This window comes from Malaclemys terrapin, chromosome 21, assembly GCF_027887155.1.
Source record: "Malaclemys terrapin pileata isolate rMalTer1 chromosome 21, rMalTer1.hap1, whole genome shotgun sequence".
Lineage (NCBI taxonomy): Eukaryota > Metazoa > Chordata > Testudines > Emydidae > Malaclemys > Malaclemys terrapin.
The window spans coordinates 20,468,432-20,537,166 of NC_071525.1; the positions used below are offsets into that span (position 1 = coordinate 20,468,432).

The 68,735-nt window shown below is 59.1% G+C and overlaps 3 protein-coding genes across 3 annotated transcripts; all 3 read right to left on the reverse strand.

Annotated features, from left to right (window-relative positions):
* Positions 1-13,732: 13,732 nt before the first annotated feature.
* Positions 13,733-28,779, reverse strand: LOC128827503 (guanylate-binding protein 1-like). The gene is made up of 11 exons (XM_054011421.1): positions 28,738-28,779; positions 28,411-28,618; positions 21,447-21,574; positions 20,125-20,234; positions 19,695-19,897; positions 19,327-19,560; positions 18,045-18,325; positions 17,460-17,672; positions 16,862-16,964; positions 16,229-16,422; positions 13,733-15,854 (listed from the first exon to the last, which is right to left on the reverse strand). The coding sequence occupies exons 2-11, from the start codon at positions 28,586-28,588 to the stop codon at positions 15,735-15,737; spliced, it is 1,764 nt and encodes a 587-aa protein (XP_053867396.1). The 5' UTR covers positions 28,589-28,618; positions 28,738-28,779; the 3' UTR covers positions 13,733-15,734.
* Positions 28,780-28,886: 107 nt separating this feature from the next.
* On the reverse strand, positions 28,887-34,727 carry LOC128827397 (guanylate-binding protein 1-like). The gene is made up of 9 exons (XM_054011243.1): positions 34,667-34,727; positions 33,092-33,294; positions 32,776-32,879; positions 32,006-32,118; positions 31,382-31,569; positions 30,828-31,046; positions 29,804-29,889; positions 29,401-29,508; positions 28,887-28,919 (listed from the first exon to the last, which is right to left on the reverse strand). The coding sequence occupies exons 2-9, from the start codon at positions 33,264-33,266 to the stop codon at positions 28,887-28,889; spliced, it is 1,026 nt and encodes a 341-aa protein (XP_053867218.1). The 5' UTR covers positions 33,267-33,294; positions 34,667-34,727.
* Positions 34,728-37,852: 3,125 nt separating this feature from the next.
* Positions 37,853-45,194, reverse strand: LOC128827398 (guanylate-binding protein 1-like). Its single transcript, XM_054011244.1, has 11 exons — positions 45,142-45,194; positions 44,815-45,022; positions 44,262-44,389; positions 42,968-43,077; positions 42,524-42,726; positions 40,893-41,126; positions 40,186-40,466; positions 39,600-39,812; positions 38,940-39,042; positions 38,198-38,391; positions 37,853-37,987 (listed from the first exon to the last, which is right to left on the reverse strand). Exons 2-11 carry the CDS (start codon positions 44,990-44,992, stop codon positions 37,853-37,855), a joined length of 1,779 nt encoding a protein of 592 aa, XP_053867219.1. The 5' UTR covers positions 44,993-45,022; positions 45,142-45,194.
* Between the last annotated feature and the right edge of the window lie 23,541 nt (positions 45,195-68,735).

Here is a 68,735-nt window from a genome sequence, read left to right on the forward strand (position 1 = left end):
GTGCAGTCCTCAGGGACACTGGGCTGCAGGGAGTGGGGCAGAGGGTCGGTAGGGGGCGCCAGGCGGCAGGGAGGGAGGTGGGAGTCAGTAGGGGGCACCAGGTGGCAGAGAGTGGGGTGGGGGGCCTGTAGGGGGCACTGTGCTGCAGAGAGTGGGTTGGGGAGGGAAACTGAGGCAAGGGGGGGTGAGGCAGTGCCTGTATCTGAGCTTGGACACAGCATCCACGCCCAGCACACACTGCCCTCTAAGCAGGGGGGCAGCGGGAGGCTTTGCAGCAAAGCCTTCTGCTAGATGCACTCGGGACCGCTCTGCTGTGTGTCATGGCCCCTGTACTGCCAGCATCTGCCTCTGCGCCTGGAAACCCGGCATGGCAAACCTGGGGTTAAACACCCCTATGATGGAGACGCAGGCCCCAAGGGCTCCGGTCGTCCCCACCAGCTGGGCAGCTGCAGGGTCAGCCGGGGTCATTAGCTCGGAGAGACTCAACCCTCCCTGCCTCCCCCACCACCGGGTTTCCCGGAATCAGCCCTGTGCTGAGAAAGGCTCTGGCTGCTTTCGGTTTCCATCTGACTCTGACACGTTCAGGGGATTTAGAGCTGCCACACCCGGATCATCGGCCTGGTCTGTGAGTTGGCATCATGGACACTTCTCTGAAAACATCCGCTCCATGCGCAGCAACCCCCCGAACAGCGAACAGGCCGGAGGGTGGGAAGCGATAACTGGACAGACACACTCATCACGCTGCTGGCCAGGGGCCGCCCGGCCCACCCCGTGAGCACTGCGGGCAGTTCTGGGCGCCTGGCTCCAAAAAGATCCGTTAGAACTGGAAAAGGGGCCGAGACGGGCACAAAAATATTTGGGGTTGTGAGCCGGCTTCCCTCTGAGGAGAGATTGAAAAGACAGGGGCTGGTCAGTTTGGACGCCCGGGAGGATGTGACCGAGGTCTGTACAGTCATGACTGGCGCAGAGAAATGTGCCTTCACATGTCATGCGAACCAGGGGCCACCCGATGAAATTAATGGGCAGCAACAACAGGAAGCATTCCTTCAGCCAATGCACTGTTAACCTGCGGAACTCAGTGCCAGGGGATGTTGTGGAGGCCAGAAGTAGAACAGGGTTCAGAAAGAACTAGATGAGTTGCTGGGGGAATCGGTCTCTCAGTGGCTATTAGCCAGGATGGTCACAGACGCTCTTGCACTGGGTGTCCCTAGGAATGGGTGACAGGGGATGATGGGTGATGACCTGTTCTATTTGCTCCCTCTAAAGCAGCTGGCACCAGCCCCGCTCAGACGACAGGATCTGGGGCTAGATGGGCCATGGGGCTGACCCAGTCTGGCTGTTCTGATGTTCTGGCAGCTGGTGGCGCTGGGCCCAGTGAGGCAGTGCGGGGTGCCATGCCGCGGGGCGGGGGGCTTGGCTGGGAATGTCCCGCTGCAGGGTGTGGGACAGGGGACTCAGTAGGGGGCGCTGTGCCGCAGGGAGTGGGGTGGGGAGCTCGGAGGGGGGCGCTGGGGTGAGGGGCGGAGGGCTCAGTAGGGGGCGCTGTGCCACAGGGAGCGGGGCAGGGAGCTCGGAGGGGGGCTCCATGCCGCAGGGGCAGGGGGCTCGGCAGGGGGCTCCGTGCCGCAGGGAGCAGTAGGTCCAGTCAGATTTAAACGTCCCATTGCCGGGATTTTCCCGGCCCTGCCGGGCGGGTTTGGAACCACTGGGGAGCTGCCGCAAAGGCACCATGGAGCGGAGTTACCCCAGCATAGGATCTGGGCCTGGGGCCGGACAACCCCCTGGCACGGCCTATGCCAGCAGCGGGCCAGGCGGGTGCCTGCCGCAATCCCCGTGGTTTGGGCACCGAGCAGCCTGGGCGGATTTCCCAGGGTGCTGGCTGGGGGGAACCTGGGGGGCTTCCCAGACCGGCCCTGTGTGTCCAGGGAGGTTTTCACACTGAGCGACACGGGCTGGGATGCTGGGACACCCCCTCGCCCGCTCCACACCCTGAGAGCAGTTTGCTTTTTCCTGGCCTGCTCCCCGCTCTACTGTGGCCCCATCCTGCAGCCAGAGCGGGCACCTAATCCCCTGTGGGGGACATGGAGCCGGACTCCAGGGTTCTCTCCCGGCTCTGGGAGGGGAGGAGGGTCTGGTGGGTTAGAGTTGGGGGGGCTGGGAGTTAGTGGACCCTAAAGGTATTAAAGTCACTTCAGTCGGGTTTGTCTGGCTCCGTCGGGTTTGCCCAGGATACCGTCAGAGGGAAGGACACCCAGGTGCGGGCGCTGCCCAGAGAGGCTAGACCGGGGCATATCGAACCCTGCAAAGGACGAGCTGCTGCTGGAAATCCCCGGCCGGGCTCGGGAGGGAGGGTCAGACTCTGCAGGGCCAGCCTGGAGCAATGCCGGGCTCGGCTGCGCTCGGAGGAGCCCCAACCTCTGCACCTCAGTCTGTGCACGTCCGGCCGCACGGGGACCTGCCACGGCCCGGCTCCCAGCTCCGTGGGGTTCACTGCAGCAGGAGGGTGCCACAGCGAGTCCTTGTGGGGCCTCCTCCGAAGGCTGCCAGGGTCCCAGACACCACAGCCGACACCGCGGCCCCCCAGCAGCGTTTTCATCTGGAGCCGGGCAGCGCTTCCCCTCAGCTCAGACCCCCCCCAAGCCCTGCCAGCTCTGGGCAGGGCGAGGGGCAGACTGCGCGCAGGGCGACCCAGCCACGGAGCCAAGCGAGGCAAACCCGCCGCCACGCTTCAACGTCACTCGCTTCACCTTCTCCCCCGCCTGTGGGGCAGCTTTAATCAGAGACGGTGGCTCCAGGATCAGCTAAAGCCAGAGTAGAGCGTGATTCTCCTGCTGCACAGAAATGTCCAATCGCCCCCAGAATCCCATGAAGTGTTACCTGTGAGCCCCTATATCGTGTCCAGCGGCCCCCCAAGTTCTGATTGCTCGGGGCAGCACTTGCGGCTACGCTCTGTGACAAAGTTCCTCCTCTGCCTTGGTGGGTCCTGCGCTTATCGGCGGATTTGCTCTCCTCACAGATTCACCCTGTGGGTTGGGGAACAGCCCAGAGACCTTCCCCTCTGGAAGAACCCACAGTCCAGGTCAATTGGGAAGTTTGGGGGGAACTCGGGCCCACCCCCTACTCCGGGTTCCAGCCCAGGGCCCTGTGGACTGCAGCTGTCTATAGCGCCTCCTGTAACAGCTGCATGACAGCCACAACTCCCTGGGCTACTTCCCCATGGCCTCCTCCAAACACCTTCCTTATTCTCACCACAGGACCTTCCTCCTGGAGTCTGATAATGCTTGTGCTCCTCAGTCCTCCAGCAGCACACCCTCTCAGCTCCTTGCGCCTCTTGCTCCCAGCTCCTCACACTCACACCACAAACTGAAGTGAGCTCCTTTTAAAACCCAGGTGCCCTGATTAGCCTGCCTTAATTGATTCTAGCAGCTTCTTAATTGGCTCCAGGTGTCCTAATTAGCCTGCCTGCCCTCACTGGTTCTAGCAGGTTCCTGATTACTCTAGTGCAGCCCCTGCTCTGGTCACTCAGGGAACAGAAAACTACTCATCCAGTGACCAGTATATTTGCCCTCTACCAGACTCCTGTACCCCACTGGTCTGGGCCTGTCACAGCTCATTACACACCCCTGATTATCCTGTGTTTTTAGGGCTTCTTGGACTAAATCTCGGGTTGGGGCTCCATCCCAGTGCTCCCGATCACCTCCCTGTCGCGTTACCGCCCGCCAAGCCAGTCAGCGGATCTGGGACTCCCAGGAATTCTGTCCCCCTGTCACGGACTCACCCCCTCTGCATGCAAACCATTGAAACTCCACAGAAAACAAGAAAACCCCCCACTTCGTCACACCCCCACCTGCATGTCGTTGGGAACCATTGGGATTCTTTTGAGAAGGCCGGGGGTCTGAACATGAACAATGCCCCCCTTGCTTATAACTCCCTCATCCGCGGCAGCGACCTTGGAAGCCCCCAGTCCCATCCTGCCGCGCCCATTTGCTGGAGCTCTTTCCTCTCTTGGGCGTGCGGGGCCAGAGCGAGCGGGGAGCTGTGTGACCAGATCTCGGCGCTCCGTCGTACTAGCGGGGTGCTCAGGTGCCCACACGCTGAGCTCGCAGCACGGTCCCTAAGGCATACTTGCGGGTGCTCCGTGGGTGTTTCCGGGGAGGTGATGCCTGCCGTGACCCGCATGTCACGGAGTATTGGGGGACTCAGGGCCCTGCACCCCCGGCTTCCTGCGATTCACCATGACTCTCAGCCAGCCAGTAAAGCAGAAGGTTTATTTGGATGACAGGAATACAGTCCAAGAAAGGTCTTGCAGGCACAGACAACAGGGCCCCCCTCAGTTAGGTCCAGCTGGGGTCCCAGGGCATGCCAGCCCACCCCCCTTTGGGGGGTCAGAGCCATCTCTGCCTCCCAGCCATCTCTCCAGCCTGCTTCCAGCACTCTGCTTTCCGCGACCCCTCCCACAGCCTTTGTTCAGTTTCCCGGGCCCCGGAGTCACCTGACCTCCAACCCCCTCCTGGGTTCTCATGTTACAAGCTCAGGTATGTTCCCTTGGGCCGACTCCCATCCTCCGATGCAGACCATCCTAGTCACACTCCCCTGTCAGCATTCCCACACCCCAGCAAGAACAGTCCCAGTTCGTCACACCGCATTCATCCCCAGCGGGAGGGGTCCCCTTCAGGGCCTTCACTAGGTTCCTGCAGCATGCTGGCCGCCTGCAGCATTGGATGGTGGTGACCCATTTGTTCCCCTAGGCTCGCAAACAGGGGGAAGAAAGTCTCGTTTTCCGTTTTCTCTTCTCACCCGCTCAGTGACTCGCTGTCGTTCTGGGCCCGCACGGGCTGACATGAGGAGTGAAGCCCAGGGCCTGTTACATGTTCTCTGCTTGCCCATTGTAGCGCACGCAGAGTCGGTTTGGGGAAATGTTCACGGCTAAGGGGTCCTAGCATTTGTGCCAGCGCTGGGAGATCCGCTGCTGCTACGGGGACGGTTGGACTGGCTGTGCTAGTCCCTGCAGCTGTGTCCGTTTCTGTTACGGTAATTCTGGTAACGGCTGCAACCGGCCCCGGGGCTCAGAATCGCTGCCCCGTCTCTCTCTTTCCCAGCCCTCGCTACATTCCCACGGGGCGTCCCCCACCCAGGGGCATCAAAGTCCCATTCTCCTGCCGGCACCGCTGCTACGGCGGTTTGAATCCAAGCCTCTGTGTAAGGGGTTTGATAAGCAAGTCACTTCGGCTGTGATCAGCGGGGAGATCCCTGCCTTGTCCTTGTTTATCATGCCCTGCAACTCGATTTTCTTTTTCTGTTTTTCCATTTTCCCCAACTTGTTCCTCCAACCGTTTTTCTTTGTTTGCACCCCTGTCCCTATCACTTTCCAGCTTTCTGCCTCTTTCTCCATATGAGTGAGTTTTTCAAGCAGGGAGGCAGTCTCCCCTCGGCAGGATGTCAAGCGGGAGTAGAAGTCCCTGCATGTGTCCCACTAAAGCCAGACTGCTGCTGAATCCCTCTGATCGGAGTAGGCAGGTACAGGATTATATACCGTGCAAGCCTAGGCGCTAAATCTGAAATGGTGCATACATCTCCCAGTCCCCTTCAGCCCACAGGCTGCGTCCAAAGCTTTGTAAGACTTGTTTAAAGGGCGTGGGTTCCTGTACAAAAGGCAACGTTTCCGGTTTGTCTCTAAGGATATCTTTAGACTGTGTTTTCTTAAACATTTTTCCCATCAGTTGTGAGCAACAACCAACCACAACACAAAACCGAATTGACAAATATCAATCGCTATTTCCTAGAAGAGCAATTTCACTATTGGAATAATATCCAGACCTAAACTCCCGTTTCCTTCAGAGGTTATGTGCTTAATCAATTGAACGTTTCCAATCGTTTTCCTATAGTGCCAGCTCACTAAAGCTGGCCGTGTGCACCCCAGTTTTTAAAATAATGGTGGAGACGATGCTGCTCCCCAACGCATTCTCCACCAGAAGTATTGCGCTGATAAAAATTCACAGGCTCTTTTCAGGGAACAAGGCAATAGGCCACGTTCATTGGGAGAACACAATGTAATTTATAACCAGTAGCTAATATCTAATACCTACACACACACATCCAATGTTCTGCAGCTGCTGTATGGTTACGAGTCCTGGACATAGCTTGAGTTCGTAGCTGGGGTTTGCAGCCCATGGCAGTAACTGGCCAGGAACGCCGGGCACGAGGAAGAGCCGGTCTCTGTCGGACGCACCGATGCCCTTCGATGTTGTCAGCAGAACGTTACCCAAAGTCTCCCATCTCCCCCATCCTTTTTATAGGCTTTAGTTTGAACCAGAGTCTCTGGGTCTGGTTGTGTCACACTGCCTCTGGGTTCGGTGATTGATTCCCCCGTCCATTGCAGATGTGACTTTCAGCCTCGCCCCGGGCTTTGATCTTGTTTCAATTGCACCTGTGTTCTTTTCTTTTGGGGTGGGCTCTTCTCACTTTGTCAGGGCTGTTGTCTGCATCCTCAGCTGCTGGCGTTTGCCCTTCACTTTGTCAGGACGGGCTGGGGCGGGAGGCGGATTCCATCATCCACGCATCTCTCACTCACACAGCTGAACTTGGGGCTTGTCTATAGTGGCAAGTTTTGTCGCCAAAAACTGCCTTTTGGCGACAAAACAGCGATAGCGTCTACACTGCAATGGGACTTTTGTCAAAAAAAAAACCGCCCAGTTTTGGCGACAAAAAACTTCCACCCCTGCGAGAGACTTTGTCTTTTCCCCTCCCTTTATTGTCGACAAACAGCCAGTGTAGACACCAAGCCTTTTTTCCCTGATTTTATTGGCCTCCGGAAAGTGTCCCACACAGGGCCGGCTCCAGGCACCAGCTTAGCAAGCAGGTGCTTGGGGCGGTCACTCCGGAGAGGGGCGGCACGTGCAGCTATTCGGCGGCAATTCGGCGGATGGTCCCTCACTCCCGCTCGGAGCGAAGGACCTCCCGCCGAATTGCCGCCGCAGATCGCGATCGCGGCTTTTTTGTTTTGTTTCGTTTTGTTTTTTTGTTGTTTGGCTGCTTGGGGAGGCCAAAACCCTGGAGCCGACCCTGGTCCCACAATTCCCATGCTGCCGCTCTGGTCAGTAGTTTGAACTCCACTGCCCTGCTGCCAACCTGCTCCTCCCCTTGCAAGCCCTGGGAATTTTCAATCTCATTTCCTGCTTGCCGGCTTCCCAGGTGAGCATGGCTGGCTACCGCACCAAACGCGCACCAGCTCCAACCACCTGTCGATGGGGGGAGCAAATGTCGACTCACAGACTCTCGGGACGGAGCACAGACTTGCCAAACCCGGCGTCCTCCCTGGTTTGGGAGACGATTGCACAATGCGAGGTGAACGTGTGAACTGAAGACCATGTGGCAGCCCGGCAAATGTCCTGGATGGGGACATGGGCCAGAAATGCAGCCGACGAGGCCTGCGCCCTAGTCGAGTGTGTGACGAACTGGGCCTGTTCTCACTGTGGTCTGTGAATGCTGACAGGGGAGTGTGCTGGGATAGTCTGCATTGTAGGATGGGATCTGCCCGAGGGCGCATACCTGAGTGTGTAACATGAGAACCCAGGAAGGGGTTGGAGGTCAGGTGACTCCGGGGCCCGGGAAACTGAACAAAGGCTGTGGGAGGGGTCGCTGAAAGCAGAGGGCTGGAAGCAGGCTGGAGGGAGGCTGGAGAGATGGCTGGGAGGCAGAGATGGCTCTGACCCCCCAAAGGGGGGTGGGCTGGCATGCCCTGGGACCCCAAGCTGGACCTAACTGAGGGGGGCCCTGTTGTCTGTGCCTGCAAGACCTGTCTTGGACTGTATTCCTGTCATCCAAATAAACCTTCTGCTTTACTGGCTGGCTGAGAGTCATGGTGAATCGCAGGAAGCCGGGGGTGCAGGGCCCTGAGTCCCCCAATACTCCGTGACAGAGTGCGCCCTCAAAATCAGCAGACGTGATTGCCACCAGGAAGGCTACCTTCCATGAGAGGTGCGACCAGGAGCACGTAGCTAGCAGTTCAAATGGGGGACCCATCAACCGAGCCAGCACCAAGTGCAGGTCCCACTGCGGGACTGGGGGCCTACCGTACAGGAAGAGGTGATCCAAACCCTTAAGGAATTGGCCAGTCATGGCATGGGAGAACGTTGTGTGGCCCTGCACCGCTGCGTGGAAGGCCGATATGGCTGCCAAGTGCACCTCGACAGACGAGGGCGCCAGGACCTGGGCTCTAAGGTGAAGGAGATAGTCTAAAATGAGCTGGATCAAAGCCACCACGGGCAAAATCCGTGTCCCACCGGGAAAACCGAGACCATTTCGCCAGGTAGGCTCGGCACGTGGAGGGCCGTCTGCTCTCCAGGAGGACACCCTGAACCCCTTCCGAGCACGTCCTTTCCTCCTGGCCTACCCATTGTGCAGCCAGGCTGTGAGGTGGAGCGCCGCTAGGTTGGGGTGGAGGAGGCAGCCCTGGTGCTGGAAGAGCAGGTCTGGGCGGGACGGTAACGGCCACGGCGGGGCAACTGCCAAGCTTATCAGAGTCCCATACCAATGTTGCCTGGGCCATGCCGGGGCAATCAGGAGGACCCGGTCCCTGTCTATTTTTATCTTTTCTAAGACCTTGCTGATCAGCGGGGTCGGAGGAAAAGCACAGAAAAGTGGTCTGACCAGGGCAGAAGGAAGGCATCGGAGATGGCGCCCATGCCCAACTCTCCCTGGAGCAGAAGCGGGGACACTGGTGGTTCTGCCAAGTCACGAACAGGTCCACCTGGGGAGTGCCCCACTCTTGGAAAATCCTGTGCACCACCTCTGGGTGTAGTGACCACTCGTACTGAGAGGAGAAGTCCCGGCTCTGCCGATCCACCCGAGAGTTCCAGACACCCGGTAAGTGGTGGGCTTCCAGGGTGATATTGTGGGCTATGCAGAAGTCCCACACCTTGAGGGCTTCCTGGCAGAGGGCAGAGGAGTGGGCCCCACCTTGCCTGTGATATAGAACATTCAGGCCATGTTGTCCGTGAGAACTCTGACCTCTCTGCCCTCCAGGTGTGAGCGGAAGGCCACACAAGCCAGCTGTACTGCCCTGAGATCCTTGATGTTTATATGCAGGGCAAAGTCCTGCGCAGAGGTTTCCCACATGGGCTCCCACCCCAGGTCTGACACATCGGACACCAGCTCCATGGACGGGAGATGGCCCCTGAACGGGACCCCTTGAAGCATGTTCCCCGGGGAGGATCACCATCACAGAGAGGTGATCACTGGTTCGGGCACAGTGAGGACTTTGTCCATCCTGTCTCTGGACTGGGAGAACACTGAGGCCAACCAGAGCTGGAGGCGGCTGCATCCGGAGTCTGGCGTGATGAACCACATATGTGCCCGCCAACATGTGACCCAGGAGCTGGAGGCACGCTCTGGCTGTGGTCATGGAGAACCTTGTGACTGAGCGGATGAGTTCCCTTAGGGTCTCGAATCTGTCTGGTGGGAGGGAGGCCCTGGCCAACGGTCATGTCCAGAATTGTCCCAATGAACTCTATGCACCGCACCGGGACTAACGTGGAGTTGGTGTCATTTACCAACAGCCCAGGGTGGTGCACGTGGACAGGAGGAGCGCCACATGATCCAGCACCTGCGATCTGGAGCTGCCCTTGACCAGCCAGTCATCGATATAGGACCTCCCGACATCTGAGGTAGGCCACTACCACAGACATGAACTTTGTGATATCCCGGGGGCAATGGACAGGCCAAATGGGAGGACAGTAAACTGGTAGTGCTCCTGCCCAACTGTGAAACGGAGAAAACGCCTGTGTCCCTCGAATATATGAATGTGGATGTGCGCGTCCTGCAGGTTGAGGGCGGCATACCAGTCCCCGGGATCCAGGGAGGGGATTGTGACATTGCACCCCATAATGCTTTATGGAAATATGCTTATGAATGTAAATATAACATAATTGGAATATGTTTTGTGCTAGATATGCCATGTAACATATCTCTGCAAAGGTTGTGATCTGCTGGATATATTCATCCTATTTGTATGCATGTATCATTCTTGTATTCGAAGTGATGAATATTGGCTATGTACTTGTTTAATTTTAAGTAGCCTCAGTGAGGCAGTTGGTCAGCTGTACTCAGTAAGTGCCCAGTCAAGAAACACTTAAGCGAACAATGAACTTGGAGACGCCAATCCACATCTGAGCTTTCCCAGGAATGTGGCCTGGCTGGTAAGGAACTCAGTCATGCATGGACATGTGACTTGCCCATGTGACTCCAAGACTCCATGCTGGAGCTGGATTCTGCATAGGAGAGAGAAGGGGGTCTCCCCCCACTAGGGTGACCAGACGTCCCGATTTTATCGGGACTGTCCCGATATTTGCTTGTTTGTCCCACGTCCCAACCAATGTTAGGTTGGGACACTGGACAAACAAGCAAAGGCTCCGGAGCCCGGAAGGGCTTGCGCCCCCCCCCCCCAACTCCACCCCCTCCTCTCCCCATTGGCTCCCTCCCCGAATCCCCACCTCTTCCCCAGGCTCACCATTCCTCCTCCCTCCAGCGCTTGTGGAGGGAGGCCCGGGAGACTCAGGGGAAGCGCGGGGCCGGGGTGAGTGAGAGTCCGGCCTGGCCCCGAGCAGGCGGGACTCAGTCGGGTGGTAAGGAGAGGAGGGGGGCGGCCCGCGGGGCCAGACGGCGGCTGTTCTCCCCCCCGGGCAGCGGGACTCGGGAGCAGCCGCGGCTGCAGCTCCCACTGCCGCGGGGGGAGGAAGCGGCCGATGGCCAAACTCGGCGGCTGTGGCTGTGGCGCCCCCGAACTCCCCGAGCCAGGGCCTGCTGCGGGGACCCAGCAGCGCGCACGCTGGGCCCAGCCCCTGGCCAGGCGCGTCTGGGCTGCTGCCCAGCTGGTGCAATCCCGCGGCGGCCCCGGGGCGGAGGCATCGGCAGCCCAGCCCCGTTCATTCCCCTGCGGGACCCGAGCGGGACAGGGGGGTGGGGCCTGCTGCCCCCACTCCCCACTCGGCAGCCCAGCCCCGTTCGTTCCCCTGCCCCCTCCGCATCCAGATATTTGACCTGGGTGATCTGGTCACCCTACCCCCCACAAGGGAAAGTCTATTTAAGCCCCTGGGAGACCCTCCATTTTGTCTTCAGCTGGCTCAAGAGATATCCTTTGGGGGTGGAGAAAGGATACCTGAGAGAAACTGGAACAAAGGACAGTAACCACAGGGGTGGGAGTGATTGCTGGACCCAGACTAGAAGGAGGCTAGTCTGTAAAAGAAGCTTACTGGAATATCTCTGAGGGTGAGATTTCATCTGTTCAGCCTGGCTAGCCTGGTCCATCAACTGACGACTGCGAAGGGAGGCCAGGCTGGCATATGATCTGCCGCTAACCTGAGACCAGGACGAGCGGTGGCGTCGGGAACAGTGCCGACCACGAGACCGTGATCCCAGTGTGGAGGAATGGGAGTACTGCCGGTAGCAGCTGCTCCGCGACCAGCTCCGACGGGCGGACCCATGACAGTGGGGTGCCAGCAATCAATGCCTGGGACTGTGGCGGGGTCCTGGAGTGGGATGAAGAACAGGAATAGTGTCGATGCCCATACCGCGAAGGGCTCTGGCAGCCTCTTGGAGACAAGGACCTCCGGTGCCATCTGTCCTGGTCTCAACAGGGCACGCTCTCCTCTCGAGGTGCCTGGAACCCCTGCTGCTCAGTACCCAGCCAGACAACCTGGTGGGGGTCGACGGGGACTGGCGCGGACTGCGCATGGGGCGGTCGCTGAGCGGTGAACGGCGTCGGGAACCTTCCCTAGACCGTGAGCGGTACCGTCCAGGTGGCTACTGCAGGGATCCGAGCGGTGGCTTTCCTCTGGACTGGGGAGCCAACAGTGGTGGTGCCCCTGATACAAGCAGAGACATAATGTCCTGGGCTGCCTGCAGGGCACCCAGACATCTGGGGAGGTCGGCTCGAAGTAGGCCGGGCTACTCCGCTCAACTTGAGTCAGAGGACATGAGGCCAATGGGGACCGAGAGCTGCCCAATGTGGGTCTAGTCTCTCCCAGTCTTGCTCCAGTGTCTTAGCAGAGATGACCTCTTTTTTGCCTTCTTGGAGTGTCCTGCAGATGGGGAGAGGTGAAGGCTGGTGGAAGGCACCAAAGGGTCACCGCGCACCGACACCGCGGTACCTGGTGCCGACTTGGAGCAGCGCAACGGTGTCGGGGTCAGGGCCCACTCCATCAGAATGGCTCGGAGCCGAACGTCCCTTTCCTTCTTGGTCGGAGTTTGAAGGATCTGCAAATCTTGCAGTGATTGCGGAGATGGGTTTCCCACACACAGCGTAAACAGTCCACGTGTGGACCACTCACTGGCATCTGCTGCCTGCAAGTGTCTCGGGGCACAGGGCATGCCCCACCTGGGCGCACTAAACTAAACTACTTTAATGACAGGCACTCTGAACTAACAGAGTCCAAGAGGGAAGTGCAGCCAAGCTGGAGCAGGGCAGTTCCGACGCACCTTCACTGGTGGCAAGAAGGAACTGAGGGTGGAGGGAGCGCGCAGCTCCCCTTATTCTGCGCCATAGCAGTGCCACTCCAGGGGTCCCTAGGGACGCTCCCCTACGGATACTGCTAGGGGAAAAACTATTGTGGAATACACATGAGCAATCACTCGAAGTAAAACCAGGAGTTCCCATCAGCTCTGTGTGCTTGGGGAACCAGGGCGCTGTACCCAGCCTGTCTGACTCACGAAAGACCCGGCCCCCCAGCCTCTGCTTGAACCAAAACCCATCAGAGAAGGGCCTTGCAGAGAGCAGTGAAGGGGGGTGGGAGACACACCTAGACCCCTGGGATAAGGGGGACAGGATTAAGTGTCATTTGCATTGAAGATGGGACAAGGAGGCATCTCCATTAGCTACAGATTGGAGAACAGAGACTCCAAGGCAGGAACCGCACTGAACTCTGGGACCAGCAAAGCAGGGAAGCAGTGCATGATGGGGGATCTCTGCTCCAGCTGTCAATGAACCCGCCTGTCCACCCCCAGCTTGTAGTAAGTAAAGGCCCTGAGGCCTGAACTAAAGTAATGGTCAAGACTTTGCTAGCATAAAAGCAAAGTTAAGCTGTGAGCAAGAGGCAGGCCCTGCTCACAGAAGCTGGCAAGGAAAGGGCTGATGTTGCATAGTTACAGTATAAACATGGTACCAAGACACACTATACCGGAACATTCCACAGATAACATGGAACAGGCCGACCCATCCCAATGACAGGGGCAAAAGGGTAAAATGATGGATAGAGTTGTTTTGATCGAACCAACAAGTACAAGGTGCGAGGCGGCACCTTATTACGTAGAGGGGTTGTACCTTGCTGCGTAGAGGGGTTGCACCTCAATACGTCAGGAGTGATGTGTAACTTGTTTGTACCTGTGGATAAAAATGGATCCTTGGGGTGGTGTCTTTGTCCGGCCGAGGGGGCAGTGGAAAGTCCCGCCACTGAGCTGAGTCCAATGCCGAGCGGCACTTTCTAGCAGTATGCCCGGTAGACTATGTAATCTACGGGGAACTGAAATTGTGTCAGGGTCGCAATAAACCTGGCCGAGGTGCCTTTGTACCTTACTAGACTCTGTGGTCATTGGGGGTTCTCGTCAGGTCTGCTGTGTCAGCTATCTGCGCTGAGCTGGGGCAGCACACAGAGGGAACACACGCACGCAGCCGAGTGATATCAACAGGAGAAAGCAGAAGCACCGGTAGCCTCTCACAACACAGCAGTGATCAGACCAATTCTAGCAATAAATCCTTTATTGGGATCCAAAATAGTGAAGCTGCCTAACTGCATTGGGAGCTCCCTGGAAGGAACATCGCCCCCAGCCAGGAATGAGCAGCTCCCACGTCTAGCCTGAACAAAGCAACTCTGGGATTCTCCATTGTTTACCCCTAAACAAACCGAGTTTCTCCATTGTTCTTTCCCTACAAAACCCCCGACCCACGCTCAGGTGAGTGCTCGGATGCCTGGATCCAAACTCTGCATCAGTTCCATGGGAACGTCATCTTCTCCTGACTGGGCGTGCTGGGGGCTCTGCCTGGCGCAGCTCCCACCATCACTGGGAGCCCCGATCGATTCCAGCTTCACGGCGCGGTGAGAACCCAGCTCTCGCTCTCACGGTGTAGCTTCTGACCCTGACTGGTGTGATCAGTGATCGTTCTCTACACCTGACTTTTATAATCAAATGCAAGTTAGAGTTAATATTATCACGGCTTTGTTTGGGTGGCTCCCCTCATTACCTGGCAATCAATAACTTTCATGATTAAGCCGGTTGCTTCTCTCTCTCTCTCCCCCTCGTGGGTGTTTTTGGTTTCCTCCTCATCCCTAAGCTAAAGATCCCGGCAGCGCCCAAAAATCCCGTGGGGTTTGCTCATCAAGGGGGTTACGACCAGAACAATTGTAACGTGACAGTGGGGATGGGAACGTGCTGAACCTGGGGCATATAAGGGGTCAGCTTGGGAGTGCGGATTAACCCGGTCCGCTCAGACGTGCTCTGTTAGTGTGTGTGTGTGTGTGTGTGTGTCTGGTTCTGGGGCTGGAGGAGCCCAGCCCGGGGGAACCGAGGTCAGGCAGGACAGCTCCATTGGGGGGGACTTGCAGCAGGGAGCAGTCCAGCTCTGTAAGAGAACACACATAACACAAGCAGCACATTGATAGAATTACAGAAACCCCCTCCCAGAAGAGTAACCCGAATAAATGAGCGTACCCAAAGTAACGGGCAAATCTGGTAACACAGGAGAGACCCTACAATAACACGCCAGGGCACACGGCAGCACCAGGGTTTACGAGAGACCCTACAATAACACGCCAGGGCACACGGCAGCACCAGGGTTTACAAGAGACCCTACAATAACACGCCAGGGCACACAGCAGCACCAGGGTTTACAAGAGACCCTACAATAACACGCCAGGGCATGCACCACCAGCAGCAGCAGCAGAGTACATAAGTAGGGCCCTACCAGCTTCACAGCTGTGAAACACATGTCCCGGACCGTGCAGTAGCCCTGATCTCCCCCGTGCTCCTGGGAGCGCCCAGCTCCTCGCTGCAAATCCCGCATTGGCTGGGGTGGGACAGGACTTGTCCTTCCCCTGCATGGCCACTCTCGGGAAAGATCAGACCCACCTCCGGGTGCCTCTGGCTTGGGACCCCCATGGGTACAACACGTGAAATTTCAGATGTAAACAGCTGAAAACGTGAAACTGACCAATTTTAAAACCTTCTGGCTGTGATCAAAATGGAGTGTGAATTTGGAAGGGCCCAATACCTAAGAGACCCAACAGTAACACTCCAGGGCAAGCAGCAGCTCTGGTGTTTATGAGAGACCCTATAATAACACAGCACTGCATGCAGCACCAGCAGGGTTCCAAGACACCCTACAATAACAAACCAGAGCAAGCAGCAGGTGCAGTGTTTATGAGAGACCCTACAATAACACACCAGCGTGTACAGCTTTCCAGTATCAAATCTCAGTAAATAACAAGCATCACTTAGTGCGAAGTCAGAAGCCCCCCCTCAAACGTACAACGACCCTAGTGGTTGGCTCTAGGGTGACCAGACAGCAAATGTGAAAAATCGGAACGGGGGTAGGGGGTAATAGGAGTCTATATAAGATAAAGAGCAAAAAATCAGGACTGTCCCTATAAAATTGGGACATCTGGTCACCCTAGTTGGCTCTGACCAGCACTCCCCAGGTCTCAGCCAGCCCAGCCCTGCTCCCCGAGTCCTCTGGGTCGCTGTTCTCAGCAGACGACGCAGACGGAGCGCCGGGGCCGGTTCATCTCCTGCCTCAGGTTCTGCATCTGCTGCTCCAACCGCGCCGCCTCCCCCCGGAACCCCTCGCGCAGCAGCCGCTCCTGCTCCTGGGGGACAGAGCCGAGGGTTAGCGCCACCGACACAGAGCTGTGGGGATGTGGAGCGGGGGCCAGGGGTCCTGACTCCCACCTCCCCTCCCCGCTCTAACCACCAGACCCCACCCCACTGCCCTCCCAGAGCCAGGAGAGAACCCAGGAGTCCTGGCTCCCAGCCCCAATTAATGCCATGATCCCTTTCCCTGGCACCCGCTGGTATTTCTCCACCATCTCCCGCTGGTCGGCCAGGAGGCGCTGGTAGCCCCCGGGCACCGAGTAGTTCCCCTCAGAGACCCATTCAGCTCCCAGAGCTGGGGAGAGAACCCAGGGGGCCCCCACCCCCCTGCTCCAGGCAGTCCAGCTCCCCAGGGGCCCGGGGCAGGTACCTGCAGTTTCAGGGCCAGCGCTCTCTCCTGCTCGACCAGCAGCTGCTTCCTATCCTGCTCCATCTTGGCTGTCAGCTGCTGGACGTGCTCCTGGTGGCTGCGCGTCTGGTCCTGCAGCAGCTGCTCCGTCCTGGCCTGCATCTCCTGGCTCAGCTGGGCCTCCCGCTCGGCTGCCTCGGCCCGCGCCCGCTCCGCTGGGGGGGGGGGGGGGGGGGGGGGGGGGGGGGGGGAGGCACATGGTCAGGGCTAGGAGCTCGGGGTGTAGAGCCCTGGCCCGGGGTCACTGGGTCATCGGCAACCAGGAGTCACCGGATCTATGGAGCCAGAGCCCTGGCCCTGGGGTCTCCACGTCCATGGGACCACTAGATCTATGGAGTGCTGGGGTCACCGGATCTATGGGTCACCAGACCTGGCAGGCCACAGAGACTGTACCCTGAGGCACCGGATCTATGGGGCTACAGAGCCCTGGCATTGTGGAGTCCAGGAGTCACAGGATCTATAGGGCCGGGAGGGCCAGGAGTCACGGGGTCTATGGGGCCATGGTGCTCAGGGCGGTGAGTCTGGGGCCAAAAGATCACCAGATCCATAGGGCCGTGGGGGTCACAGGACTACGGGCCCCAGCTCTGGAGTCACCTTCGATCTCCCTCTGTCTGTCCGTGAGGCTCTGGTCCGTCTGCAGGACGGCCTGGGCCACCGTCTCCTTGGACTTCAGAAACTCCTGCAGCACCTCGGCCGCCTGGGGGCACCGGGGAGAAAGGGGGTGAGCCGGGGCCCTCAGCCCCTCCCGCCTGACCACGTGCACCTGCTCCCCCCCACAGATTGAGGGGCCCACAGCCCGTCCCACCTGCCCCCCCATACATCGAGGGGCACAGCCCCTCCCCCCTGCACCTGCCCCCCCCACACACACACATCAAGGGGCCCACAACCCCTCCCACCTGCACTTGCCTCCCCACAGACACCTAGGGGGCCCCAGACCAGCCAGAGCCTCCACGCTGCCCTCTCATCCCATCAGCCAAGGACCACAAACCCACAGCGACACCATCGGTACCTCCCTCCCCAGGGCGCCCGTGGGCTGTGTGTGCAGCTCAGAGCCACGGCCAGAGACAGAACCCAGGAGTCCTGGTTCCCAGCCCCCTGCTCTCACCATCAGACCCCACTGCCCTCCCAGAGCCAGGAGAGAACCCAGGAGTCCTGGCTCCCAGCCCCAGTTGATGCTATTCAGTCAATTCACCATGATCCCTTTCCCTGGCACCAGCTGGTAGTTCTCCACCATCTCCCGCTGGTCGGCCAGGAAGCGCTGGTAGCCCCCGGGCACCGAGTAGCTCCCCTCGCAGACCCGCTCCTCCAGCTCCTGCGACAGCTCCATGAGCACGGCCTTGCACCGGTCCGACGATGCCTGCTCGTTCTGGCGGCAGAGCTCAGCGCGCTTGGAGTCCAGCTTGTCCTGCGGAGAGAGGGGACATCGGAACCGGTGCCCGCTGGAGGGGAAAGGCCTCGTGCCCCATTCCCTGCCCCAGAGAGCCAGACAGTTCCCTGCCCTGGGGCCAGCACGCCCTGGAGGCCCCATGCCCCATTCCCCACTCCACAGAGCCAGCCAGTCCCCCGCTTCGCCCCGGGGCCAGATCAGGGCCAGCGCTCCCTAAAGGGAAAAGACCTTGGGTCCCATTCCCTGGCACATGGAGCCAGCCAGTCCCCATCCTGGGGCCAGATCGGGGCCAGCGCCCTCTGGAGCGGAAATGCCCCGTGCCCTGTTCCCCCTGGGTCGCTGCAGGCTGGGGCAGGAGGGGCTGTGCCCCCATTGCATGGTCCCTGGTACCTTAAGCTGCTGCTGGTATTGCTGCTCGTCGTCCTTGAAGGCGCGTGCCATGAACGCCCGCAGCGCCTCCCGCTCGCACTGGGCGTGCACCTCCAGCAGCTCCTGCACGCTCTCCGTGGGCAGCGCCGCCCGCCACTCCAGCTGCTCCTCGTAGACAGCCACGGCCTCCCCCACCGCCGCCGAGTTCTCGATCTGCGCCAGGGCCAGCACCGCGCTCTCCATGCAGGGCACCGCCCCGCTGCGGATGGCGTCCACGTAGGTCACCGCCAGGTTCCCCAGCACTGCCGGAGGGGCAGGGTCAGCGCCAGGGGGCCCAGCGCGGCCGGAGGGGCAGAGGCAGCGCCAGGGGGCCCAGCGCGGCCGGAGGGGGGCAGGGGCAGCGCCAGGGGGCCCAGCGCGGCCGGAGGGGGACAGGGGCAGCGCCAGGGGGCCCAGCGCGGCCGGAGGGGGGCAGGGGCAGCGCCAGGGGGCCCAGCGCGGCCGGAGGGGGGCAGGGGCAGCGCCAGGGGGCCCAGCGCGGCCGGAGGGGCAGGGGCAGTGCCAGGGGGCCAAGCGCAGCCGGAGGGGGGCAGGGGCAGCGCCAGGGGGCCCAGCGTGGCCGGAGGGGGGCAGGGTCAGCGCCAGGGGGCCCAGCGCGGCCGGAGGGGGGCAGGGGCAGCGCCAGGGGGCCCAGCGTGGCCGGAGGGGCAGGGGCAGCGCCAGGGGGCCAAGCGCAGCCAGAGGGGGGCAGGGGCAGCGCCAGGGGGCCCAGCGTGGCCGGAGGGGGGCAGGGTCAGCGCCAGGGGGCCCAGCGTGGCCGGAGGGGGGCAGGGTCAGCGCCAGGGGGCCCAGCGTGGCCGGAGGGGATCAGGGGCAGCGCCAGGGGGCCCAGCGCGGCTGGAGGGGATCAGGGGCAGCGCCAGGGGGCCCAGCATGGCCGGAGGGGATCAGGGGCAGCGCCAGGAGCCCAGCGTGGCCGGAGGGGATCAGGGGCAGCCTCCTTCCACCCAGGCCTTGCCCATACTGGCCCTGGACTCCTTCAAACGACCAGCAGCTCCCTGCTCTGGCCAGCAGCCCCGGTCCTGACCTGACCCTGCAGCACATACCCCAGCCTGGGATGCGCCCACTTCCCTCCTCCTGCACTGGCATCCCCTGTCCACAGCCCCGCTCAGAACGTGCTCCACTCCCGATCCCCTGCCCCCGATATGCGTCCCAATCCCCATCCCCTGCCCCTGGGACACACCATCCCCGGAGGGCCATGCCCCGATCCTCCCCCAAGAGCCGCGCCCCGATCCCCACTCACAGGTGCCCGTCACCACGTGGCCGCCGGGGAGGGTTTTGGTGCCCGCGTGCTGGTGGATGTGGCTGCAGAAGCGCTGCGCCGGCTCCAGGAAGTCGGGGCTCAGCGCTGCCTCGGGCAGCTCGTCCAGCCGGGCCAGGTCGCAGCGCGGGGCCGGGCGGTCGAACACGAAGCACTTGCGGGAGGGGAAGTACTGGCGCAGGTACTTCTTGGGCAGATCCAGCTTCTCGGGCTGGCCTGGGAGAGACCCCAGGGTCAGACCCATGTGCCTGGTATTCACCCCCCAGAGGAGACCCATGGGGCCATTTACGCTGATATCTTGCCCCCTCCCTGCCCCCCGAGACCCATCCAGCCCAGTCCCCGCCCTGCACCTTGTCTGCGTCTCAGGGCGTTCTCCAGGTACTCGTCCTCGGTGATCTCCCGCCCGTCCAGCTCCAGCTGCAGTGTGAAATCCCGCACGGCCCAAACGAAGGCCGGGAAAAAGTGCACGAATTCAGCTGAATCCTCCCCCTTCTGCCGGCCGCCCTCACCTGCCACCTTCACCTTGATGTGCTCCGTCAGCTCCGTCACGTAGCTGGGGGCCAGCTAAGGAACTGGAGACGCAGCGCCCCCCACAGGGGGTCCCTGAGCCCAGCACCCACAGCCCTCACCCCGCTGCCCCAGGAACGGCACTGCTCCTGGCACCCACCCCACACCCCTGCTCCCAAGAGGGTGCGACAGGTGCTACCCAGTTATGGGAGTGGAATCCCAGCTGCCCCCACCTCCCGGACTCCTGGGTCCCTCCCAGCAGGGGCAGGATACTGCAGCTGCTCCAGGGCGCGCTGGTCGATGGTGCCCAGGCTGTTGTAGACCAGGGTGCCGCTGAGCAGCACGGCCAGCGTGAAGATCCACACGTCGTTCTTCGCATCGCCCTGCGGGGAGGATAAAGGGGGGAAATCGCAGGGCGGCAGTGTCGGACCCCACTGCAGAGGAGCAGGGCAGGGTGGATATGGGGCAGGGAGCTGGAGCTCCCCCTGCAGGTCACACAGGGAAGCACAGCCCATCAGACCCCACTGCAGAGAAGCAGGGTTGTGGGGTGTGACGAAGTGGGGGATTTTCTTAGTGTTTTACGTGAACACTGTGTGTGCCTCAGTTTCCCTGTGTGCTGCGTGTGTAACGAGGTGGGGGAAGGGGTTTTTAATTGCAGATGTGACCTCGCCTAGCAGCTGATACCCCGGACACCGGCCTGGAGATTGGGGACCCAGCGACTGGTGACCGGGGGGCCCAGCCCAGCTCGGGAGCAGCCGGTTCTGGCCGGGGCGGGGGGGCCAATGGGCTGAGGAGAGGGGGGCCCAGGGACCTGACCAGCCGGGTCCAGTCGGGGGGGGACAAAGGATGGCAGAGAGGGGCCCAGCGGCCTGTCAACCTGGGACTGAAGACAAAGGGCGGAGGAGGGGCGGGTGGGGGAGGGGATTTAGGGGGCTCGGCTGGAAGGAGGGGGCGGGGTGGGGCTGGGCTGGGGACAAGGAGCAGCCGGACCCATGGGGACGGGACAGACCCAGCTGGCCGGGGCTGAGACTGGCCAGGCCCGAGGGCCCTGAGAACTGCCTGGGCTGGGTCCAGACGCTCAATACATCTCCTGTGTGACGCTGGCAGAGTCCCTGAAGCTACAGATCGGGGGGCGTTGCTCCCTCTGGGGGTGGGGACCCCGGGGGCCAGAGCGAGGGGACTGCCTGAGAGGATCCACGGCAGAGGTGCGGTCCCAGGAGGTGGCGAGGTCAGAGGGCCTAACCCGGAGTGTGAGTGAACCCCCGAGAAGGGCTGTCACACTGGGGGGTTCCTCCCAGGGGCTGTACAGAGCCAAGAGAGCCCAGGGGCTGGGAGTCTGTGACGGGGGATATGGGGCAGGGAGCCGGAACTTCCCCTGCAGGTCGGGGGTGGGAAGCATGGTCCACCAGACCGCACTGCAGAGGGATGGGGTGGGGGGATATGGGGCAGGGGAGACTGACCTATGCTGACCCCTGGGCCACCCACCTCCAGGCCCAGAGCCCCTTCCCACATCCAGAGGGTTCTTGATCCCCCTAGGTGTCCCTGGATCCCCAGAGCCGAAACCCAGCCCTGCCCTCCCATCACCCCCCACTCACCTTCTCCACGTCGCCCAGCCCCTCGGTGTCCAGCAGCACCAGGGTGTGGCCGGCCCGGCGGGGGTGGGGCAGGCACCACATCCAGATGCCCTTGGTGTGCGACTGCACCGTGGCGCCCAGCGAGAACCCTGGGGAGAGAGGGGCGGAGCTGGGACAGACGCAGAGCGAGGGAACCCAGGAGTCCTGACTCCCAGCCCCCCCCCCTCTAACCACTAGACCCCATTCCCCTCCCAGAGCCAGGGAGAAAACCTAGGAGTCCTGGCTCCCAGACCCCCTGCTCTGACCACCCCACTCCCCTCCCAGAGCTGGGGGCAGAGAGAGGCCAGTGGAACGATTGGCCAGTGCTGACCTGTCACCTCTGTCAACCCTTCCCCACTACCCTGGATCACCCCACGGGCCTGTAAGGATACAGCCCTTGTCTGCAGAAAGTCACATCCTCACATTCCATCGGGCTGGTAAGAAGGAGACCCCGTCCTAACGGCCCCACTATCACCGGATACACAAACCGATCTTAAGATGGTTACAGAAAACTTAGTTTGGTACATCCTGTCTGGCAAGAAACCACTTATCAGTAGCTCATTTCTTTATTGTTTTATCTTTATGGTCCCCACTTCCCTACTGTTTGTCTGTATGATCTCTGCCTGGTTCTTTGCTTGTTTCTGTCTGCTGTATAATTAATTTGGCTAGCTGTAAATTAATGAAGGTGGTGGGGGATGATTAGTTAGAGAATTTTGTTACACTATGTTAGGATTGGTTTGTAACATTTTAGTAAAATGATTGGTTAAGGTACAGTAGGCAGGACTCAAGTTTCACTGTATAAACTGGGGTCCATGAAGGAGACGAGCAGAGAAGAAATAGAAGAAGAAGAAGAAGGAAGAGGAAAGACCAGAAAGAAGAACTCACCTCAAAGACACAGCCTAAGATCACTGCTGCTAAGAATTCTCTGCACGACCAGAATCCCTACGATTGACCTTGCCTGGCCAACAGGGAAAGTCCGCTTGCCTGATCAGGATTGGTGACCAGAGCATTGTATGCTTTGTATGTGCATTCTGCTTCTTGGTAATTATTAATAAATAGAGGTGAAGAATATTACTGTGTAAGGCTCTTTCTCTGGTAAAAGGTGCTGCAGACCCGCTAAGAGTACGCCCATAGCCCCTGAAATTGGGTAAGGGTGGGTGCCCCCTGGAGGGTGTGAGTTACAGAGAATTTTGTGCCAGTAACAGATTTGGTGGAGAATGCGGGCAGCCTAAGGTCGTGTGGCCCAAACTGATCTAGCCTACACAGTAATAGCAGCAGAATACCGGTGATACTCTGTCAAAAAGGGTTGCTACCTGCTCGGCAGATTGTTCACCCTGAAGCAACAGGAGGGAAAGGAAACAAAGCAAAGTGACCAGGAGGGGTGGGGGTTAGCTGAAGAGCCCCCCCCCCCTTGCTAAATGGGTAGCGGAACGGGGTCCATGCCCATGGGGACAAGATTCCTTCCAGAGGAGGGATGCCCTTGAGTCCGCCTGGAAGGGGTTTGAAGCATTCTGTGAGTGCATGAAGCCAAAACCAAAGGAAAAGGATATGAAAGCACCGCTGGGTGGGAATTGCGCAAAGCTGTCACTAATCTCTCCAGCCTGGTAGCGCTCCAGGAAAGGCAACTGGAGGATTCCAGACTCGATTTGGATGTCATTAAGGATAATTTGCCTCAGTATAAGGCATCTGAGTGGGCCAGTGCCATTTCAGCATTACACAGTGTAACAGCTCTTCAGGCGGAAACAAGAGAGTGGGAGCAACTGAAACTGGAAGTACAAAACCTGAACAGGGAGGGATCTACACTCAGATGAAGCTGGGGGTTGCTCAGGCTGCTGTCAGAACAGTGTTACAGGAAAATACGGCTCGGGCCCGGACAGGCAGTGACCACACAGTCTGTAGGCAGCAAACAGAGAAACTGGAAATCGTGTTGGGAGCCTGAAAGGGCCCGGGGGAGGCCTGAGTGTGGGCCTGGGGGATACAGACACCTGGGAGGACACTTGGAATGGGAATAGTTGGATGGCTCCCGAAGAGAAAGATCCTGGATGCTCATATGCCCCCGATGCTTCCCCTGAGGGGCCCTACGCCCCGGCATAAAGGGACTTGCAGGGTTTGAAATTAAAAGCACAAATCAATCCTGTGGCTGCAGTTACCACAAGGGCGGTAACAAGAACAGAACTTGACCCAAATGATGTACAACGACGAAGGGAAATAAGGCAAAATATGACAGAGTTTTCTGATTTTAGCCCAGACCAGGTACAGGCGGCTGCTCAGTTAGTGGGCCCTCTAGAAAGGGACATGTGTCTGGACAGGATGGGGAAGGTATTGGCATGAACCGGGTGGTAGTCGGCAGATGATGAGGTTCTAGCACTTCTCCCTGGGCAGCAGTACGCAGTGCTGAGGGGCGGTTAGGTGCGAACGGTGTTCCTGCCACTGGATGGGGCTGGGCGAAGGAAGCAATGAAGGTAGGGATGTCGGCCCGACAACCAGGGAAATTGTTCCATGTCACAGAACAGGCCCCTGTGACTCCCCGGAATTGTATGTTATTAAAAAGGAGATACTGGCCATGGCTGCCGGGTTGTGCCAGTAGGAACTGGAACTCCACCGGATTTCAATACTTTAGCTTTTCAGACGGCATTGTTAGATGGTTTGAATTCAAGAATGAGAGTGATTTTAGGACCCATAGATCCAGCGAGGGGATACTCGGAGTTGAAACAGGAGATTTTTTGAGCAGCTGTAGTTTTTCGAGACATGCAGGGAGAAGCGGGAAAAGGAAATAGGGACGGGAGAATGGAGCCTGTACAGGCGGTAACTTTTGTTGACAATGGGCCGCCAGATCTCCAAGGGGAGCCGGGGGGAAAAGGGGCCGATGCACAATGGCATGTTAGAGGAAGAGGACGGGGAGATGCACTGGGCAGCAGAGGAACCAGAGGAAGAAATGGATCTGGACGTGGGTATCAGATGCAGAACGGAGGATGTCCGGCTGAAGGTGGGAAAGGTACATTGAGAGGGGAGGCGTGGAGGAAGCTCATGATGGCAGGGGAACCAGAAGAGAAATGGGACGGGAAGCCCACAAGTGAGTTACTGCAGAGGGCTGCCCAGTCAGACAGGCGAGAGGAATTGATTGATGAGGTTCCTGTAGCTCCCAGAACGGACCCCGAAGCACTGGCACCACCCCAATAGGGGTGCCCACCTCCCTGGAGTCCCCCTGAGGTAGTGGCCCAACTACAGTATGACAAGTGGGGGCTTCCCATTGTAGGGGCAATAATGGGGAGATTAGGAGAACAAACATGCCCCACTATGCTAACTGACACCGGTGCATCAATATCTGCTTGGAGAGCAGTGGCTTCCCGGGGACGCTGAGGAAACAGAAAATTCAACACAACTAGCATCCTATACAGGGGAGACAATGAAAGCGTATATCACAAGACCGATCCTGACCCACACAGGGAATCGGGAGTCATGGGTAAAATACCTTGTTCAGAAACAGGATCAAACTGGGAATGGGGGTAAGGAGGATGGAGTATTGGGAACGTCGTACCCTAATGAGGGGAGACACATCGTGGATTTAGCCAACGGGTTCCTATGGGCAAATAGTGAAGAGCCATCAGAAACACCCACCCCCTCCATGAATGCTGTACGTAGGTGTGGGCTGTAAAGGCCCCGGAAGGAGGGAAAGCAGAAGAAGGGGACCCAGGAGTGGACAAGTTTCCTGGGGTATCGGCTGAAAATAAACTGGCGTGTGGGAAAATGGATGCTGAGGTTTGAATTGGAGGGCCCCACCCCACTCCACAGCGTCAGTACAAGTATCCTCCGGAAGCAGAGGAAGGGATCAAATCCACCACTGAACGTTTGTTAGAACAGGGCGTTATTGGGCACATGGTGAGTACTAATAATGCCCCGATGGGCCTGTACTGAAAGGGGGTGGGAAGACCTGGCGAAGGACAGTGGATTTTAGAGCATTAAACGCAGTAGCCCCTGCCCCTGCCCCTGCCCCTGCCCCGGGAGTGGCCAAGTACCAAGGAGTCGCCGCAGTAGCAGAGTGGTTCTCAGTGACAGATTTAGCAAACACCTTCTCTGCCATCTCCTTGCACCCTGAGTCCTGGTACAAATTTGGGTTCACTTCCAGGGGACAACAGTTGTGTTTCACCAGAGTCCCCAGGGTTTTCATAATGCACCTGCAATTGGTCACTCCTGTGGTTAAGATGTGGGGGAAATGGACACCCAAAGCCCCAAAGAGGGTCATTTCCTATGCTGATGCTATACGGGTGCCTGGGGACCATAGGGGGTGGTAGCACCACTGAGCAGATGTTACAGATCATCCAAGATACCACGTTTGAGGCTGGCAGAGGCAAGGCCCAGCTGGTACAGCAAGAGGTAAAAGACTCAGGGGTCATATCGGGAAAGGAGGGACAAACCCCAGATGCACAATGGGTGGAACTGACTGGAAAATGTCCTGCCCCCACTCATGTGGCACCCTTAAGAGCCCTTTTGGGAACCTGAACCTCTCGAGAGATGTTACCGAAATGTCACCCACTGGGTTTTCTCCTAAAGAAAGGGCAGCAGTGGGGGCCTGATCAGGCAAAGGCATCACTGACCCTGAAAGAGGATTTGGCCCAGGTCCCGGCCCCACATATCCAAAGGTGGGAGAACCATCCACCCCGCAACTGCCTAGTACTGATGTAGCACTGGGAGCAGCGCTGTTACAGCAGCAAAGCACCGGGAAGTTACAAATCGTGGCTTATGGGTCCAAAACACAGAATTACACTGAGCAAAATGTCTCCCCCTGAGAGAAAGAGAAAGAGTGCTGGGCCTTGCAGCGCTGGGGGTATATCACTGGAGGATCTAAATAAATAAATAAATATAATGGAGATATCCCATCTCCTAGAACTGGAAGGGACCTTGAAAGGTCATCTAGTCCAGCCCCCTGCCTTCACTAGCAGGACCAAGTACTGATTTTGCCCCAGATTCCCAAGTGGCCCCCTCAAGGATTGAACTCACAACCCTGGGTTTAGCAGGCCAATGCTCAAACCACTGAGCTATCCCTCCCCAGTACAGACAGTATGTTCCCCACTGAAATACAGAATACCAGGAAAGGCGCAGGAGGGGCAGGTATCTAACCCTAGGCTGGCACAATGGCCTCTGGCCCTTGTCAATGGAGGGAGAACCGTAGGAAAGGGAAAGGTGCTATCCCCTGAACCATGTGGCCTTGCAGTGCATTATTCCCTCTGGGAGTGGAGGCCCAGGGGGTCCAGAGTGAGGGGACTCCCTGAGGAGGCCCACAGCAGAGACAGACGTGCTAAGGCTCAGAGAGGTGCGGCTCCAGGAGGTGGAGGGGCCTACGGCTTAAACCCCGAGAAAGAGCAGACCCCTAAGAAGGGCTGTTGCACTGAAGGGGGCTCCCCACAGGGACCGTATGGAGCTGAGAGAGAGCACGAGTCCTGTGAGTCCGTGAGATGAGGTATCATGGCAAAGGTTATGATCTGCTGGAAACCAATGTCCCATCTAAATATGTGCATTATCCGTGCGTATGAAGTGATGAGAGTGTGCGGTATGGCTGTCACCAAGATATGCTGTGGGTTTGGGAAGCGCCCAGATACCAGCTCCCCAGAGACAATGTCAAGGAAAGTAACCAACGCCCGGGCAGGTGTCAAACAACCATCACCAGCCATTGTCCAGCAAGGAGCTACAATGCAATGACTCACCGGCATGAGGCCACACCAGGGGGACTGCTCAACCTTGCCTCAGGACTCAGCAACGCCCCCAGACATGCCTGGACTTGTGTTCCCCAAGCACATGGACTAAGGGTATAAAACAGGACACGGGGGCCCCATGCTGGGCCTTTCTCCTGTCCCCACCTACACTGCAAGCAACAAGGACACTGGGAAGACTGAAGACTCCAACAGAGGGGACTGGCCCAGGTTTCTAGGGGGAAACCTGCGTACTATGAACTGCAATATCCAGTGGGGTGAGAAAAACTGCTTAGTCTAGATGTTGCCCAGGCTAAGCGGGTTGGGAGTTTAGACTGCGGGCTTATATTTTACTTGATTTTGGTAACTAACTCTGGACTTTTTCCCTATCACTTATAATCACTTTAAATCTCTCTTTTGTAGTCAGTAAATTTGTTTAACTGTTTATCGTTACCAGTGAGTTTGCCTGAAGTGTTTGGTGAATCTGCTCAGGTTTGCAAAGGCTGGTGTATGTCCACTTTCCATTGATGAAGTGGGGAACCAATGAATAAATTTGCACCGTTCATCTTGAGCAGTGCAAGACGGTACATTCCTAGGGTACAGCGCTGGGAGCTGGGGAGATTCGGCTGGTGCCTTTCCATGTGTGATCCAAGACCAGCTCTGGGAGCATTCATGGAATCTAGCTGGGTGCGGGCTCCACATGCGGTTGTGCTGAGTGATCACAGCGCTGGGAGGGGTTTGCTGCTGGTCACTAGCAAAGCATTGTGGGAGACAGCCCAGGCTGGAGAGCTAAGGGGGCCCAGTGGTCCCACAGTCCCAGGCTGCACCCCGGGGATCCCGTCACGTACGGGACAGGTTATTAGATCACCAATACGAGCTGGACCTCACCGGGTTAAAAGGGTCCAGGGTCGTGCCTCAATGTGCCCCACATGTATAAACACTCCATACAGGGTGGGCAGCACGGTTACAATTATGGTATGTTCAAAAACCCGTAAGGAGTAGCATGTGCTTGGTAACTGTCAATAAACAGAGGAGAAGGATATTACTGGGTAAGGGTCTTTCCCTGCAGACCCACAAAGCGCATGCCCTGCGCCCTAGGAACTGGGTACGGGTGGGCACCCCCTAGAGTGTGTGTGTAACGGAGAATTTTGTGCAGGCAACAGGCCCATCTAGCCTGTCTACCCTGGTATCTTCCCCCCATCCTGCCCCCTGGATCAGCCCCACGGCCCCATCCACCTCATATCCCCCCCAGAGCTCACCTCCCCGGTCCTTGCCGGCCAGTCGGTTCAGGAGGTAGGACTTGCCGGTGCGGTACAGCCCGGCGATGGCCACCACCACCACGGGCTGGCGGACGCTCTGGAGCAGGGCCAGGGCTCGCTGGTTCAGCTGCAGCTCCCCATCCGGGCTGTTCTCGATCAGGCACATCGGCTCCTCCATGGCACCTGGCTGTGCCGTGCCGGGGGCAACCTGGGGGCAGCAGGGCGGAGTGAGGCTGGGAGCAGGGGGGCACGGAGGGGGCTGTTTCCACTCCCCCCACCAAAGGCAGCCAGGAGGGGATTGGGGCTGGGCCGACAGGGGCCACTCACCTTGGCCAGGACCGGCAGGGCAGGTCGAGACGCCTGAAGCGGGACCACGGGCTCCATCTGTCCAGAAGAGACAACGGGGGGCAGATACATCATGGAGAGCGAGAGAGTGCAGCCGGATCTGTCACCCGCCAAAGGGCTGACGCGCCCCGTCACCTGCCACAGAGCCGCTCAGCGCCTTTCCCCTTTAGGGGGCACCAGCCCTGATGCACCCCAGGGCAGGGACAGGCTGGCTCAGGGGGGCGGGGAATGAGACACTGGGCCTTTCCCCTCTAGGGGGCGCCGGCCCCGATGCACCCCAGGGCAGGGACGGGCTGGCTCAGGGGGGCGGGGAATGGGACACATGGACTTTCCCCTCTAGGGGGCGCCGGCCCCGATGCACCCCAGGGCAGGGACGGGCTGGCTCAGGGGGGTGGGGAATGGGACACGGGGCCCTGCCCCACTAGGGGGCACCAGCTCCCACCTAGCTACAATGCTCCATGGCTATAAGTGGTTCCGTGTGTGACATGAGTTGCTGGGTCTCAGCCCAGTTCCAAACAGGAAGCCCCGCCCCCCCAATACGGCCCAAGCCGCAGCTCTCTCTAAACCGTGCTGGGACCAGGAACAGCCCCCCCCAACGCCCCTGCAGCCCCTTCCCCCCAGTCCCTGGGGCTGCCCCCGACTGACCTTGGGCTCCGGCACCAAGGGCTGGGCAGTGCTGACTGCTGCTCTCCTGAGTGGGGCACCCCCCATGGGGTCCATTGGGTACCCCACGGAGTAATCGCTGCCTTCCTGCTGGGAGCAGAAACCCCCCTGTTAACTGGAGCCTTCCCTGCCCCCACCCACCGCACAGATCCCAAGGGACCCCCGCCCTGCCCCTGCATGAGCCCCTCTGCTTCCCCCAGCTCCCTTCCCCCCACCACACAGATCCCTAGGGACCCCCTCCCCCATCCCCACGTGAGCTCCATTGCATCTCCCAGAACCCAGCCCCCACCCACCACACAGATCCCATGGGACCCCGTCCCACCCCCCCATGAGCCCCTCTGCATCTCCCAGCGCCCAGCCCGCTTCCGCCCAGCCCCTCCCTCACCTGCAGGTCACTGCAGAGCTCATTCAAGAGAACGGGCTCGTCTCGGGACAGCAGGTCCACGACACGCTCCAGGAAATCAGCCAGGACTGGAGAGAGAGGACAGAACAGGATTCGGTGGGCTGGGGGCTCCTGTCCAGTCACCCCTCCCCCTCCGCTCTGGTCTGGCTCAGGTACTGAGGTTTGTGATGCTGCTGCAGGGTGGGCTAGGACTCCTGGGTTCCGACCCGGGCTCTGCGCTGGCCTGCTGGAGGCAAGTCATGGCCCTGCTTTGTGCCTCAGTTTCCCCTGCTGTACAAGGGGGACAATGGTGCTGACCCCTTGGAGATGGATGGCTGGGAAGCACTAGAGAAGAGCCAGGGATCGTCATCGTTACAGGCAGCTGAGTCCCTTGTTCCCAGCCATCGAGGCGGGTGATTTTCCAGCCCGAGGCCGGGGCCAGAACTGGGTGACTGACGGGCTCTCGGGTCCTGGCAATTCTCCAAAACGCAAATTGTTTCGGATCGAACGAAAGAATAAAACTGCTCAGAACTTCCAGCCAATTGAAAAGCCCAAATCCTGACGTTCCACCGACACCCCGAGAGCCCCAGCCTTCGGGGGCAGTTTTTCAGTTTAAATAAAACAGGAAATCTCAAAATGGAAAGTTGTTTTGAACCAAAAAACAGACTTCTGCCATTTGGGGAAGTTTGGGGTTTTTTCCCACCACACCAACAATATGGAGAAAGCAACGGGAATTCAGGGGAAATGTCTCTGCTGCAAATCTGCATTTGTCACCAAACAAATTTGTCCAGCAGTACCCAGGTGCCTGACTTTTCACTGCTATTTATTGGGTGTATTACGGTAGTGCCCAGACGCCCTGGTCCTGGCACACAACCTGTTTGCGCTAGGCGCTATACTCTAGGATTGCTATTTATTAGGTGTCTTACGGTAGCACTGAGGCTGCCCGGTCCGGGCCCATGATCTCATTGCGCTAGGCGCTGTACAGACACCCCACAGGCTGCCCACCCACCCCCAGCCAGACACTTACACGCCCCATCAACCACTCTGTTCCCCACCACGGTCTTCGGGCTCCGGCTCAAGGCGTAGTCCTTAAAACGCCCCATCTGCTCCTGGAACATGGGGTGCAGCTGCTCTGTGAGAGCCGGCGGCTTGCCGTGCCCTCCATCTGCTCGAGGGGAGCAGAAATGGAACAGCTTCCGGCAGGGGAATAATCTCTGTACGCAGCTGGACGGGGAGTCCTCCGAATCTGCGAGAGAAAGGGGGGTGGCAGGTGAACCCTGGGGTCACACAGAGAGGCAAGGGATACTGAGGGCAGAGATGTGGCCGCTCTGGGGCAGGGCACAAAAGCTGTTGATACATGGACCCCTCATGCATCATGGAGATGCAGCCACCTCCGGGGCAGGGCGCAGAGGTTGTTTCACACCAGTGCTCGTTTAGGACAGGAAGTGAAGCAGGCTCCTGTACCCCTCTGAGACGGCAGGGGTGAGTTGGGGAGGCAGGATGGAACCTGAGCTGGGCTGGGGACCAGCCCAGACGCCGGGGTTCCTCTCCCCTGGGGGAAGGGCCCCGATGGCCATGCACCTTGCGGGGAGCTGAGAGCCGAGTCCAGCTCGTGGGCCGTGGCTTCCAGCACCTCGTCCAGGCAGGGGTCGGGCGCCACGTCCCGCAGGCACCACACGAAGTCGGGCAGCACGCTGCTCAGAAGGAAGCTATTATCCCAGGAGCACTCGTCCAGCACTCGCACTACCCGGGGCAGATCCCTCACGTACCTGCAGGGGGCGCCGTGAAGGAAAAGAGAGGGCCGAGCGACGGGAACCGAACTAGGCGGGGGTGGAGGTGGTGGGGCGAATGGGACATGGGGCCTTTCCCCTCTGGGTCACCAGCTCCCATCCGGCCCCAGGGCAGGGAACTGGCTGTGGGGGGACAACGGGGAATGAGGCCGGGGCCTTTCCCCTCTAGGGGGCGCCAGCTCCCATCTGACCGCAGGGCAGGGACTGGCTGGCTCAGGGGCCAGTAATATCCTAGAGACCGGGGGGGAGGGACACACCTTTTCCCTCCAGGGGGCGCCGGCCCTCATCCAGCCTCAAAGTGGGGGGACCAGCTGGCACAGGGGGGCAGGGAATGGGACATGAGGCCTTTCCCCATCAGGGGCGCCGGCCCCGATCCGGCCCCAGAGCAGGGTGGGGGCCGTGCTGGGAAGGATACGTCAGGCGGTCGAGCTGCCTCTGGGGGTCGCCCTCACTCCTGGTGTTATAGACAAAGACACTGCTGAGCAGCACGTTCAGGAGGAAGAGTCGGGAGAGCTTCGTCTCATCGCCCTGCAACGGCAGCGAGAGGCACATGAGCAGCGGGTCTAAGCACGGCACCCCACTGCCTTCCCAGAGCCGGAGAGAACCCCGGAGTCCTGGCTGCCAGCCGCCAGCCCCCCCACCCCCCGCAACCACAGCACCCCACTGCCTTCCCAGAGCCGGAGAGAACCCCGGAGTCCTGGCTGCCAGCCCCCCGCCCCCCCTGCAACCACAGCACCCCACTGTCCTCCCAGAGCCGGAGAGAACCCCGGAGTCCTGGCTGCCAGCTCCCCTCCCCCACAACCACAGCACCCCACTGCCTTCCCAGAGCCGGGAGAGAACCCCGGAGCCCTGGCTGCCAGCCCCCCGCCCCCCCTGCAACCACAGCACCCCACTGCCCTCCCAGAGCCGGAGAGAACCCCAGAGTCCTGGCTGCCAGCTCCCCCCTTCCCCCACACACTCTAACCACTGCACCCCACTGCCCTCCCAGAGCCGGGAGAGAACCCCGGAGTCCTGGCTGTCAGCCCCCCGCCCCCCCACACACACTCTAACCACTGCACCCCACTCCCCTCCCAGAGCCGGGAGAGAACCCAGGAGTCCTGGCTGCCAGCCCCCTCTGCTCTAACCCACCAGACCCCACTCCCTTCCCCCCCCCACACACACACTCTAACCACTAGACCCTACTACCTCTTGCTCGGTGAATCCCTCTGTGTCCAGCAGCACCAGGGCCTGGTCAGGCTGAGTCGGGTGGGGCAGGCACCACACCCAGATCCCCGGGGAGCGGGGGAAACCTGTGGGGACAGAGGGGGGCACTGAGTGGGGGCTGTGGGGAGAGGGGGGTCGGGGAGGTGCCGGCGGAGGATCAGGGGAGGCAGGGGTTCTGGAGGCCCAGGCGAGGGGTTGGGGAGGCCCAGGAGGGGACTTGGGGGAGGCCCAGGCGGGGGACACAGGGGAATGGTGGAGGCACAGGCAGAGGGAAGGGGGAGCAATGGGGTCCCTTCACCTTCACCCTGCCCCGCCAGCCGGTCCATGAGGAAGGATTTCCCAGTGCCACAGGGCCCGAAGACAGCGAGGACGTGGAGGGGCCGGGTGAGGCCTCGGAGCAGGCCCAGGGCGGCCGGGTTCACCCGCAGGGCACCAGAGCTGGGCACCGGCTCTACCAGGCAGACGGGCTCCATGGCGTCCGTGGGGGTCGGGCGCACGGGGCTGGGGGAGAGAAGGCAGTGTTACACCAGAGGCAGTGCAGCGGGGATGCCAGTTGGCTTCTGGAGGGGCCACGGTTGGGAGCCAGCTGGGACCACCAGCGCCAGGCCCACCGCAGGGCACCCGCTCTGCACAAGGAGGGGGCAGAAAGGACCCGCTCTCCAGCCACACAGGCCTTCTGCAGGGAGCTGACTGGCTCTGTTTCAAAGAGGGGGAAACTGAGGCACAGAGCAAAGGCAAGGCTGACGACAGATCCCAGCCCCCGCTGCTCTAACCCACTAGACCCCACTCCCCTCCCAGAGCCGGGGAGAGAACCCAGGAGTCTTGGCTCCCAGCCCCCCCGCTCTAACCACCAGCCCCCTGCTCCCCTCCCAGAGCCGGGGAGAGAACCCAGGCGTCCTGGCTCCCAGCCCCCCCTGCTCTAACCACCAGCCCCCACTCCTCTCCCAGAGCCGGGGAGAGAACCCAGGAGTCCTGGCTCCCAGCCCCCCCTGCTCTAACCACCAGCCCCCACTCCCCTCCCAGAGCCGGGGAGAGAACCCAGGCGTCCTGGCTCAAACCTGGCTGGGGCCGTGCGAGGACCCCAGGCTGGAGCGGAGCTGGGGTACCGCAAGCTGTGAAGTGTCCCCGGGCTGTGGGAAGCGGGACTTTCACTTTCACTTTCACTTTCGCGGCTGCCAACACTTCCCCCCACCCAGCAGTGAGGAGTCCGGTGGCACCAAAGACTAACAGATTGAGCTGGGCGAAAAGCCCCTTCGTCAGCAAGCGGCTGCCCAAATCAATCTGCTCGTCCTTAAGGGGCCACCGGACTCCTCGGTGTTCTCGTGGATACAGACTAGCACGGCTACCCCCTGATACTTAGCGTTAAATCCGTGACCCTACGGGGGGAAGCGGGGAGCCAGGACTCCTGGGTTCTTTCCCTGGCTCAGGGACAGGGGTGGGTTCCAGGACTCCTGGGTTCTCTCCCTGGGTCGGGGAGGGGAGTTTGAAGCTCTGTGTTCAGCACTGCTCTGTTATTGTTCATGTCACTGCTGCCACCGTCAGGAACTAAATGAGAACGAGAAACGATTCCCCCGCCTCCGCTGCTGAACAAACGCAGACTGGCAGCCCCGCATGCAGACACCCCCTCTCCCAGCGCAGGATGCAGCCCCTCTGGGGTGGGGCAGGGGCTGGGTATATGGGGACCGGGTCAGGGGTGATTATATGGGGACCCCTCGCCCGGTGCTGGGACGCAGCCCCTCTGGGGTGGGGGGGCTGGTTATATAGGGACCCCTCACCTGGCCCAGGGACGTGGCCCCTCTGGGATGGGCACGGCAGCAACTTACCACCATGACCAGTAGCACTTTGGCACAGGAAGTTAAGGGCAATGTCTTACCCGCTGACTGTGCAAAGGGAGTGAGAGGCTGAGCTGAACTGAGTGCCCCAGCGCGGGTTTAGTGGAGAACTGAGGTCAGCGCCCCAACCCGGGGAAAATGGTCCTGGCCTTGGGGCTAAGACGACTCTGTCATTTCTGCTGGGCCAGGCGGCAGCACAGCATGCTGGGAGCTGCCACCTCCATGGGCCGCTCTGCAGTGGTGCATGCTGGGAGCAGTTGCCTTCATGAGCCCCACAGAAGCAATGCCTGCTGGGAACTGTCCCCTCCCTAGGTCATGTGGGAGCAGTGCATTCTGGGAGCGCTTTACCTCCCTGGTTCCAGCAGCGTATGACACTTTCAAAGGCCAAACCTCAGATGAAGCAGTGCATTCTGGGAGCTGTCGTCCCCACAGGCTACACTGCAGCATTGCATGATGGGAGCTATTGCCTCTGGGAGCAGTGATTGCTGGCAGCCCTCAGCTCCATGGGCTGCACTGGCGCATTGCATGCTGGGAACTACTCCAGCTCCATGGGCTGCACTGGCGCATTGCATGCTGGGAACTACTCTGCCTCCATTGGCTGCACTGGCGCATTGCATGCTGGGAACTACTCCAGCTCCATGGGCTGCACTGGCCCATTGCATGCTGGGAACTACTCCAGCTCCATGGGCCAGGGATGCCATTTAGGGGAGGAAAGGGGGTCTTTCCCCCCTCCCCCCAAGTTTCAGTACATGTCCCAGCCCCAGGTGGAGCTCTTAACTGTACAGCCCTGGGTGGGTACAAAAATGTGTATCCACATCCGCTCCCGTGGCTAACCGCTCCCGTGGCTTACTCTACTTACCATGGCCGGGCTGAAGCCAGAGCCCGGTCAGGGAGAGCCGCGCGGGCAGCTGTGGGGAGCCCCGGAAGAGTCACAGACCCTCCAGCTGCCCTCGGCCAGGTGGGGAGCCTGGGGGGCGGGGATACAGCCAGGGGCTGCTCTCTGCCCCTCCCCACCCTGCACCGCGGGCAGGCGGAGGGTCCACCCTGGCTCCCCACGGCTCCACACTGGAGGAGCTGTTCAGGGGTTGCTCAGGCCCTCTGCCCAGGGCAGGTGGAGGGACCCAGGCTCCCCACAGCTGCCCGCGTGGCGCTCCAGCGGGGGATGTGGGGGGAGCTCGGAGCCACACCCCGGCCACGCAGGCAGCTGGGAGTCTGGGACTCTCCACCTGCCCTGGGCGGGGGCCCCGAGCAGACCCCAGCCAGGGCAGGTGGAGGGTCTGCACCACGGTTCCTCACAGCTGCCCTCCCGACTCTTACTGTGAGAGCCCTGCACAGATACAAAATTTGTATCCGTAGCCACGCTGCTATCCAGAAAAATGGTCCACAGATAGAAAGCGGATACCCACAGATTTGCAGGGTTCTACTGGAGCGTGAGCTCAGAGAGGTGCCGCTCCCAGGTTGGGTCCCAGGGTTTTGTTTACAAACGGGGGCAGGGTGATTCAGAGAAGAAAGGGCTGGGTATGAAATTAAGGATCTGAAAGTCCTTAGATGAGCCTGTAAAACAGGAATCTCTCTGTGTGCAGGGGGGTTGGGGGCATTGACAACAGAACACAGAAGATACCCAGCCATGGTTACATTCAGAAAAGAGGGAGGGGTGAAAAGAAGGGGTGAAAACCAAGGGAAGGGCTAGTGGCCCCATCACCACAGTATCTGAGCACCTCACAACCTCTAGCCCAGGTCTCCTCACACCCCTCGTGAGGCAGAGCAGGGCTCTTATCCCCATTGTACAGATGGAGCACTGAGACACTCACAGACTAATGGCCAGATTTTCAAAGGTATTTAGGCCTAGGGGGATTTTCAAAAGTGCCTAGAAGGTTTGGTGCTTTGTAAACCCCACTGGATACCTGGCTGCATCTTTGGGTGCCTAAAGACCATTGAAACCCTGTCCCTAAGGCACTGGCCTGAGGTCGGCCAGAAAATCCATGAGGCTGGGGGAGAGAGTAGAACCCACGTCTCTCAGGGCTAGCACCCCATCCACTGCACCAGCCTTTTTCTCTGCTGCATGCTGGGGGGTGGGGAAGGAGGACTCTGATAGATGGGAGCAAAACCAAGTGTAACGATGTGGCTTCTGGTGGGACACAACAGAGAGTGTCAGTTCAGGACAAACTGCTCAGAACAGGGTAGTTACAGCCCCAGGCAGTTACACCCCACCTCTAAGGCACCAAACCAGCCAGCCAGAGAGGACTTTGGTCTCACCCACTGGCTAACCACAAGTCACACAAGCAATTCCCTCAGACACTCCAGTTTCCCAGTATCACCACCAGTGCCACTCGTTATGGGGACAGATGGTTATGAAAACCAATACCCCAGTAAAAGAAAAAAGGTTCTCCCAATCCCAAAGGACCAAGCCCCAGGCCAAGGTCAGTATACAAATCAGATCTTACCCACAAATCACGCTGTTGCCAATCCTTCAGAATCTAAAATCTAAAGGTTTATTCATAAAAGAAAGAAATACAGATGAGAGCTAAAACTGATTAAATGGATCAATTACATCCAGTAATGGCCAAGTTCTTGGTTCAGGCTTGCAGCAGTGATGGAATAAACTGCAGGTTCAAATCAAGTCTCTGGAACAACCCCAGCTGGGATGGGCCCTTCAGTCCTTTGTTCAGAGTTTCCGTTTGTAGCAAGGTTCCTCCAGAGACCAGAAGCAGGATTGAAAACAAGATGGAGGGGTTTTCAGGGCCTTTTATAGCCTCCACCCCTGCTCCAAGTAGGGTAATCAGATGTCCCAATTTTATAGGGACAGTCCCGATTTCTTATATAGGCTCCTATTACCCCCCCACCCCCTGTCCCGATTTTTCACATTTGCTGTCTGGTCACCCTAGCTCCAAGCTTGGTGAACTGCAGAAAGTAAATAGCCCAAACAAAAGAAAGTCATCGGGATTTTTCTACCATAGTTTCAATTGTTGTATTCAAGAGTTAGTAACAAAGTAAGACTAGACATTAACCTAACTGCAGTGCCCCTCCAGTGACGTGCCCCAAGATGTCAGAGCATGTTAGGATTAGAGCTGAGTGGCGCTGTTTATTTCATTTGATTTCTTTATATAGCAATTAAATACAGAGCTCCTGTCAGCTAATTTCTAAGTTATTATCTGCAAAACAACCTGAGAGTTTTCAGGTGCCTGCGTAGCCCCTGGAATCACGGTTAAAGTTTCCTCTCACCCCCATCAGAACCCGAAACGGTACCACCTGCGCCGCTTGCGCCGTTTTCTCTTGTTCTGCATCTCCTGCATTTGCTGCATCTGCTGCTGCATCTGCGCCGCCTCCCTCTGGAAACTCGCGCCCAGCAGCTGCGCCTGGTCCTGCGGGATGGAGCCAGCTGAGGGTTAGCACCACTGACACGGGGCTGTGGGGAAGGGGGCAGCTGGGATAGAATCCACCCTCACTTTAACCCACTAGACACCACTCCCCTCCCAGATCCAGGCTAGAACCCAAGAGTCCTGGCTCCCACCTCTCCCCACCCGAGGCAACTCAGTCCCAGTCCCAGCTCCCCAGGGGCCCGGGGCAGGTACCTGCAGTTTCAGGGCCAGCACTCTCTCCTGCTCGGCCAGCAGCTGCCTCCTGTCCTGCTCCATCTTGGCCGTCAGCTGCCGGACGTGCTCCTCGTGGCTGCGCTCCTGGTCCTGCAGCAGCTGCTCCGTCTTGGCCTGCATCTCCTGGCTCAGCTGGGCCTCCCGCTCGGCCGCCTCGGCCCGCGCCCGCTCCGCTGGGGGGGGCACATGGTCAGGACCAAGGGCTCGGGGTGCAGAGGGGGGCCTGGCCCAGGGTCACTGGGTCATCGGCACCCAGGAGGCACTGGATCTATGGAGCCAGAGCCCTGGCCCTGGGGTCTCCACATCCATGGGCTCTGGATGTATGGGGCCCTGGGGGTCACATCATCTTTGGGGCACTGGATGTATGGGACCCTATGTCACAGCATCTATGGAGACTAGGAGTCTCCAGGCCTGTGGGGCACAGAGCCCTGGCCCTGAGGTCACAAATTCATGGGGTACTGGATGTATGGGGCCCTAGGTTGGGATCACTGGACCTATAGGGTGCTGGGGTCACAAGGCCTTTGCCACCACAGAGCCCCTACTCTGCAGAGCCCTGGCATCTGTGGGGTCCAGGAGTCACAGGATCTATGGAGCCGTGAAGGCCAGGGGTCACGGGGTCTATGGGGCCATGGCGTTCGGGGGGGGAGTCTGTGGCCAAGGGATCACCAGATCCATAGGGCCGTGGGAGTCACAGGACTACGGGCCCCAGCTCTGGAGTCACCTTCGATCTCCCTCTGTCTGTCCGTGAGGCTCTGGTCCGTCTGCAGGACGGCCTGGGCCACCGTCTCCTTGGACTTCAGAAACTGCTGCAGCACCTCGGCCGCCTGGGGGCACCGGGGAGAAAGGGGGTGAGCCGGGGCCCTCAGCCCCTCCCACTTGCCTCCCCCAGATCGAGGGGCACACAGCCCCTCCTGCCTGCCCCCCCACACCAGCCCCCCCAATCGAGGGGCCCACACTGCCTAAACCTGCCCCCCCACAGCCCCTCCCTCCTACATCTACCCCCTCCCCCACACAGACACCAGGGGACCCCAGACCAGCCAGAGCCTCCACACTGCCCTCGCATCCCATCAGCCAAATATGAGTCCGGACCACAAACTGACTGAGGGATCCAGCGACGCCATCGATACTTCTCCCCGTTAGGGCGCCTGCAGGCTGTGTGCAGCTCAGAGCCACGGCCAGAGACAGAACCCAGGAGTCCTGGTTCCCAGCCCCCTGCTCTCACCACCAGACCCCACTGCCCTCCCAGAGCCAGGAGAGAACCCAGGAGTCCTGGTTCCCAGACCCCTGCTCTCACCACCAGACCCCACTGCCCTCCCAGAGCCAGGAGAGAACCCAGGAGTCCTGGCTCCCAGCCCCAGTTGATGCTATTCAGTCAATTCACCATGATCCCTTTCCCTGGCACCCGCTGGTAGTTCTCCACCATCTCCCGCTGGTCGGCCAGGAAGCGCTGGTAGCCCCCGGGCACCGAGTAGCTCCCCTCGCAGACCCGCTCCTCCAGCTCCTGCGACAGCTCCCTCAGCGCAGCCGTGCACCGGTCCGACGATGCCTGCTCATTCCGGCGGCAGAGCTCAGCGCGCTTGGAGTCCAGCTTGTCCTGCGGAGAGAGGGGACATCGGAGCCGGTGCCCGCTGGAGGGGAAAGGCCTCGTGCCCCATTCCCTGCCCCAGAGAGCCAGACAGTTCCCTGCCCTGGGGCCAGCACGCCCTGGAGGCCCCATGCCCCATTCCCCACTCCACAGAGCCAGCCACTCCCCCCCTTCGCCCCGGGGTCAGATCAGGGCCAGCGCTCCCTAGAGGGAAAAGACCTTGGATCCCATTCCCTGGCACATGGAGCCAGCCAGTCCCCACCCTGGGGCCAGAGCGGGGCCAGCGCCCCCTGGAGCGGAAATGCCCCGTGCCCTGTTCCCCTGTGGGTCGCTGCAGGCTGGGGCAGGAGGGGCTGTGCCCCCATCGCAGGGTCCCTGGTACCTTCAGGTGCCGCTGGTATTGCTGCTCATCGTCCTTGAAGGCGCGCGCCATGAACGCCCGCAGCGCCTCCCGCTCGCACTGGGCGTGCACCTCCAGCAGCTCCTGCACGCTCTCCGTGGGCAGCGCCGCCCACCGCTCCAGCTGCTCCTCGTAGACAGCCACGGCCTCCCCCACCGCCGCCGAGTTCTCGATCTGCGCCAGGGCCAGCACCGCGCTCTCCATGCAGGGCACCACCCCGCTGCGGATGGCGTCCACGTAGGTCACCGCCAGGTTCCCCAGCACTGCCGGAGGGGCAGGGTCAGCGCCAGGTTCCCCAGCGCGGCCGGAGGGGCAGCGGCAGCGCCAGGTTCCCCAGCGCGGCCGGAGGGGGGCAGCGGCAGCGCCAGGGGGCCCAGCGCGGCCGGAGGGGGGCAGGGGCAGACCCTGCTGCACATTCACCAAGCCTGGGATGCACCCCCGTCCCCAGCCCTCTCAGAACGTTCTCCATTCCCCGTCCCCTTCCCCCCCGGTACGCACCTGGGACATGCTCTAATCCCCTTCCGGTGCTCCCATGATGAGTCCCCATCCCCATCTCCCTGGGACGTGCTCCAATCCGCATCGCCATCACACATCACAGCCCTATCCTCTCCCAAGGGCCGCGTCCCCATCATCTCCTGAGGGCCAAACCCCAATGCCCCCCTGAGGGCCGCGCCCTGATCCCCACTCACAGGTGCCCGTCACCACGTGGCCGCCGGGGAGGGTTTTGGTGCCCGCGTGCTGGTGGATGTGGCTGCAGAAGCGCTGCGCCGGCTCCAGGAAGTCGGGGATCAGCGCTGCCTCGGGCAGCTCGTCCAGCCGGGCCAGGTCGCGGCGCGGGGCCGGGCAGTCGAACACGAAGCACTTGCGGGAGGGGAAGTACTGGCGCAGGTACTTCTTGGGCAGATCCAGCTTCTCGGGCTGGCCTGGGAGAGACCCCAGGGTCAGAGCCACGGGCCCAGCCAGCCTGGTACCCCCAAGCCCCTCCCCGCTGCCCCCATTAGACCCTCAGCCCCAGTCAACCTGGTACCCCCAGCACCCCCTGCTGCCCCCATCAGACTGACCCTCTGTACCACAAAGTAGCACCCTAGAACCCCCATATTCACACTGTCATATAATTAGGATGTGTTTTGTACACAGTCTGCCTTGTGAGGGATCATTCTAAAAGTCTTGATCTCTTGAACATTAATACCCTGTTGGATTGGATGTGCCAGCATTGAATGGGGAGTTACAACGTTTGGCTACGCGTATGTTACTGAAATATGTTGTGAGGTTGGGAACACCCCACAACCAGCCTTTCAGGTGTAACAATGGAGCAGCCAGACGTGCCGACGGCCCATCGAAGGGAATCCACACTCCCAATGGCTGTCCCAGAGACTTCTCAGAGAGAGCACAGACATTGGAGACGGCTTGACCGACGGGCCTGCCTGATCCTCACGTCAAAAGATCTTTCCAGCAAGCTGGAAGAAACTATAAAAGAGGGGAAGTGACATCATGGCTTGGCCTCAAACCCCCACAGCCCAACGCCTGGAGGACCATCTGGAGGACAAAGACTTTGAACTGGGGAGGACAATCCCAGGCTGGAGGAGAGTCCCAGCCTGTGTATTGAGGATCTGTGACCGGCTTGTCCCATTTGTCAGGGTGAGATACTGCTTGAGTTAAATCCTGTTTAGTTTGTTGAACTCAGACTGCAATCAATTTTGATCTCTACACTTATTACTTATAATCACTTCAAATCTCTCTGTCTGCAGTTAATAAACCTGTTCTACCTTCTACCTAAAACAGTGCATTTGCTTGAAGTGCTTGGGGAATCTCAGCTCAGGTTACCAAGTCTACTGTATGTCCTCTCCACATCGAGGGAGGGGACGACGGGGTGATGAACTTACACTGGCCAGGCTTCTGACCAGGGCAGGACAGTACAGCTCTGGGATGCCAGGCTGGGGAACTGGGGGAATTGGCTGCAGCCTCTCGATCGGTGGTTCCTGAGTGGCCGGGAGAATTCGTGTAACTCAGGTGGGGGTGGCTGTGGGTGCCTGTGGGAGTGAAGTGACTGCCAGGTTTGTGGCTTGGCAACAGCATCACAGTATCAGAGGGAGACTCCAGGTTGGTGGGACAGAGGGCTCAGTGGTCCCACAGTCCAGGTTGCATCCTGGGGACCCCCCCACCTCACAGACCCACGGGCCCAGCCAGACTGGTATGCCCAGCCCCTCCAACAGCCCCCAGCAGACCCACGGGCCCATCTACCCTGGGATCTTGCACCCTCCCTGCCCCCCAGAGGAACCCCCCAGGCACAACCTGCCCGGTCCCCACCCATGGTTGGCACCTTCTCTGGGTTTCAAGGCGTTCTCCAGGTACTCGTCCTCGGTGATCTCCCGCCCGTCCAGCTCCAGCTGCAGCGCGAAATCCCGCACGGCCCACACGAAGGCCGGGAAGAACCGCACAAACTCGGCCGAATCCTCCCCCTCCTGCCGGCCGCCCCTGCCGGCCGCCTTCATCTTGATGCGCTCCGTCAGCTCCGTCACATAGCTGGAGGCCGGCTAAGGAACCAGAGACACGGTGCCCCCTGCAGGGGGTCCCTGAGCCCAGCACCCACAGTCCTCACCCCACTGCCCCTGAGAACCGCACCCAGCTGTGGCACTGGCTACTGGCACCCGCCCCAGACCCCTGTACCCATCAGGGTTCAACAGGGGCGACCCGGTTATGAGGGGGCATCACAGCTGCCTCCACCTCCCGGACTCCTGGGTCCCTCCCAGCAGGGGCAGGATACTGCAACTTCTCCAGGGCGCACTGGTCGATGGTGCCCAGGCTGTTGTAGACCAGGGTGCTGCTGAGCAACACGGCCAGCGTGAAGATCCACGCGTCGTTCTTCACGTTGCCCTGTGCGGGGAGGAAAGGGAGAAATCGCAGGGCGTCAGTGGCAGACCCCACTGCAGAGGGGTGGGGCAGGGTGAATATGGGGCAGGGGGCTGGAGCTCCCCCTGCAGGCACAGAGGGAAGCACACCCCTCAAACCCCACTGCAGAGAGGCAAGGTTTTGGGGCGTTATGAGCTTTTCTTAGTGTTTTGCATGAACACTGTGTGTGCCTCTGTTTCCCCATGTGCTGTGTGTGTAACGAGGAGGTGGGAGGGGGTTTGTAATTGCAGGGGACCAGGTGTGACCTCGCCTAGCAGCCGGGACCCCGGACACCGGCCTGGAGATTGGGGACCCAGCGACTGGTGACCGGGGGGCCCAGCCCAGGTTGGGAGCAGCCAGTTCTGGCCAGTGGGGGGTCAATGGGCTGAGGAGAGAGGGGCCCAGGGACCTGACCAGCCAGGTCCAGCCAGGGGGGAACAAAGGACCGCAGAGGGGTCCAGCGGCCTGTTCACCTGGGACTGAAAACAAAGGGCGGAGGAGGGGCGGGTGGGGGAGGAGATTTAGGGGGCTGGGCTGGAAGGAGGGGGCAGGGTGGGGCTGGGCAGGGGACAAGGAGCAGCCGGACCCATGGCGGACAGACCCAGCTGGCCGGGGCTGAGACTGGCCAGGCCCGAGGGCCCTGAGAACTGCCTGGGCTGGGTCCAGACGCTCAATACATCTCCTGTGTGACGCTGGCAGAGTCCCTGCAGGCTGGAGGTCTGGGGGCGGGGGGGGAATTGCTCTCTCTGGGGGTGGGGGTCCCGCGGCCCAGATCGAGGGGACTCCCTGAGAGGGCCCATGGCAGAGACAGGCTGCTGAGGGCTCAGAGGTGCAGTCCCAGAGGTGCAGGGCTAAAGGGCCTGCCTGCAGAGAGAACGTGGGATCCTTGCGGGGCGGGGGCTGTCACACTGAAGGGGGGTCCTCTAAGGGACCTGGGAGTATGTGACAGGGGGATATGGGCAGAGAGCTGGAGCTCCTCCTGCAGGTCGGGTATGTGGGGAGGGGAGCGGGGATATTGGGCAGGGGAGATAAACCCATGCTGACCCCTGGACCACCCACCCCCAGACCCAGGGCCCCTCCCCTCCTCCAGGGGGTGCTTGGTCTCCCCAGGACTCGCTTAAAGTCTCCCTGGAGCTGAGACCTAGCACCCTCCCTCCCCCCCTCATCACCTTCTCCACGTCGCCCAGCCCCTCGGTGTCCAGCAGCACCAGGGTGTGGCCGGCCCGGCGGGGGTGGGGCAGGCACCACATCCAGATGCCCTTGGTGTGCGACTGGATGGTGGAGCCCAGCGAGAACCCTGGGGAGAGAGAGAGGCGGAGCTGGGAAAGATGCCGAGCGAGAGAACCCAGGAGTCCTGCGTCCCAGCCCCTCACTTCCTGCTCTAACCCCTGCACCCACTCTCCTCCTAGAGCTGGGAGAGAACCCAGGAGTTCTGGCTCCCAACCGGCCCCTCCCGCTCTAACCACTTAGCCCCCACTCCTCACCTAGAGCCAGGATAGAACCCAGGAGTCCTGGCTCCCACCCCCCTGCTCTGACAACTAGACCCCAATCCCGTCCCAGAGCTGGGGGCAGAGAGGGGCCAATGGGATTGATGACCTCTGTCAACCCTTCCCCACTACCCTGGATCACCCCACCGGCCATATAGCCTGGTTTTCCTCCCCCCTCCCTGCCCCCGGATCAGCCCCACGGCCCCATCCACCTCATATCCCCCCCAGCGCTCACCTCCCCGGTCCTTGCCGGCCAGTCGGTTCAGGAGGTAGGACTTGCCGGTGCGGTACAGCCCGGCGATGGCCACCACCACCACGGGCTGGCGGACGCTCTGGAGCAGGGCCAGGGCTCGCTGGTTCAGCTGCAGCTCCCCATCCGGGCTGTTCTCGATCAGGCACATCGGCTCCTCCATGGCGCCTGGCTGTGCTGTGCCGGGGGCAACCTGGGGGCAGCAGGGCGGAGTGAGGCTGGGAGCAGGGGGGCACGGAGGGGGCTGTTTCCACTCCCCCCACCAAAGGCAGCCAGGAGGGGATTGGGGCTGGGCCGACAGGGGCCACTCACCTTGGCCAGGACCGGCAGGGCGGTTCGAGATGCCTGAAGCGGGACCACGCGCTCCATCTGTCCAGGAGAGACAACAGGGGGCAGACACATCATGGAGAGCGAGAGAGCGCGGCCGAATCCACCACCCGCCAAAGGGCTGAAACGCCCCGTCACCTGCCACAGAGCCGCTCAGCGCCTTTCCCTTCTAGGGGGCACCAGCCCCGATGCACCCCAGGGCAGGGACGGGCTGGCTCAGGGGGGCGGGGAATGAGACACTGGGCCTTTCCCCTCTAGGGGGCGCCGGCCCCGATGCACCCCAGGGCAGGGACGGGCTGGCTCAGGGGGGCGGGGAATGGGACACGGGGCCTTTCCCCTCTAGGGGGCACCAGCCCCGATGCACCCCAGGGCAGGGACGGGCTGGCTCAGGGGGGCGGGGAATGGGACACGGGGCCTTTCCCCTCTAAGGGGCACCAGCCCCAATGCACCCCAGGGCAGGGACGGGCTGGCTCAGGGGGGCGGGGAATGGGACACGTGGACTTTCCCCTCTAGGGGGTGCCGGCCCCGATGCACCCCAGGGCAGGGACGGGCTGGCTCAGGGGGGCGGGGAATGAGACACTGGGCCTTTCCCCTCTAGGGGGCGCCAGCCCCGATGTACCCCAGGGCGGGGACGGGCTGGCTCAGGGGGGCGGGGAATGAGACACTGGGCCTTTCCCCTCTAGGGGGCGCCAGCCCCGATGTACCCCAGGGCGGGGACGGGCTGGCTCAGGGGGGTGGGGAATGAGACACTGGGCCTTTCCCCTCTAGGGGGCGCCAGCCCCGATGTACCCCAGGGCGGGGACGGGCTGGCTCAGGGGGGCGGGGAATGAGACACTGGGCCTTTCCCCTCTAGGGGGCGCCAGCCCCGATGCACCCCAGGGCGTGGACTGGCTGGCTCAGGGTGGTGGGGAATGGGACACGGGGCCCTGCCCACTAGGGGGCACCAGCTCCCACCTAGCTACAATGCTCCATGGCTATAAGTGGTTCCGTGTGTGACATGAGTTGCTGGGTCTCACTACCCCTCCCCCCCCAATCGGATACCCCACAGAGTAATCGCTGCCTTCCTGTTGGGAGCGGAAACCCCTCCATTAACTGGAGCCCATCCCACCCCCACCCATTGCATCGATCCCATCGGACCCCCGCCCCCGCATGAGCCCCTCTGCATCCCCCAGCACCTGGGTGGATAAAAGTCAATTATTTTTTTTATTTAAATCGGGTTTTTTGAAAAAATGCTTTTTGAGGAAAAAAAAACTATCTAAAGATAGTTTTAATTAAGCTACATTATAGCTCAAAGATCTCTCATGATGGACTAGGGATTATCAATTCGAATTCTATAGTAGGAGACAATATAGTCATGTCATGTTTTGTAAATGAGTTCCAATAGTTCATGGATTAGGGACCCAATCTTATGGGGTTCCACAGGCTTCTGTACAGATTATTTAGTTAATCTTTCTACCTACCCAATGGGACTCAGTGCTCAGGCTAGAAGATACCATCAGAGATGCTTAGCTTTGCAGTTCTCAAACTGTGGATTTGTGTCTCCAGAGATAACATGCTAATTAACAGCTAAAATGTTTTTAAATAAATAAACAAATAATATAGAGAGGTGAGAAATAACAGACCTCAACCCCATTGTCCCTCTGCAAATTTGTGTACACAGAGTCAACCCCTTACCTCTCTCTAAAAGTGCAAAGTTTCAAAAAGTTCAATGAACAGAAGATTGTTGGGGGCGCAATAGATCTGGACAAGGAGAAGAAGTCTGGAGATAAATGTGAGAAGGGAGGGACAGGCACCAGAAATGAAAGTTAAACTGTTTGAGCAGCATATTCCAGAAGTCTTGAGGTCCTTCTGAGTGTAGCCTTCATTGATTTGAGATCTACCATACCATTCTCTCACTAGAAGGGAAAACCTATAATGGCAGCAGGCCGTAAAAGAGACCCAGTTTGGGAATATTTTAATGAAATTCCGCTACCTGTGGGTAAGACAGGCATGTGTGCAAAATGCAAAGAGTGCAACAAAGAAATGCAAGGCCTGGTTGCCGGAATGAAACAACATCATGAGTAGTGTTCCTTCTCAGGAGGAAGCTGCGTTGAAGATGATGAAAGGAACATGTCTGAACATGCAGGATCTTCAGGTTGGTAAACTTTCATTTCATACTTCTTTCTTAAGGACTGCCTGTCTTCCTTCTGGACTATGCTTGAATTCTCATGTTTGAGCAAAAAATATAGTTGCTACTCTATGGTACTATCATCTTAGATGCAGTTGTGATAAAAAATAAATAGCTGAAATAGCAGATCTTCCTTTTATAATGTCACCTTTAAAGTACTGCGTGTCGGTGAATGCAATGGGCGGAATGGTAATAATAATGAAATAACTGCATTGACTTATTTTGTTTAGGAGAATCCATCCTCAACATACAGGATTCGGAAGACTATCCACCTTCAAGTTCACCATCATTTTCTATAATTTCAGAGTTATCTGCCAGTGTTTCAGTCACATTATGTGTGTCACATAGCCACAGTATATCACCTGTAGCAAAAAGAGAAAAAAAAACCTCCATCATCCAGAAACAACCATAGAGAAGTTTGTGATAAGAACCAGCAGATTACAAAAAGAGGTAATTGACGAAAAAATTGCCCGGTTTGTTTATGCAACACACTCTCCTTTCTGTATAACTGAGAATCCACACTTCATGAATATGGTTCATCATTAAGACCAGGATAGAATCCACCCAACAGAGCCGATGTCACAGGCAAATTGCTGGATAAAGTGTATGAAAGAGAAATTGAGCAGTGAGCAAAACGTCTAGAGGGTAAAATTGTTAACCTGAGTCTTGATGGGTGGAGCACTGTCTACAATGATCCTGTTGTATGTGCTTGTGTGACAACAGAAGACGGGAATGACTTCCTTACAGAAACTATCGATACAGCAGGAAATGCACACACAGCAGAATACTGACAAGAAGTAGCAGTAAAACTGTAACAAACTGGGACTGTTCTTGCTGGGGTGTGGGAATGCTGACAGGGGAGTGTGACTAGGATGGTCTGCATCGGGGGATGGGAGTCGGCCCAAGGGAACATACCTGAGCTTGTAACATGAGAACCCAGGAAGGGGTTGGAGGTCAGGTGACTCCGGGGCCCGGGAAACTGAACAAAGGCTGTGGGAGGGGTCGCTGAAGGCAGAGTGCTGGAAGCGGGCTGGAGAGATGGCTGGGAGGCAGAGATGGCTCTGACCCCCCAAAGGGGGGTGGGCTGGCATGCCCTGGGACCCCAAGCTGGACCTAACTGAGGGGGGCCCTGTTGTCTGTGCCTGCAAGACCTGTCTTGGACTGTATTCCTGTCATCCAAATAAACCTTCTGCTCTACTGGCTGGCTGAAAGTTATGGTAAATCGCAGGAAGCCGGGGGTGCAGGGCCCTAAGTCCCCCAATACGCCGTGACAACTGGTGGCAGCGGCAAAATCTACTGCACCCCGTGGACGGCGCTTCCTGCAGTAAGTGACTGGGGAGCAGTAAAACGAAGGGAAATTAACGGGAACCAGGCCGGCTAAAAAGTGGGAAAAAAACGGTTATTACCCCTGGGAGTGTGTGACCAGCAAAAAAAACTTTTGCAGTAACAGGGTCCCCCGGGGGGATCGCAGCAAGTGGTCCCAGGGGCGGAGGAGTCTGCAGCTCGACCCTGGCAAAAAGGCGGTAACCTCAAGAAGGGCTGGCACACTAGGGGTCCCCCTGGGAACTGTGGGGAGCTGTGAGCACACAGGCCGGTGAGTGGCCAGCAGAAAAATGTATGCCAAGCGGCTTAAGAGCAACCTGGTGGAGCTGTGCAAGCAGAGGCGGCTGCGCATTGGGAGGCTCACCAAAGCACAGCTCATTGCCCGGCTAAAAAAGAAAGATCGCGCAAATGAACTGATCCCTGTGTCTCAGGGAAGCAGCATGGCAAATGCAGCGCAGGCCCCAGTGTCTGTCCCAGCTGGAAGTGGTCAGCCGGCTGCTGAGGGCTTCCCAAGACCCCTCCTTCCTATGCCTAAGGGAAGGGTGGGGAGGAGCCCAGCAAATACCGAAGGCGCCGTGGCCCCCCCGGCCAGCAGGGGACCCTCCCGGCGAAGCTCGCCGGCCAGCAGAGGATCCTCCCGGCGACGTTCGGCATCCGGGGAGCGGAATTGGCTGAAATAAAAAAAAGAGCTAAAACTAAAAAAGCTAAAGAATCGTAAACAACAAAGACAGCATAAAAAGAAACAGCATCAGCGTAAAAAAAAACAGCGTCAGCAAAAACGGAAGAAAAATAAAAGACAAAAACAGAAAAATAAAAAACAGCGTCAGCATAACCTGAAACTGGCGAAATTGAAGGGCAGCAAACCCCCGGCTGCGGTAAGTGAGGGGGGACCCAGGACTGCACGGAGCTTTGATAAGTGCATCATGGCCCCATACAAGGAGGGGGAGGACATGGATAACTTCCTGGAGGCCTTTAAGACGGCCTGCAAGCTGCACCGGGTTAATCCCGCGAACAGACTCCGGGTCCTTACCCCCTTACTAAACCCCAAAGCCGTGGCATTGTACCGCCAACTGGAAAAGGCAAAAAAAGGGGACTACAAACTATTCAAAAGGGCCCTGCTACGTAAGTTTGGGCTAACTCCTAAGATGTACCGGAAAAGGTTCCGAAGTCAAGATAAAACCCCTGAGATCTCATATCTGCAACTAGCCGTCCGCATAAAAAAATACGCCAGCAAGTGGGCTGGTGGGGCCCAGACAAAGGAGGACCTAATTAAACTGCTGGTACTGAAGCAACTGTATAAGCGGTGCCCATCCGACCTGAGGCTGTGGTTGGTGGACAAAAAGCCAGAGAACCCGCAACACGCCGGGCAGCTGGCCAATGAGTTTGTAAAGAGCCGGTCAGGGGGTGGCAGGGAGGAGCCCCAAAAAAACAGGCCCGCCGCAATGCAGAAAAAGAGTCACCCTGGAACCTCCCAAAGGGGAAATATGGGAAATCCCCTCCCACGGGAAATGCCCAGCGTCAGGGACAACCAACCGGCTCAAGGAAACCCACAAAACATAAGCTGCTATTACTGCGGCCAAAAAGGCCACGTTCGGGCCCAGTGCCCCAAGCTCAAAAACAGACTGAGCAAACCAAACCCGCATAGGGTTAACTTGGTAAAGGCCCAAACAAACAAGGGGCAGGCTTCTCACGCAAAAGGGGCTGGCAGCTTATCAACTGCTCAAGAGAAAGAAGGGCCCCAGGCCAGCTCCTCTAGGGGGCTGAATGCCCCAGACTCAGGGTTTTTGGTTTATACGGTGGGCGCGGGGCTGTCCCTCCGGAGAGAGTACCTTGTTCCCCTGGAGGTGAATGGAAGAAAGGTCAATAAATACTGGAATACGGGCGCAAAGGTAACGCTGGCCCGGCCCGAGGTGGTGGCCCCAGATCAGGTGGTGCCCAACTCCTACCTGACCCTGACGGGGGTGGGCGGAACACCAGTCAAAGTGCCCGTGGCAAGGGTACACCTAAAGTGGGGGGCCAAGAAGGGCCCCAAAAATGTGGGGGTACACCCGTATTTGCCCACTGAGGTATTGATGGGGGGGGACCTGGAGAACTGGCCAAGCAACCCCCAAAAGGCACTGGTTGTGACCCGCAGTCAGAGCCGACGAGGGGCCCTGCGCCCTGGCCTTGGGGGGGGTGCCTTGCCTGAGGCGCAGGACCCTAACCTGGTGGGGAGGGAACGCCCAGGGACACGGCTCAGAAAGGCTGCAGCTTCAGACCCAGCGGGCAAAAAAAAGCAGGTGGCCATCCCTGTCCCAGCTGCTGAGTTCCAGGCCAAGTTGCAAAAAGATCCCTCCTTGCGGAAGATAAGAAACCTGGCCAACCTCAATGCGATACAAACCATGGGACGAGGTGGCCGAAAAAGGTTCCTGTGGAAGAAGGGGTTTCTGTACCAAGAATGGGCTCCCCCAGGGAAAATAAAGTCAGGGGGGATCAGGAGGCAGCTGGTGGTACCCCAAAAGTATCGCCGCCAGCTGCTGTGCCGGGCCCATAATATTCCCCTCTCAGGGCACCAGGGAACCTGGCGTACCCAGCAGAGGCTGCTACGGAGCTTTTACTGGCCTGGGGTCTTTGTTACTGTCCAACAGTACTGCCGATCCTGTAACCCCTGTCAGAGGGGAAGGAAGGCCTGGGACAAGGGAAAAACAGCTTTAGGACCCTTGCCCAGCATAAAGGATCCTTTCCAAAGGGTGGCCAAGGTTAAAAGGGCGGCTCTAAACCAAAAGAGCCCAAAGCACAGACCTCCAAACTGGAGCGCTGGAAGAAGACCACAGCCCAGTTAAAACCCCAAAGGTATGGGGGTGGAAAAAGGGCACAGGCCGCATAAACCTTCCCACATGCAAACTGCAAGTGCCATCAAGCACCCCCAACCTAAGGGGGGGCGTAAAACAAAAGGGGCCTGGTGTAACTCCCACCAAAAAACTGGAGGGATGCGGGGGCATCCATGGGAACGGGGGTAGGTTCAAACTTCCCCAGGTCACTGGCTAAAGTGACCCTGCTCAGTTCGGTCTCGAAGGGGGGAGAGATGTAACAAACTGGGACTGTTCTTGCTGGGGTGTGGGAATGCTGACAGGGGAGTGTGACTAGGATGGTCTGCATCGGGGGATGGGAGTCGGCCCAAGGGAACATACCTGAGCTTGTAACATGAAAACCCAGGAGGGGATTGGAGGTCAGGTGACTCCGGGGCCCGGGAAACTGAACAAAGGCTGTGGGAGGGGTCGCTGAAGGCAAAGTGCTGGAAGCAGGCTGGAAGGAGGCTGGAGAAATGGCTGGGAGGCAGAGATGGCTCTGACCCCCCAAAGGGGGGTGGGCTGGCATGCCCTGGGACCCCAAGCTGGACCTAACTGAGGGGGGCCCTGTTGTCTGTGCCTGCAAGACCTGTCTTGGACTGTATTCCTGTCATCCAAATAAACCTTCTGCTCTACTGGCTGGCTGAAAGTCATGGTAAATCGCAGGAAGCCGGGGGTGCAGGGCCCTAAGTCCCCCAATACGCCGTGACAAAAACCTATAACAAAATGTGAAAAAAAATCCAATGTCTAGTACACTGCTTGGTCACAGACAATGCTGGAAATGTATCCAAGATGAGAAGAAATTTAGAAGAGTCCCAAGCTAATAACATACGGTTGCAGTGCTCATTTGATGCACCTCCTAGCCAAAGACCTCAGTGTTCCAGAAATAAAGGCTAATGTTGTTGAAATTGCAAAATACTCCCGTAACAATCACTTTGCAGCAGCTGCTCTGAAAAAAGTGGGAGGAACCAAGCTCACTCTCTCACAAGACGTGCGATGGAACTCAGTAGTGGACTGTTTTGAGCACTGTATCAAGAACTGGCCTAATTTGATGACAGTTTGTGAACAAAATTATGAAAAAACAGATGGCTCTGTCACAGCCCACATTCTCAACATTGGGCTTCAGAGAAATGTTGAACACATGCTGAGTGCCCTGAAGCCTATTTCTGTGGTCTTGAACAAAATGCAGGAAAATCGCTGTTTTATTGCAGACGCTGTGGAAAATTTGGAAGGAACTGAGTGAGATCTTAAAAAGAGAACTATGCAATGACAGAGATAAATTAGAAGCATTAAAAAAACGAATGGGACAAGCACTATCTCCAGCTCATTTTCTTGCAAATATTCTCAATACTCGGTACCAGGGTCAAGCCTTAACTGCTGAAGAAGAGGAGTTGGCTATGACATGGCCATCCAGCAATCATCCCTCCATAATGCCAACTATAATAAACTGCAGAGCTAAGGGTGAACCATTCAAGAAATATATGTTTGCTGATGATGTTTTAAAGAAAGTCACACCAGTGAACTGGTGGAAGTCACTTAAGCACTTGGATTCAGAGGCTGTTGAAGTGATAATCTCACTTTTAACAGCAGTAGCTTCTTCTGCTGGCGTAGAAAGAAAATAAAGCAATTTAAATGTCTATCTGGTGATGTTCTCCTCTTAATACAGCATGGCAAGAAAATCCTCCAAATATTAATGATTAACCTGTTGAATTGGAGATAGTTCACCTCCCAATGACTTCATAAAGATCTGCTTCAATTACCTTTGGTAAATGAAATAACCAATCATTCATTTTCTGATATAGCTGTAAAACTAAGCTGAAAAGTTTTCAAAATAAATCACTTTAAAAATATATAGTGTGTACCTTCTAAAAATGAAAGCTACATCTATCTCTGAGATGTGAAGATTATGTATTAAGGTTATAACAACCAACAAGAATGCACTTTTATGTAGAAATCCATGATTAAATCAAGTCTTCCTGACTAGTGATTTAAATCAAATCCACCCTGTCCAGCGCCCAGCCCACTTTCCCCCAGACCCTCCCTCACCTGCAAGTCATTGCAGAGCTCACTCAAGAGAACGGGCTCGTCCCGGGACAGCAGGTCCACGACACGCTCCAGGAAATCAGCCAGGACTGGAGAGAGAGGACAGAACAGGATTCGGTGGGCTGGGGGCTCCTGTCCAGTCACCCCCTCCCCCTCTGCCCTGGTCTGGCTCAGGTACTGAGGTTTGTGATGCTGCTGCAGGGTGGGCTAGGACTCCTGGGTTCCGACCCGGGCTCTGCGCTGGCCTGCTGGAGGCAAGTCATGGCCCTGCTTTGTGACTCAGTTTCCCCTGCTGTACAAGGGGGACAATGGTGCTGACCCCTTGGAGATGGATGGCTGGGAAGCACTAGAGAAGAGCCAGGGATCGTCATCATTACAGGCAGCTGAGTTCCTTGTTCCCAGCCATCGAGGCGCGTGATTTTCCAGCCCGAGGACGGGGCCAGAACTGGGCAACTGACGGGCTCTCGGGTCTTGGCAATTCCAAAAAAAGCAAATTGTTTCAGATCGAACGAAAGAATAAAACTGCTCAGAACTTCCAGCCAATTGAAAAGCCCAAATCCTGACGTTCCACCGACACCCCGAGAGCCCCAGCCTTCGGGGGCAGTTTTTCGGTTTAAATAAAATAGGAAATCTCAAAATGGAAAGTTGTCTTAAAACTAAAAAAACAGACTTCTGCCACTTTGAGAAGTTTGGGTTTTTTTTTCCCCCTACACCAAAAACATGGAGAAAGCAAAGGGAATTCAGGGGAAATGTCTCTGCTGCCAAATCTGTATTTTTCACCAAAACATTTTGCCCAGCAATACCCAGGTGCCTGAGTTTTCACGTAGTATTATCACTGGTATTTATTAGGTGTATTACGGTAGTGCCCAGGCCAGGCCCAGGACCCCATTGCGCTAGGTGCCATATGTTATGATTGCTATTTATTAGTTGTATTATGGTAGCTCCCAGGCCCATGCCCTCATTGCGCTAGGCGCTGTACAGACACCCCACAGGCTGCCCACCCACCCCCAGCCAGACACTTACACGCCCCATCAACCACTCTTCCCCACCACGGTCTTCGGGCTCCGGCTCAAGGCGTAGTCCTTAAAACGCCCCATCTGCTCCTGGAACAGCTCGCCGTGCCCTCCATCCGCTCGGGGGGAGCAGAACTGGAACAGCTTCTGGCAGGGGAATAACCTCTCTATGCAGTTGGACGGGGAGTCCTCCGAATCTGCGAGAGAAAGGGGGGTGGCGGGTGAACCCTGGGATCACACCGGGACGCTGAGGGCAGAGATGTGGCTGTTCTGGGGCAGGGCACAAAGGCTATTGATACAAAGATCCCTCCTCACCCAACGCGGAGATGTGGCCGCTCTGGGGCAGGGCACAGAGGCTGTTTCACACCAGTGCTCGTTTAGGACAGGAAGTGAAGCAGGCTCCTGTACCCCTCTGAGACGGCAGGGGTGAGTTGGGGAGGCAGGATGGAACCTGAGCTGGGCTGGGGACCAGCCCGGATGCCGGGGTTCCTCTCCCCTGGGGGAAGGGCCCCGATGGCCATGGACCTTGCGGGGAGCTGAGAGCCAAGTCCAGCTCGTGGGCCGTGGCTTCCAGCACCTCGTCCAGGCAGGGGTCGGGCGCCACGTCCCGCAGGCACCACACGAAGTCGGGCAGCACGCTGCTCAGGAGGAAACTATTCTCCCAGGAGCACTCGTCCCGCACTCGCACTACCCGGGGCAGATCCCTCACGTACCTGCAGGGGGCGCCGTGAAGGAAAAGAGAGGGCCGAGCGACGGGAACCGAACGAGGCGGGGGTGGAGGTGGGGGGGCAAATGGGACATGGGGCCTTTCCCCTCTGGGTCACCAGCTCCCATCCGGCCCCAGGGCAGGGAACTGGCTGTGGGGGGACGACGGGGAATGAGGCCGGGGCCTTTCCCCTCTAGGGGGCGCCAGCTCCCATCTGACCGCAGGGCAGGGACTGGCTGGCTCAGGGGCCAGTAATATCCTAGAGACCGGGGGGGAGGGACACACCTTTTCCCTCCAGGGGGCGCCGGCCCTGATCCAGCCTCAAAGTGGGGGGACCAGCTGGCACAGGGGGGCAGGGAATGGGACATGAGGCCTTTCCCCGTCAGGGGCGCTGGCCCTGATCCGGCCCCAGAGCAGGGTGGGGGCCGTGCTGGGAAGGATACGTCAGGCGGTCGAGCTGCCTCTGGGGGTCGCCCTCACTCCTGGTGTTATAGACAAAGACACTGCTGAGCAGCACGTTCAGGAGGAAGAGTCGGGAGAGCTTCGTCTCATCGCCCTGCAACGGCAGCGAGAGGCACATGAGCAGCGGGTCTAAGCACGGCACCCCACTGCCTTCCCAGAGCCGGAGAGAACCCCGGAGTCCTGGCTGCCAGCCGCCAGCCCCCCGCCCCCCCTGCAACCACAGCACCCCACTGTCCTCCCAGAGCCGGAGAGAACCCCGGAGTCCTGGCTGCCAGCTCCCCTCCCCCACAACCACAGCACCCCACTGCCTTCCCAGAGCCGGGAGAGAACCCCGGAGCCCTGGCTGCCAGCCCCCCGCCCCCCCTGCAACCACAGCACCCCACTGCCTTCCCAGAGCCGGGAGAGAACCCCGGAGCCTGGCTGCCAGCCCCCCGCCCCCCCTGCAACCACAGCACCCCACTGCCCTCCCAGAGCCGGAGAGAACCCCAGAGTCCTGGCTGCCAGCTCCCCCCTTCCCCCACACACTCTAACCACTGCACCCCACTGCCCTCCCAGAGCCGGAAGAGAACCCCAGAGTCCTGGCTGCCAGCTCCCCCCTTCCCCCACACACTCTAACCACTGCACCCCACTCCCCTCCCAGAGCCGGGAGAGAACCCAGGAGTCCTGGCTGCCAGCCCCCCCCCCTCTAACCACTGCACCCCACTCCCCTCCCAGAGCCGGGAGAGAACCCAGGAGTCCTGGCTGCCAGCCCCCTCTGCTCTAACCCACCAGACCCCACTCCCTTCCCCCCCCCACACACACACACTCTAACCACTAGACCCTACTACCTCTTGCTCGGTGAATCCCTCTGTGTCCAGCAGCACCAGGGCCTGGTCAGGCTGAGTCGGGTGGGGCAGGCACCACACCCAGATCCCCGGGGAGCGGGGGAAACCTGTGGGGACAGAGAGGGGCACTGAGTGGGGGCTGTGGGGAGAGGGGGGTCGGGGAGGTTGTGACGAACTGGGACTGTTCTTGCTGGGGTGTGTGAATGCTGACAGGGGAGTGTGACTAGGATGGTCTGCATTGGAGGATGGGAGTCTGCCCGAGGGAACATACCTGAGCTTGTAACATGAGAACCCAGGAAGGGGTTGGAGGCCAGGTGACTCCGGGGCCCGGGAAACTGAACAAAGGCGGTGGGAGGGGTCGCTGAAGGGAGAGGGCTGGAAGCGGGCTGGAGAGATGGCTGGGAGGCAGAGATGGCTCTGACCCCCCCCCAAAGGGGGGTGGGCTGGGATGCCCTGGGACCCCAAGCTGGACCTAACTGAGGGGGGCCCTGTTGTCTGTGCCTGCAAGACCTGTCTTGGACTGTATTCCTGTCATCCAAATAAACCTTCTGCTTTACTGGCTGGCTGAGAGTCATGGTGAATCGCAGGAGGCCGGGGGTGCAGGGCCCTGAGTCCCCCAATACTCCGTGACAACTGGTGGCAGCGGTGGGATCTACTGCACCCCGTGGACGGCGCTTCCTCGGCGCTTCCTGCAGTAAGTGACTGGGGAGCAGTAAAACGAAGGGGGATTGACGGGGACCAGGCGTGCTGAAGAGTGAGAGAGAGACGGTTATTACCCCTGGGAGTGTGTGACCAGCGAGAAGGACTTTTGCAGTAACAGGGTCCCCCGGGGGGATCACAGCGAGTGGTCCCAGGGGCGGAGGAGTCTGCAGCTCGACCCTGGCAGAGAGGTGGTGACCTCGAGAAGGGCTGGCACACTAGGGGACCCCCTGGGAACTGTGGGGAGCTGTGAGCACACAGGCCGGTGAGTGGCCAGCAGGAAGATGTATGCCAAGCGGCTTAAGAGCGACCTGGTGGAGCTGTGCAAGCAGAGGGGGCTGTGCATTGGGAGGCTCACCAAAGAACAGCTCATTGCCCGGCTGGAGGCGGAAGATCGCGCGAATGAACTGATCCCTGTGTCTCAGGGAAGCAGCCTGGCAAATGCAGCGCAGGCACCAGTGTCTGTCCCAGCTGGGAGTGGTCAGCCGGCTGCTGAGGGCTTCCCGAGACCCCTCCTTCCTATGCCTAGGGGAAGGGTGGGGAGGAGCCCAGCAAATACCGAAGGCGCCGTGGCCCCCCCGGCCAGCAGGGGACCCTCCCGGCGAAGCAGCCAGCAGAGGATCCTCCCGGCGACGTTCGGCATCCGTGGAGCGGAATTGACTGGAATGGGAGAAAGAGCTAAAACTGAGAGAGCTGGAGGATCGTGAACAACAGAGACAGCATGAAGAGAGACAGCGTCAGCATGAACGGGAGGAGAATGAGAGACAGAGACAGGAGAATGAGAGACAGCATCAGCGTGAAGAGAGACAGCGTCAGCATGAACTGGAACTGGCGAGATTGAAGGGCAGCGAACCCCCGGCTGCGGTGAGTGAGGGGGGACCCAGGACTGCCCGGAGCTTTGATAAGTGCATCCTGGCCCCACGCAAGGAGGGGGAGGACATGGATGACTTCCTGGAGGCCTTTGAGACGGCCTGCGAGCTGCACCAGGTTGATCCCGCGGACAGACTCCGGGTCCTTACCCCCTTACTGGACCCCAAAGCCGTGGCATTGTACCGCCAACTGGAAGAGGCAGAGAAAGGGGACTACGAACTATTCAAAAAGGCCCTGCTACGTGAGTTTGGGCTGACTCCTGAGATGTACCGGGAAAGGTTCCGGAGTCAGGATAAAACCCCTGAGATCTCATATCTGCAACTAGCCGTCCGCATGGAAGGATACGCCAGCAAGTGGGCTGATGGGTGTGACGAACTGGGCCTGTTCTCATAGTGGTCTGTGAATGCTGACAGGAAAGTGTGCTGAAATAGTCTGCATTGGAGGATGGAATCTGCCCGAGGGCGCCCGAGGGCGCATACCTGAGTGTGTAACATGAAAACCCAGAAAGGGGTTGAAGGCAAGGCAACTCCTTAGCCCGAAAAACTAAAGAAAGGCTGTGGAAGGGGTCGCTGAAGGCAGAGTGCTGGAAGCAGGCTGGAAGGAGGCTGAAGAAATGGCTGGGAGGCAAAGATGGCTCTGACCCCCCAAAGGGGGGTGGGCTGGCATGCCCTGGGACCCCAAGCTGGACCTAACTGAGGGGGGCCCTGTTGTCTGTGCCTGCAAGACCTGTCTTGGACTGTATTCCTGTCATCCAAATAAACCTTCTGCTTTACTGGCTGGCTGAGAGTCATGGTGAATCGCAGAAAGCCGGGGGTGCAGGGCCCTGAGTCCCCCAATACTCCGTAACAATGGGGCCCAGACGAAGGAGGACCTGGTCAAACTGCTGGTACTGGAGCAACTGTATGAGCGGTGCCCATCTGACCTGAGGCTGTGGTTGGTGGACAGAAAGCCAGAGAACCCGCGACAGGCAGGCCGGCTGGCCGATGAGTTTGTAAAGAGCCGGTGAGGAGATAAAAGGGAGGAGTCCCAAAGGAACAGTCCCACCACAACGCAGAGAGAGAGTCACCATGGGACCTCCCCGTGGGAAAATACAGAAAAAACCCATCAGAGGGGAGCATCCGGCATCAGGACCATCTGACCTACTCAAGGGGACCCATGGGACATGGGCTGCTACCACTGTGGCCAAAAGGGCCACATACGGGCCCAGTGCCCTAGGCTCAGGGACAGACTGAGCAGACCGAACCCACAGAGGGTTGACTGGGTAGAGACCCAGCCCGGCGAAAGGCAGCATTCCCAGGGAAGGGGGGCTGGCAGAGTACCACCTGCTAAGGAGGGAGGAGAGCTCCAGGCCAGCTCCTCTAGGGGGCTGGATGCTCCAGACTCAGGGTTTTTGGTTTATACGGTAGGCGCGGGGCTGTCCCTCCGGAGAGAGTACCTTGTTCCCCTGGAGGTGGATGGGAGGAAGGTCAATGGATACTGGGATACGGGCGCAGAGGTGACGCTGGCCCGGCCCGAGGTGGTGGCCCCAGATCAGGTGGTGCCCAACACCTACCTGACCCTGACAGGGGTGGGCGGAACACCAGTCAAAGTGCCCGTGGCAAGGGTACACCTGAAGTGGGGGGCCAAGGAGGGCCCCAAGGATGTGGGGGTACACCCGTATTTGCCCACTGAGGTATTGATGGGGGGGGACCTGGAGAACTGGCCAAGCAACCCCCAAAAGGCACTGGTTGTGACCCGCAGTCAGAGCCGGCGAGGGGCACTGCGCCCTGGCCTTGGGGGGGGTGCCTTGCCTGAGGCGCAGGACCCTAACCTGGTGGGGAGGGAACGCCCAGGGACACGGCTCAGGGAGGCTGCAGCTTCAGGCCCAGCGGGCGAGGAAGAGCAGGTGGCCATCCCTGTCCCAGCTGCTGAGTTCCAGGCCGAGTTACAGAGAGATCCCTCCTTGCGGAAGATAAGGGACCTAGCCGACCTCAATGCGGTACAGACCATGGGACGAGGTGGCCGGAAAAGGTTCCTGTGGGAGAAGGGGTTCCTGTACCGAGAATGGGCTCCCCCAGGGAAAATGGAGTCAGGGGGGATCAGGAGGCAGCGGTACCCCAGAAGTATCGCCGCCAGCTGCTGTGCCGGGCCCATGACATTCCCCTCTCAGGGCACCAGGGAACCTGGCGTACCCAGCAGAGGCTGCTACGGAGCTTTTACTGGCCTGGGGTCTTTGTTACTGTCCGACAGTACTGCGGATCCTGTGACCCCTGTCAGAGGGGGAGGAAGGCCTGGGACTAGGGGAAAACAGCTTTAGGACCCTTGCCCAGCATAAAGGATCCTTTCCGGAGGGTGGCCAAGGTTAAAAGGGCGGCTCTAAACCAAGAGAGCCCAAAGCACAGATCTCCAGACTGGAGCGCTGGGAGAAGACCACAGCCCAGTTGGAACCCCAGAGGTATGGGGGTGGGAAAAGGGCACAGGCCGCATAAACCTTCCCACATGCGAACTGCGAGGGCCATCAAGCACCCCCGACCTAAGGGGGGGCGTAAAACTGGAGGGGCCTGGTGTAATTCTCACCAAGGAATGGGAGGGATGTGGGGGCATCCATGGGAACGGGGGTAGGTTCGAACTTCCCCAGGTCACTGGCTAAAGTGACCCCGCTCAGTTCGGTCTCGAAGGGGGGAGAGATGTGACGAACTGGGACTGTTCTTGCTGGGGTGTGTGAATGCTGACAGGGGAGTGTGACTAGGATGGTCTGCATTGGAGGATGGGAGTCTGCCCGAGGGAACATACCTGAGCTTGTAACATGAGAACCCAGGAAGGGGTTGGAGGCCAGGTGACTCCAGGGCCCGGGAAACTGAACAAAGGCTGTGGGAGGGGTCGCTGAAGGGAGAGGGCTGGAAGCGGGCTGGAGAGATGGCTGGGAGGCAGAGATGGCTCTGACCCCCCCCCAAAGGGGGGTGGGCTGGGATGCCCTGGACCCCAAGCTGGACCTAACTGAGGGGGGCCCTGTTGTCTGTGCCTGCAAGACCTGTCTTGGACTGTATTCCTGTCATCCAAATAAACCTTCTGCTTTACTGGCTGGCTGAGAGTCATAGTGAATCGCAGGAGGCCGGGGGTGCAGGGCCCTGAGTCCCCCAATACTCCGTGACAACTGGGGTCGGGGAGGTGCCGGCGGAGGATCAGGGGAGGCAGGGGTTCTGGAGGCCCAGGCGAGAGGTTGGGGAGGCCCAGGAGGGGACTTGGGGGAAGCCCAGGCGGGGGACACAGGGGAATGGTGGAGGCACAGACAGAAAGAAGGGGGAGCAATGGGGTCCCTTCACCTTCACCCTGCCCCGCCAGCCGGTCCATGAGGAAGGATTTCCCGGTGCCACAGGGCCCGAAGACGGCGAGGACGTGGAGGGGCCGGGTGAGGCCTCGGAGCAGGCCCAGGGCGGCCGGGTTCACCCGCAGGGCACCAGAGCTGGGCGCCGGCTCTACCAGGCAGACGGGCTCCATGGCGTCCGTGGGGGTCGGGCGCACAGGGCTGGGGGAGAGAAGGCAGTGTTACACCAGAGGCAGTGCAGCGGGGATGCCAGTTGGCTTCTGGAGGGGCCACGGTTGGGAGACAGCTGGGACCACCAGCGCCAGGCCCACCGCAGGGCACCCGCTCTGCACAAGGAGGGGGCAGAAAGGACCCGCTCTCCAGCCACACAGGCCTTCTGCAGGGAGCTGACTAGCCCTGTTTTAAAGAGGGGGAAACTGAGGCATGAAGCAGAGACTGGGCCAAAGACACACAAGGAGTCAATGGCAGGGCTGCAGACAGATCCCAGCCCTCCCTGCTCAAACCCATCATACCCCACTCCCCTCCCAGAGCTGAGATAGGACCCATAGCCTTTAAGGTGAGAAGGAACCATCATGATCATCTTTCTAATCTGACCTCCGGCACCTCACAGGCCACAGAACCTCACCCACCCCCTCCTGTAACAGGCCCCAACCTCCGGCTGAGTCAGTGACGGCCCCAAATCGCAGGTTACAGACTCAAGTGACAGAGACGCCACCATGGACACTAGTTTAAACTTGCAAGTGCTCCCTCCCAGAGAGGAACGTGAACCTCCCCCTGGGTCTCTGCCAACATGACCCAGGAGGAAACCCCATGGGTTCCAGTCCCCAGTCCCCCAACCCACCAGACACCCCTCCCCTTCCCGAGCTGGAATAGAACCCAGGAGTCCTGGCTCCCATCCCCCCACTCTAATCACTAAATTCCACTCCCCTCCTCGTTCTGAGAAAGAACCCAGGAGCTCTGGCTCAAACCTGGCTGGTGGCCTGCCCAAGGAGTCTCAGAGTGCAGGAAGGTCACAAATGTCCCTGGGCAGGGGAAAGCAAGGTCAGGGTTATGCAGCACGGCTTTCGCTTTCATTGCTGCGGATTCCTCTTCTCACGCACAGTGGGGCTGTGTTAAATCAGTGATCCTACAGGAGGAGGTGGGGAGCCAGGACTCCTGGGTTCTCTCCCCACTTCTTGGACAGGAATGGGGTCTAGTGGTTAGAGCAGGGAGGCCTCAGAGCCAGGACTCCTGGGTTCTAGCCTGGCTCGGGGAGGGGAGTTTGAAGCTCTGTGTTCAGCACTGCTCTGTTATTCCTCATGTCACTGTTGCCACTATCAGTAACTGAGAACGAGAAACGATTCCCCCGCCTCCGCTACTGAACAAACGCTAGACTGGCAGCCCCCCATGCAGACACCCCCTCTCCCAGCACAGGAAGCAGTCCCTCTGGGGTGGGGCAGGGTTGGTTATACGGGGACCCCTCATCCGGCGCAGGGACGTGGCCCCTCTGGGGTGGGCACGGCAGCAACTTACCACCATGACCAGTAGCACTTTGGCACAGGAAGTTAAGGGCAATGTCTTACCCGCTGACTGTGCAAAGGGAGTGAGAGGCTGAGCTGAACTGAGTGCCCCAGCGCGGGTTTAGTGGAGAACTGAGGTCAGCGCCCCAACCCGGGGAAAATGGTCCTGGCCTTGGGGCTAAGACGACTCTGTCATTTCTGCTGGGCCAGGCGGCAGCACAGCATGCTGGGAGCTGCCACCTCCATGGGCCGCTCTGCAGTGGTGCATGCTGGGAGCAGTTGCCTTCATGAGCCCCACAGAAGCAATGCCTGCTGGGAACTGTCCCCTCCCTAGGTCATGTGGGAGCAGTGCATTCTGGGAGCGCTTTACCTCCCTGGGTTCCAGCAGCATATGACACTTTCAAAGGCCAAACCTCAGATGAAGCAGTGCATTCTGGGAGCTGTCGTCCCCACAGGCTACACTGCAGCATTGCATGATGGGAGCTATTGCCTCTGGGAGCAGTGATTGCTGGCAGCCCTCACCTCCATGGGCTGCACTGGCGCATTGCATGCTGGGAACTACTCCAGCTCCATGGGCTGCACTGGCGCATTGCATGCTGGGAACTACTCCAGCTCCATGGGCTGCACTGGCGCATTGCATGCTGGGAACTACTCCAGCTCCATGGGCTGCACTGGCCCATTGCATGCTGGGAACTACTCCAGCTCCATGGACTGCACTGGCGCATTGCATGCTGGGAATTATTGCCTTGGTGGGCCCCTCCAGAGACATGTGCATCCTGGGCGATGGTACCTCTATGGGGCAAAGAGTCTGGTGGCACCTTAAAGACTAACAGATTTATTTGGGCATAAGCTTTCGTGAGTAAAAACCTCACTTCTTCGGATGCAACCTATGGGGCAGAGTTTCAGCCCCCTATTTACACAGTGGTTCAGTCCCCATCTCTACCCTTTTATCCCCCCCCAAAAAAATGGTTCTGTCCCCATTTGCACAATGGTTCATTCCTCATTAACTCCCATGTACACAAGGAAGCAGCTCTTCCTACGTTTACAATGGTTCAGCTCAGTGGCTTCCCCTTTCCTTAGATGGTTCGGTCCCGATCGCAGGAGGTTCCCTCCTCCCCTATTATCCCGTCTGAGGCGCATCCGCCGCTGATTGGCTGGCTCCCAGGGAGCGCGGGAATGGAGCGGCCGCTCGAGCCACCCTGTTCCCTGAGGGGAGCGCGAGCCTGATTAGCTGCCAAAAGGCGGGAAAAGGGTTATCGCCTCTGATTGGACACCCGCTAGAAAGTGAGACGAAAGGATTGGGGCGATTGGTCCACTCGTGAGAGGCAGCTGAAAGAGGCGCTGTGATTGGCTCCTTGGCTCCCGGGGCAGGCAGGGTTGGTTAGGTTCAGTCAGTGTAGGGGGAAGGGGCCAGCATAGAGCCCTCTGCAAATTCATGAGCCCTGAGGTACCAGGGCCTGTCCCCCATAGAGCCAGGACATTCTTCCTGCGGTCATGTCAACCCCAGTGCACAGCCAGCACTTGGCTGGCAATAGCCACCGCCCCAGGGATATCAACCCCCCACGGCAACGGCAACACCGTTCCCTGGGAGACATCCCCACACAGCCACCCCTGGCAACGTCAACCCCTGCACAGCCATCCCCCCTTGAGAGGATATCAACCTCCCATGGCGATGTCCCTGGGAGAAGTGATGTCGATGCCTCCCCTCCCCCCAAGTCACCTTACAGGAGATGTATACCCTCTCCAAAAGCCTCCCTATGGTGCCATGGGGACATGCCTACAGGAGACATGCCCCCACCAACAACCTCTCTGTGGTGACGCCAACACCTCCACCCACCGCAGCATGATTGTCAACCTGGCCACAGAAGACACCCAAACAGCCTCCTCATGGTGACCTTAACTTCCCCTCCACCTACAAACCACTGTCCTACAGAAGATGCCCCCCAGCAACCTCCTGTAGTGACATGAACTCTGCCACAGCTGCCTCATCCCAAGGGGATGTCAAACCCCCACAGCTATCCCACAGAAGACACCCCCTGACACCAACTCAGTGCCAGTGGTGCCAAACCTTCCACAGCCGTGTCACATGGAGGGGATGTCAGCCCCCCCCAAGAAACACCCCTCCAAGAGCAGCCCTGTGGTGATGTCAACCCGCCCCCCACAGCTACTCCACAGGAGACTGTCACCCCAACAGTCATCCCATCTTGACATCAACTCACCCACAGCTACTCCACAGGAGACCCCTGCCCCAACAATCACCCCATCCTAACACCAACCCCATCACAGCCACCCCACGGGAGACCCCCGCCCCAGCTGTCGCCCCATCCTGACATCAACCCCTCAACAGCTGCCTTACAAAAGATTCTTCCCTCATAGTGATGCCAGGCCACGCTAGGCCTCATGGCGACAGCAACCCCCCCCCCCTACACATCCACTCTATGGTGACTTACCCTTTCTGCCGCCCCACAGAAGAACCCTCACCCACCTAGCCACAAGTGGCACCATTCCCCATCCCCACCTGTGCCTCCTCAACAGATGCCCCGCTGTGACATCAAGGCATCCCTGGCCACCGCATAGGGACGTCAACTCCCATGCAGCCAACAGTGCCGCATTGTAACAACTACCGCCCCCTGCCTCCCACTCTCCCAACAGTGCCACCCCTTTGCCGCAGAATTGTGTGGGAGGTGGGAGGTAGCGTGTTTGGGCCAGAGTGAAAATGGGTCGGCCAGGGGTGCAGGTTGCATGGCCCATATATGATCGTGAGTCTGACACAAGCCATAACCTTGGTGCACAAGATGAGGTGGGTTGGGGGCAGAGCCTGAGGCAGAGCCCCAGGCCCCCACTTTGTCTGAGCTGAGCAGCTATGGAGATGCCTAGAGCCTGGGCTCTGTACCTGGGGTCAGGAATGGCCCTTGTGTTCACTCACTGCTCCCCCCTCAGGCTCACGGACCATGGAGGAGAGCGGCGACCCCTCCGCCACGGCAAGGCCACGCATTCAGTGCTGCCCCTCAGACTCCACCACAGATGACGGCAGTGCCCAGGACGAACGTGCCCCACCTGCCCCCACCCGCTCCCCGACCTGTGCCCGCTGCCGCAACCATGGCATCCGGGTCCTGCTCAAGGGCCACAAGAAGGGCTGCCAGTACCAGGGCTGCCAGTGTGACAAGTGCATCCTCATTCTGTACGTGCCAGGGCGTTCTCCCCACGGAGTCAGTGCTGAGCCAATACTAGGGGCACTGTGCTGCAGGGAGCAGGGTGGGGGCTCAGTAGGGGGCACCCTCCCCTGGCAGTCAGGGCTGGCCCAATGCCCCAGCGTGGTTCCGGGGGGGCTCTCCTCTGGCAGTCAGAGTTGGCCTCAATGCCCCAGCATAGGGCTGGGGGACCAGTGCTGCAGGGAGCGGGGTGGGGGGGCTCTCCCCGGCAGTCAGTCTGGCCCCAATGCCCAATATTAGGAGACACCCATGGGGGAGGTCTGGGTTTGCACTGCCTTCTCTCTGCTCCCCTACAGGCAGCGCCGGCGTGTCATGGCTGCCCAGGTGGCCCTGCGCAGGCAGCAGGAGACGGAGCTGAGGAAGCAGCTGGCCAGGGGTTTGCTGCGGCTCAGGGATGGCCGTGCCGCAGCCTCTCTGGGCTTGGCCAGTCCCTGCGAAGGGGCCAAGCCAAAGGAGCAAGCAGCCGCAGGTGTGTATCTACCCCCCACCACCTGCAGATGGGCTAATGGCCCCCTGCTCACTTCAGGACGACATCAGAGCTCACATCCAGCTTCTCTTCACACGCTCTCCTCCTTCCGCAGCCGCAAAGGAAAATGCCGAGCCAGGCTCCACGGCTGGACATCAGGGGACTGCAGGGCCTACCGACCACCAGAGTCATCAACCTGCCAGAAGGGTGATGAGGGGGAAGAGTATTGCATGTGGCCCCGAAGTGCTGGGCCTGATAGGATTGGAACTGGCGTCTCATAGAGGGGAAGGCCCCATAACCCAACACCCCCAACTCACCCAGTCCTTCTAACCCCAGTATGGATTGGAGTTGGTGCCCCATAGAGGGGAAGGCCCCACAACCCATTCCATCACCCCCCAGACCCATCCAGTCCCATTAACCTTGGTCTGGATTGTAACCAGCACCCCCTAGAGGCAAAAGGCCCCTTAATCCATTCCACATGCCCCCAGAACCATCTAGTCCTGCTAACCAAGGTGCCCCTGGAAGGGAAAGGGCCCATATCCCATTTCTCAATTCCCCTTGACGCTGCCAGTGCCCTGACGTGGGGAATTCCCTTACAGAGGGGTTTGAGCTCCTCCGTGTGATCAGGCTGCTGCATCCCAGTGTTTGCTGTTTCCAAGCAGCTGCCTGTTTCCTGAGTCGCATGCACGTGTCCTCTGCATTGCTTTCTAGGAAAGTCCTTGGCTGCCTCTTCCCCACCAGCCTGAGGTGACTCAGCTGCCCTGGCCCCTTGGAGAATGCCAGCCACCCTACGCACCTTGGTTCCTGCCAACTCTTCCCCTGCCACCACCCGTCCTCTGCCAGGCATTGCCCCAGGAGCCCCCCCTTTGCTTCTCAGCTCACCCAGGTGGGTCATCTCAAGGATGACACGAATACAAGCCCCGGGGCCTAAGTGCCCTCTGGTGTTTCCTTGTCTCTTTATGATGCAGGATGAAAGGTTACAGACAGGGCGGGGAGGATTGGGCTGGACTCAGGGGCTCACTGGTCTGATCTGGGGGTCAGGGCTATGGAGGTGCTGAGATACTGAGGTGGCAGGGATAGTGGGAGGATACCAGGCCGTGGGTCTGACCCGTCACAGCAGGAAAAGGGAGTAATACCTGGCTAGCCGAGGCCACTGGCCTGCTCTGCGGCGAGGGATACTGAGCTAGATGACTCTGTGGGTTCTGTCAGTGCGACAGCTCCTCTGTAAAGCTGGGCACAGCCCGGCTGCGGCTGTGCAACTCTCCTTAGCCGGGAGGAGAATGCATCACCTTGTCAACAGTGCCCCGTAGCCACAGGTGCCTCCACCGCTAGCCGCTCAGCTCTGACTGACATCAGCTCGTATTTCTCTGGCAGGTTGTGATGGCAGCAAGGTGACACATGCCCCAGAGGGTCTCGTGGCAGTCCCAGGACGGCTGCTCCAGCAGGCACCAAGCCCCCCCTGGTTCCCACCAGCAGCCTCTGCATCCACTGAACTGCTTGGGTGTGTATTTCTGCAGGGCCAGCAGCCCTGGCTGGAGCACGTTCACAGCGTGTAAAAGAAGCAACCAGAAATCGCATGGGAAACGACTTCTGAATTGGAGTATTTCAATATCTGCGGGCTGGAGGCAGCCTAAGATACTCCAGAGCCATCCCCTTTTCTGCCTGGTCCCACTAAACGCCAGCCTAGACCAGTCCTACTCTGTAAGCAGCAAACCCAACACCTGCCCCCGGAACAGAGCTGTGTGGTGAGAGAGCAGCCATGTTTACACATACCAATAGCCACACGTCTGGTTAATCACACATGGGGAGGGCTTGGGGGCTAGCCAGAGGCTAAGGCAATCCACCTATTGGTCCCTGTGGTGAAGACAGGGGGCCTCCATCAACTTTCAACCCTCAGTGCAGGTGTAGCAGTGCCACCAGCCTGATCTAGTTTCAGGCTAGCAGCTGCCTCAGTTCCCCCTCATGCAGGTTGGATCTCCCAATTATCCAGCCTGCTTTGGCTGCTGCAGCTTCTTCATTCTGCAGCTAAGACATACAAGAAACAAGTCCACCCCTTCCGGGGGTTCAAAATAAGGGCTTGTCTACACTGGCAAGTTTTGTCGATGAAACTAATATCAACATGAAAAAATCAACAAAAGCAAAGTCGCCAAAGCGAGTCTACAT

Coding starts and splice junctions, on each gene's coding strand:
- LOC128827397 (XM_054011243.1), bottom strand. CDS start 33,266: ATGGAGCCCGTCTGCCTGGTAGAGCCGGTGCCCAGCTCTGGTGCCCTG. Junction 32,880..33,091: donor GCTGGCGGGGCAGGGTGAAG/GTGAAGGGACCC, acceptor CTGTCCCCACAG/GTTTCCCCCGCTCCCCGGGG. Junction 28,920..29,400: donor CCTTGGTGCCGGAGCCCAAG/GTCAGTCGGGGG, acceptor TGCCCCCTAAAG/GGGAAAGGCGCTGAGCGGCT.
- LOC128827398 (XM_054011244.1), bottom strand. CDS start 44,992: ATGGAGGAGCCGATGTGCCTGATCGAGAACAGCCCGGATGGGGAGCTG. Junction 44,390..44,814: donor GGCCGGCAAGGACCGGGGAG/GTGAGCGCTGGG, acceptor CTCTCTCCCCAG/GGTTCTCGCTGGGCTCCACC. Junction 40,467..40,892: donor CCACGTGGTGACGGGCACCT/GTGAGTGGGGAT, acceptor CCCCTCCGGCAG/TGCTGGGGAACCTGGCGGTG.
- LOC128827503 (XM_054011421.1), bottom strand. CDS start 28,588: ATGGAGGAGCCGATGTGCCTGATCGAGAACAGCCCGGATGGGGAGCTG. Junction 19,561..19,694: donor CGCCCTGAGACGCAGACAAG/GTGCAGGGCGGG, acceptor GGTCTCTCCCAG/GCCAGCCCGAGAAGCTGGAT. Junction 17,673..18,044: donor AATACCAGCAGCAGCTTAAG/GTACCAGGGACC, acceptor CTCTCTCCGCAG/GACAAGCTGGACTCCAAGCG.